At 36.1% G+C, this 69,597-nt stretch overlaps 9 protein-coding genes and 4 pseudogenes across 12 annotated transcripts in view; 4 read left to right on the forward strand and 9 right to left on the reverse strand.

The window, feature by feature from the left end:
• The first annotated feature begins 7,834 nt into the window (after positions 1-7,834).
• LOC120198009 lies at positions 7,835-10,821 on the forward strand (annotated as a pseudogene).
• Positions 10,822-14,116: 3,295 nt separating this feature from the next.
• Positions 14,117-17,103, forward strand: LOC120198594. Its single transcript, XM_039199904.1, has 8 exons — positions 14,117-14,342; positions 14,690-14,802; positions 15,145-15,223; positions 15,686-15,714; positions 15,916-16,009; positions 16,163-16,252; positions 16,365-16,554; positions 16,730-17,103. Exons 1-7 carry the CDS (start codon positions 14,196-14,198, stop codon positions 16,503-16,505), a joined length of 693 nt encoding a protein of 230 aa, XP_039055835.1. The 5' UTR covers positions 14,117-14,195; the 3' UTR covers positions 16,506-16,554; positions 16,730-17,103.
• Positions 17,104-17,489: 386 nt separating this feature from the next.
• LOC120198496 (sm-like protein LSM8) lies at positions 17,490-18,460 on the reverse strand. The gene is made up of 5 exons (XM_039199822.1): positions 18,434-18,460; positions 18,204-18,290; positions 17,986-18,060; positions 17,697-17,749; positions 17,490-17,583 (listed from the first exon to the last, which is right to left on the reverse strand). The coding sequence occupies exons 1-5, from the start codon at positions 18,458-18,460 to the stop codon at positions 17,490-17,492; spliced, it is 336 nt and encodes a 111-aa protein (XP_039055753.1).
• A 139-nt stretch (positions 18,461-18,599) lies between these two features.
• Positions 18,600-21,074, forward strand: LOC120198497 (annotated as a pseudogene).
• Positions 21,075-21,363: 289 nt separating this feature from the next.
• Positions 21,364-22,222, reverse strand: LOC120198596 (protein LHCP TRANSLOCATION DEFECT-like). Its single transcript, XM_039199906.1, has 2 exons — positions 21,868-22,222; positions 21,364-21,628 (listed from the first exon to the last, which is right to left on the reverse strand). The coding sequence occupies exons 1-2, from the start codon at positions 22,126-22,128 to the stop codon at positions 21,371-21,373; spliced, it is 519 nt and encodes a 172-aa protein (XP_039055837.1). The 5' UTR covers positions 22,129-22,222; the 3' UTR covers positions 21,364-21,370.
• A 495-nt stretch (positions 22,223-22,717) lies between these two features.
• Positions 22,718-23,530, forward strand: LOC120198595 (germin-like protein 9-3). The gene has a single exon (XM_039199905.1). It carries the CDS (start codon positions 22,807-22,809, stop codon positions 23,434-23,436), a length of 630 nt encoding a protein of 209 aa, XP_039055836.1. The 5' UTR covers positions 22,718-22,806; the 3' UTR covers positions 23,437-23,530.
• A 567-nt stretch (positions 23,531-24,097) lies between these two features.
• Positions 24,098-24,702, reverse strand: LOC120198312 (annotated as a pseudogene).
• Positions 24,703-25,534: 832 nt separating this feature from the next.
• Positions 25,535-26,937, reverse strand: LOC120198498 (annotated as a pseudogene).
• Positions 26,938-29,394: 2,457 nt separating this feature from the next.
• Positions 29,395-30,866, reverse strand: LOC120197833 (thiamine thiazole synthase, chloroplastic-like). Its single transcript, XM_039199230.1, has 3 exons — positions 30,447-30,866; positions 29,835-30,323; positions 29,395-29,752 (listed from the first exon to the last, which is right to left on the reverse strand). The coding sequence occupies exons 1-3, from the start codon at positions 30,864-30,866 to the stop codon at positions 29,591-29,593; spliced, it is 1,071 nt and encodes a 356-aa protein (XP_039055161.1). The 3' UTR covers positions 29,395-29,590.
• A 1,718-nt stretch (positions 30,867-32,584) lies between these two features.
• On the reverse strand, positions 32,585-34,376 carry LOC120198355 (protein translation factor SUI1 homolog 2-like). Of its 2 annotated transcripts, none has more exons than XM_039199701.1 (5): positions 34,124-34,376; positions 33,421-33,508; positions 33,127-33,332; positions 32,967-33,020; positions 32,585-32,875 (listed from the first exon to the last, which is right to left on the reverse strand). In XM_039199701.1, the coding sequence occupies exons 2-5, from the start codon at positions 33,455-33,457 to the stop codon at positions 32,831-32,833; spliced, it is 342 nt and encodes a 113-aa protein (XP_039055632.1). In that variant the 5' UTR covers positions 33,458-33,508; positions 34,124-34,376; the 3' UTR covers positions 32,585-32,830. The 2 variants fall into 2 exon arrangements, with proteins under 2 accessions (XP_039055632.1, XP_039055631.1); XM_039199700.1 differs by having other exon boundaries at positions 33,421-33,500; positions 34,124-34,370.
• Positions 34,377-35,432: 1,056 nt separating this feature from the next.
• On the reverse strand, positions 35,433-38,300 carry LOC120198353 (DDRGK domain-containing protein 1). 3 transcript variants are annotated; one of them, XM_039199696.1, is made up of 9 exons: positions 38,197-38,300; positions 37,841-37,972; positions 37,654-37,765; positions 36,908-37,014; positions 36,730-36,831; positions 36,457-36,618; positions 36,134-36,190; positions 35,910-35,946; positions 35,433-35,791 (listed from the first exon to the last, which is right to left on the reverse strand). In XM_039199696.1, exons 2-9 carry the CDS (start codon positions 37,958-37,960, stop codon positions 35,586-35,588), a joined length of 903 nt encoding a protein of 300 aa, XP_039055627.1. In that variant the 5' UTR covers positions 37,961-37,972; positions 38,197-38,300; the 3' UTR covers positions 35,433-35,585. The 3 variants fall into 3 exon arrangements, with proteins under 3 accessions (XP_039055627.1, XP_039055629.1, XP_039055628.1); XM_039199698.1 differs by having other exon boundaries at positions 38,134-38,212; XM_039199697.1 differs by lacking the exon at positions 38,197-38,300 and adding an exon at positions 38,095-38,188.
• Positions 38,301-41,116: 2,816 nt separating this feature from the next.
• Positions 41,117-42,785, reverse strand: LOC120198354 (protein translation factor SUI1 homolog 2-like). The gene is made up of 5 exons (XM_039199699.1): positions 42,646-42,785; positions 41,923-41,999; positions 41,646-41,851; positions 41,502-41,555; positions 41,117-41,381 (listed from the first exon to the last, which is right to left on the reverse strand). Exons 2-5 carry the CDS (start codon positions 41,957-41,959, stop codon positions 41,337-41,339), a joined length of 342 nt encoding a protein of 113 aa, XP_039055630.1. The 5' UTR covers positions 41,960-41,999; positions 42,646-42,785; the 3' UTR covers positions 41,117-41,336.
• Positions 42,786-66,291: 23,506 nt separating this feature from the next.
• LOC120198585 (polyubiquitin-A-like) overlaps positions 66,292-69,597 on the reverse strand; it is a 10,109-nt gene continuing 6,803 nt past the window's right edge. Inside the window, 1 exon segment of the mRNA XM_039199895.1 lies at positions 66,292-67,953. Coding sequence (XP_039055826.1) covers positions 66,352-67,953 — 1,602 coding nt within the window. The 3' untranslated portion in view covers positions 66,292-66,351.

Below are 69,597 nucleotides of genomic sequence, written 5' to 3' on the forward strand. Positions count from 1 at the left end.
AAACCTATGAGACAATTGGATTGAATAAAAATTCTAGCACCGCCTAGGGCACCGAGGACGTAAGCACATTGCTGAACCTCGTTAAATTCTTGTGTTCTTTCCGTTTTTCTTTACCCGATTATTCAACAATTGGTATCAGATGTCAGGAGCCAAATTCGAAGTTACGAAATTCGATGGTCAGGGTAACTTTGGATTATGGCAAACAAGGGTGAAGGATCTGTTGGAGCAGCAAGAGATCCTGAAGGCTTTGCGACCTACAAAGCCTGCGTCGATAGAGGAGGAAGATTGAGAAAAATTGCAGCAGCGAGTGGCAGGAACCATATGATTATGTTTGGCGGACGAGGTCATGTATCAAGTCATGCATATGTCGTCTCCAGATAAAATTTGGAAGAAATTGGAAAGTCAGTTTATGTCCAAATCCTTAACGACTAAACTATATCAAAAGCAGCGGCTGTATGGGCTGAAGATGCAGGATGATCATGATTTGACACAACACGTGAATGTTTTCAATCAAATCATTTATGATTTGACTCGGCTTGATGTGAAAATTGAGGATGAAGACAAAGCGATGATTCTATTGTGTTCGTTGCCTTTCTCTTACGAACACATGGTGACTACTCTTACATATGGGAAAGAGACTATCAAAGTTGAGGAGATTACTGCAGCCTTGTTAGTTCATAACCAGCGGAAGCAGAATGCAGTGGAAAACTCTCAAGCTGATAGCTTATGTCAAGGGTAATCGAGACCATGGACGGAAGCCAGAGAAGGCAGGGTTTGGGAAGCAAAATTTCAGATCCAAATTTAGGGATAAAAAGACAATTCACTGTTACAAGTGCAAGGAGGCGGGACATATGAAGCGAGACTGTCCGAAGTTGAAAAAGCATACTGATGAGAAGCGTGATGACTCATCCAAGTCTGTGAATGTGGTCAAGGATGAAAATTCTAATTGCAGTGAGGGTGATATGCTCTCTATTTCAACGACTCAATTGACGGATGCTTGGATTCTTGATTCTGGATGTTCTTATCACATCACGCCAAATAGGGAATGGTTTTCGACATACAGGTCGGTTAATTCTGTTTCTGTTTATTTGGGTGATGATCAATGTTGCAATATTATTGATGTCAGAATTAAGATGTATGATGGTTCTGTTCGGACGTTGTGTGGTGTTCGGCATATCCCAGATTTGAAGAAGAATTTGATTTCTTTAGGCACTTTGCACAAGAATGGTTTTATCCATAAGGCTGATGAGGATAGAGAAACCATTCGGATTGTTAAAGGAGTTTTTGACTGTGATGAAAGGAAAGATGATTGTAGAGAATATTTACAGATTGTTAGGGAGTACCGTTATAGGTGGAGTTCATTCTATTGAGTTCTATGATGATACTACCAAACCGTGGCATATGCTTCTTGCTCATCTTAGTGAACGTGGTATGGCTGAATTACATAAAAAAATCTGTTGCATGGTGTTAAAAGTTGTAAGCTCGATTTTTGCAAGTATTGTGTTCTTGGTAAACAGATTAAAGTTCGTTTCAAGATTGGGAAGCACACAACTGAAGGGATTCTTGATTATGTGCATTCTGATGTATGGGGGCCTTCCACGACATCGTCTTTGGGTGGATCTAGGTATTATGTTACTTTTATTGACGATTTTTCACAGAAAGTTTGGGTGTTTTTTTGAAACAGAAGTCTGACATTTTTTAGAAATTTAAACTGTGGAAAGCTGAGGTAGAAAATAAAACAGGACGAAAAATCAAGTGTTTGCGGTCTGACAATGGTATAGAGTACATAGATTCACAGTTTCTAAACTTCTGTAAGGAGCATGTGATTAAGAGACATTTTTACAGTGTGTAAGACACCACAACATAATGGTGTTGCAGAACGGATGAACATGTCATTGAATGAAAGAGACATATGTTTGCAGTTGAATGCGAGGCTTCCCAAACACTTCTGGGCTGAGGCAGTTAACATGGCGTGTTATCTTATCAATAGATCGCCAAGGGCATAATTGGCTGGGAAAGTTGCAGAAGAGGTATGGTTTGGTCATGATGTTACTTTTGATCACTTACGTATTTTTGGTTGTCCTTCTTATGTGCATGTACCTACTGATGAGAGATCCAAACTTGATGCAATATCGAAGGAGTGCATTTTTCTGGGGTGTCAAAGGATTCAAGTTATGGGATCAAGTTACGAAGAAAATTGTGATCAATAGAGATGTTATTTTTGATGAATAGCCCATGTTGCAGCAGAAGAAAGACACGAAAGCGGTGGATTTCAAGCAGTTTCTAGTTGAGAAAATAGAAACTTCTCAACCGACTTCTGGTGGTTCTGCTACGGTTGATTTGCAGGATTATAGTCTCGCCAGAGACAGGGTGAGACAGACGAATATAAAGGCTCCGAACAGATTGGGTTTTGAAGACTTGGTCTTTTTTGCACTTACTGTTAGCAGTGATGATCCAGTTACTTTTCATGGTGCCGTTACTAGTAAGGAAAATGTCAAGTGGATGGCTGCCATGGTTGAGGAGATGGAGTCTTTGAATCACAATCGCACATGAGAGTTAGTTCTCATTCCTGTGTAAGAAGCCTATTGGTTGCAAATGAGTGTATAAGAAGAAGCCAATAGTAATAAAAAAAGAGGGGGAGAAGTTTAAGACTCGTTTGGTAGCAAAGTGTTTTTCACAGCAGAAAGGAATTGATTATGATGATTTTTTTTCTCATGTGGTCAGACACACTTCAATCTGAGTAATACTTTCATTGGTGGCTAGTTGGGATTTGAATTTAGAACAGATGGATGTTAAAACTGCTTTTTTGCATTGTGATTTAGAGGAGCATATCTACATGCAGCAGCCTGAAGGTTTCACTCAACCTGGAAACGAGCATTTAGTTTGCATATTGAAGAAATCTTTGTACGGGTTGAAACAGTCTCCGAGACAATGGTACAAACAGTTTGACTCCTATATGATCAAGATTGGTTACAAGCGATGTGAGTATGATTGTTGTGTCTATGTTAGGAGCCTTGATGATGGTTCTTTTATTTTTCTGTTACTGTATGTTGATGATATGTTAATTGCTGCGAAGAACATGGATGACGTTATCGGTTTGAAAACTTTATTGAGTCAGGAATTTGATATGAAAGATTTAGGTGCTGCAAAGAAAATTCTTGGAATGGAAATTTGCAGGGACAGGGACTCAAGGAAAATGTGGCTATCTCAATGGGATTATGTTGAGAAAATGCTAGAAATGTTTGCTATGAGCAGCGCAAAACCAGTGAGCACTCAATTGGTGAATCACTTTAAGCTTTCATCGGAACAGTGTCCTAAGACAAATAAGGAAGCTGAAGATATGGCAAAGATTATGTATTCTAATGCTATTGGCTACTTGATGTATGCAATGGTATGTACTCGTCCTGATTTAGCTCATGCTGTTAGTCAAGTTTGTAAGCACATGTTTAAACCTGGTAAGCAATATTGGGAAGCAGCCAAGTGGATCTTTAGGTACTTAAAGGGTACTGTGGGACATGGAATTGTTTTTGGTAATCAGCGGGATAATCCTTTGGTTGTAGGATATGTGGATTCAGACTATACGGGTGACTTTGATAATAGAAGATCTACGACAGGGTATGTCTTTACTCTTGGTGGATGGTTTATTTGTTGGAAGTCTACTGTTAAATCTGTTGTGGCATTATCTACAACTGAAGCTGAATACATGGCAGCGGCTGAAACTGCAAAAGAAACTTTATGACTTACTGGTTTAGTGAAGGAGTTAGGTGTTCAGCAAGGTGGACTTCAGTTGCTTTGTAATTTCAAAGTACTATTCACTTGGCTAAGAATCAGGTATATCGTGCTAGAACTAAGCATATTGATGTAAGGTTTCACAAGATCAGAGAGTTGGTTGCATCTGGAGAAATTTTGTTTCAGAATGTACATACTGATGAGAATGCCGCTGATATGTTCACCAAGCCAGTTACGACAAACAAGTTCATGCATTGCTTGAACTTGTTGAATGTTTCGAGTTATTAAAAAAGTAAGGTAACCCAACCCACATTGAATGTTTCCTAAGGGGCAGGATATTCGCCAAAATGGAGATTTGTTAAGTATGGCTCATAAATATATCGGTAAACAAAGAAAGTCTCGTAGTGGGGGTTACGCGGTACGGTACAAGGTTATTTTTCTAAATATGTACTAGAGTTTATTTATTATAGAAGGAGATGTAACCTAAACCTATAAGACAATTGAATTGAATAAAAATTCTAGTGCCGCCTAGGACACCGAGGACGTAAGCACATTGTTGAACCTCGTTAAAATTCTTGTGTTCTTTCAACAATTATGTAAACCCAAAGGAGTTTGGAGCTTCGAATGTTGTTGGGATTTTCATACAGGAGTTTGGAACTATCCTTTAGAACTTTAATTTCAGACAGTGTGTTTGTGTAATGCTTTAGAACAACTTTTCATACAACTTTTTTGAGCAATGGGCTCATGAAAACCAATATATAATATTAGCCCTTCTTTATTATTATATTCTTCAACAATTTATGATAAAATTAGGAGTTTGACTTGGATTGGGGAACAGTTTGAGCAAGTTGTCTTTCTTAAAAATTTCAAATTATTATATATTTTATATTTATTTTTATTTATAATATTTTTTATCCCTAAATTTTTTAAAATTTGTCATGTATAATATAAAATTATGGGTCTATCCTAGACGTAGATGTTTGATTTGGAGTTTCCTTTAAACCCCAAAGGTTAAAAATCATGCTATGTTAATAAACAGTCTTGTTTGAGGACTTGGCTTATGGAGTATTATAATTTCATGATGATATCTTATTTTTATAATTTCAAATGTTAATATATGTAAATAAATAATTAAATTTTGTAACATGATAACGTGAATGAACGAAATAACATAAATATAGGTGGGGTACTTGACATAAACTTATTTTAATGTCTAATCTTAAAATAATAGTTATGTAAAAAGTGTGAAGAAAAATAAAAATATCATTATAGTAATATTGAGGGTAAAGTATACCGATAGTCATTGAACATTTAAGTCACCCTCACTTTAATCATGGAAATCAAAATTTTTTTTATTGGAATCATTGTTGCTAACACAAACTTTCATTTTACTAATTAGGTCGTTAAACCATTAACGAAAGCTGATGCGATATATTAAAAAATCTTTAAAAGTTTTGACAATTGTTATTACTTCTTCTGTCGATTTTCAATGATTTCTCTTATCGAAAAAAAACATTAAACTCTCTTCTTATTCTTTTTCTTTCATTGGATTCAAGCTCATCGAAAATTTTTCTAATTTCCTCAAATCTCAATCGAAACTATATTAGATCGACTATTAGATCAGCTGAAAACCGAGCTATATTAATCTTGTGCCAAACAAACCTTCTCACAATTGAGATTAACCAAGTAAACGTACTATAAATTTGCATACAACATGGCCTGAAAATATGGCCCAAATCCCAGTTTTCCCCATCGCTATACTGTTTTCTCTGCTTCATAATCTTCTTTCAAGCTTCTTCTGCTACTTCCTGGGCTGCTGGTTTAAGCATGAAGCTCAACCAAGGGACTTACTGTTCCCTGGAAACCTCACTACAGCCCAAAGAATCAAGAGACTGATGTTCGAGTCTCGATCAATCAAAGGATAGTGTCAGCCTTGCGAAAACCGCTACGTATAGAAGGCCCTCATTTACAATTCTCGAACTTCCATGAGCTTCCACAATCTTCACTGCAATCATGAACTTTATCAAGGCGAAAACAGCCGGTCCAAGAGTTGCAAAAACTCTGCGTACAGAATGTTCAACCTTAGGCAAGATAGTTCAGGTGGAACACTCACAGACTCAGAAAATAGAGGGCTTGTATAACTCAATTCAATCTCAGTAAAATTGATTTTGTGAACTTCGTTCTGTGTATGTAAAATCTTGTGGCCAATTATAGCTACTAGCTCCAACATTGCAATTTGGTGGCATCTAGCCATCTACATATATGTATTTAAATCAAATTGAAAATAAAAGGGGTCATTAGTTAATTAACGAAACACGAAACGGTAAACACAAAACTCACCGTTTCGAAGGCTCTCGTCATCGTCCCAAGAAGAAAGGCCGTCGAGGGAACACTCGCTTGAGAAAAGATCAGAAAAGAAAATGAGCGATCGAGAAAGAGAATTAGGCCAAGACTGAAGCCACCATGTTGAATGTTGTAGAGACATTCGTCATTACGACTCTTGAACCGGCTGTTTTCGCCTTGACAAAGTTCATGAGTGCAGTGAAGCTGGTGGTAGCTCATGGAAGTTCGAGAATCGTAAACGGGAACCTTATGTACGTAGCAGTTTTTGTAAGGCTGACACTATCATTTGATTGATCGAGATTGATTCTTTGGGATGAAGTGAGTTTTCCAAGGAACAGTAAGTCCTTGGACGAGCTTCATGCTTAGACCAGCAGCCCTGGAAGTAGATGAAGAGCCTTGAAAGAAGCTATGAAGCAGAGAAACTATATAACGATGGAGAAAACTGGGATTTGAGCTATGTTTTCAGGCCATATTGTATGCAAATTTATATTGCGTTTGGTTGGCTGGCACACAGTAATCAACCATTAGCTTGTCCCTTATGCACTCAGTTAGCAGTCGCCTTTATAATAGCTGGCTGGTTGTCATTTTCTATCAATACAACTTTCCACCTTTTCTTTGTTTATCATCTTCCTATATTTCTATATACAACCTCTGACACCAATATGTAAAAATAAACTTGGAAGTCTTTCCAGTAATAGCAATCAAAATTTGCAGAATCGTAGAGATAAGTTTCAAAGTCTTCACCATGCACATGGTGTAACTGATATCTGCACTTCTCCTGCGTCTTCATATATCTCTATTCAACTTTTCTCTCAAGAAATATGGTTTTCCTCGACTCTAGTAGCGTTTTTCACTTTACTTTTTGACGCTTTTCTAAGTGAAGACATGCCGCTCATGTGAATTTGCAGAGCTCTCTTTGTTATTGTAATCCAGATTAGTCATTTAATTCATCATAGAAATAAATTTCGACTACGGTTACGATGAGATTGATGGAGGATAAATTTTATGTATTATTGATGATCAGATGAGATTCAAATATTTATATGTCAATTAATATATTATTAGCATATTATATTTTGATACACTTAGAATGTTATGAACTATTGAATTATAAGTATCCAAATCTTTGTTCTGGTATCCATTCCTTTAATTTAATATTAAATCCTATAGTCTAATTTGATTAAAATTCTTTTACGTGTAGTCCTTCATTCATATAAAATTTATACTATAGTCTCAAATTTTATTATTAAATTTATAATTAAATGACCTTAATTGTAGTTTAAAAATATTTATAAATTCAAAACTAAAATTTATACTAACACAATACAAACAAAAACTTGATAAACGACATTTTTTCCGGTAGGAAAGTGAATCCAGACAATGTAATACAAAAAAGAAAAGCTGTGGGCAGTTCACAATCACATGATATGGAACCGAAGGTTTATTGGGCTCTATGTTTTTCAAACACCCAAAAAACAACAGCTTTTGACTGAGACTTCAGAGCTTGTCGAACTTTCTTTCTTTTTCTCCAACGATTTTGATTCTTCTTCTCGTTTTAAACCTTTTCTAAAAACCCAAAAACGACAAGAAAAATCTTTTATTTCCCAATAAATTTGTTCGCGTGATCGTTGATCACTACGTATTTTTTTTTTGTAATTGCCGTCCTTGTTTCCGAAGTTTTGATTTTTATTTGTCTTTTCTTGATCATTGCTCAAGTTTTAATTGAGTTTTCCTCAAAACTACCCTCTTTTGCCTAAAAAGTTTGAGGGGGGGGGGAATGAGTTTTAGCATTAAGCAATCTGCTTTAACCACATGCATCCATGTCTCAAATCCTGTTGTTCACAAAAAATCACCCTGGGCAATTTGCAGACATTCCTTTTCACCATCTTGAATCTTCAAAACAACCCGAGAAGAACCAATTTTTCAGTATGGAAACCATTGCATATATCGTCTATCGTGAACAAAAGGCCAGTGATCCAATGCAAGGCGTATGAAGCAGGCAAGTCACAGCCTCTTGAGGCAGCTGGGGAAGTGAAATCAGAAGCTGCAAACAAGGTGAAAATTGGGATTTATTTTGCAACCTGGTGGGCGTTGAACGTGGTTTTCAATATTTATAACAAAAAGGTTTTGAATGCTTACCCTTACCCTTGGTTGACTTCTACTTTGTCACTTGCCCGTGGTTCTTTGATGATGTTAATTTCATGGGCAACAAGGATTGCTGAGATCCCGAAAACAGATTTTGAATTTTGGAAGACCTTGTTTCCGGTGAGTTACTTTCTCCCTTTTTTGTTTGGTTGCTGAGAAAGTGAGAGAAAAAGACTGGGTTTTTGTTTTTTTAGGTTTTGATGTTATTGTTGTAGGATCATGTTCTTTTATGTTGTTCTTTTTTATGTTATTGCTGAGAAAATGAAGGAAATGAAAAGGGAAACTAAAATTTGGTATTATGCAACTTATCTTATAATTACAATATTAATGAATTTCTGAGTTTACTTTTTTTCATTTTCTTCACAGGTTGCTGTGGCACATACAATTGGACATGTAGCAGCAACTGTGAGTATGTCTAAAGTTGCTGTTTCATTCACCCACATTATCAAAAGTGGTGAACCTGCTTTCAGTGTCTTGGTTTCAAGGTTCTTGCTTGGAGAGACCTTCCCTCTCTCGGTTTACCTGTCCCTTATTCCGATCATTGGTGGTTGCGCTCTTTCCGCTTTAACCGAACTCAACTTCAATATGACTGGTAAAGCATCATCATCTCTGTTACTTTTATAGGAGTTTTTGTAAGACAAACTACTCTAGTTGTGTGTTTGTATAGGGTGAATGTTCCATTATTTGATGTTGAGCAGTCTTTTTGTACAAATTCGTTTTAACTTCGGTTTTCTTAACAACAAAACTTAAGAATGTTCAATATATGATCTTCCTTTTCAGTTCTTATTTTTGAATGTGTTAGTGTTACCATGTTTGTGTGTTTATTTTTAGCCAATAATTTGGTTTGGATTTTTATGTTGCTTGAGGGTCCTGACTGGCATCGAGATTATAATTTTAATCAAGTTTCCCTGTTTTCAGGTTTTATGGGAGCAATGATATCGAACTTGGCATTTGTCCTCCGTAACATATTCTCAAAGAAGGGCATGAAGGGGAAATCCGTTAGCGGGATGAACTAATATGCATGTCTATCTTTGTTCTCTCGTAATTCTCACACCTTTTGCAATTGCTGTAGAGGGACCGCAGATGTGGGCAGCAGGATGGGAAACGGCCTTATCTCAAATTGGACCACAGTTTATCTGGTAATAACATAAAGTACTAAGTTGTAGTTCATAGTTCTGTTTCCATTCGCTTACTATTGTCTGGATTTATTCGTTCGACTCCACCAGATGCTTTGCATGCATTAGATAAACTTATCGGAATTTACTCACCGATTAGGGTTCTACTAAAAAGAGTTTGATACTCCATCACCTATATGAAATTGTAAGAGAATATGGATTTATTCTATCTTTTAATCTGAACCACAAATAGACAATGGAGTGCCATCTGAAAAGTTTCTATCTATGTTGATGCTCCTTTTCGAGAGCTGATGCAATTGGATGATTTATTCATCGAGTTTGATTAATCTTTAGTAAATTTATGCCTCGAGCCACATATATAACCTGAACCAAACTGCTAATAATCATAGTTCCTTTGAAGATTCAATTACGCTCGTACAACGTTAAGATTAGATGCGACCATTTCATTTGCTTAACTTTTCATCCTGAAGGTGTTTTGTGCTTCTAGAGTTTACCTTATATTAGCTCTTCTTCTAAGAATTTTGAATCATCAGATACTCTTTATCGACAAGATGTAATATTCATGATATTTTAATTATTTTTGTGGCTTTTATCGTATTTTGATAGGTGGGTAGCAGCCCAAAGTATTTTCTATCATCTCTACAACCAGGTCTCATACATGTCCCTCGATGAGATCTCTCCCTTGACATTTAGCATTGGCAACACCATGAAACGTATATCAGTTATAGTCTCTTCCATCATCATCTTCCACACGCCTGTCCAGCCTGTCAATGCTCTTGGAGCCGCCATTGCTATCCTCGGAACCTTCTTGTATTCTCAGGTGATTGATTATGTAACTAAGAACACTTTCATGTTTGGTGTCTTTGATCTGCTTGTGGACCATCTTTAAACACCCACTTAGTGCCTCCTACAATGTTTTGATCCTCAGATGTACCTTTTGAGTCTTGCCATATTTGAAAATATAAATCGATAAATGCCGAAACGAAGTCAATATAGTTAAACTATATGGATCAGTTTGGTACAAGAACAAGTTTATTCTTTGTGCCAAAGGCAATGATGCTCAGTTCCTCCTCCTAAACACCATATTTATGGTTCGCTTGTATTGAGAATGATCGACTTCTGTTATTCCTTAAATTGTGTTTGTTCAATCACTTCTGCAGGCAAAAGCTTGAGAAAAACCAGGGGTTTGAGAATTTTGATTCATCGTGCAACACGGAACACGGATGACGAAAGATGAAACATTGGAAGAATTTAGCTCAGATTAGTTTTTATGAATTGCTCTTGTAATTTCGATGAACTCCCGGGATTCGGTCGGATAAAGATCTTCATATTGTAGATAATCTTACAATCATGATGATTATAAACAGTGACATAGAAAGGCCTGCTGTTCTTTTCTTAATGTTTTATTGCGGCTAAGAGGGAATCTTTCTGAATAAAACAAGGATTAATGTTGTGAGCCTTGGTCCCATATGATCTGATATTTAATAAGAACAAGAACAACGTTTATGGATTAAAATGTTTTGCAGTTATAGTATGGTGTTATTTTAAAAAGCCATGGACGGTCCATAATCCCATAATTGCATTATAATAAGTACACCATAATACCATGCTCATTTGATTCTTTAAGTTGCTTGAAACTCAAGAGGAATTATTCCATCTTCACTCAGCACCATCATTTCCACCTACGATAAGCAACCCTTTCAGGAAGGGGTGGGGAGCTGACTAGAATATATCATATCGGTTAAAATTGATTTTGGTCCCTCTACTATGCTTAAATTATAATTTTAGCCCTAATTTGATCATCTACTTTAGAATGTCATCAATTATTCCAAATAGTTAACACCGTTGGTTATTCCAAGTTTCCGACGCACCCGATCCAACATACAAAAAAATTCTATGTTGACATGAAAAGTTGGAAGGGTGTTTTTAAGAGGGAAAAACGTGTAAGTATTTTAATCCAGATACTTAACAATATTAATTAATAATAATTGTAAAAGTAAATCGATCAAATTATATCAAATTAAAGATGTAACCAATTTTATTGTTTGATAAAGGTCTAACCAAATTTGAGCATAGTAAATGGATATGATACAGAAAAAGCAAAGGCATTGAAAGGATGTGAAACAGACCATGAAAGACCAAACTTCGGTGGTCGTGGGGACAATCTGGTGCTAAGAATTGGAGAATAACTTTATTTATTTTCTCTTTTCCATCTTCTGATTCCCTTTCTATTTCAACCATGCACATAAAAATCAGTGAAGAAAGAAAGAAAAAAAGCAAGGATAAAGTAATTTTTAATCCCTGAATTTAGTAATTTTTCTCGATTTGATTTCTAACCTTTTATCCATATTAATCCAAAAACTTGATTTTTCAATCAATTTTGATGATGTAACACTCGAAAATTATGCCGTGTTATAATCTCAAAGTGTTACATCGTCAAAAGGATTAAAAACGAGAGATGCTAAGTTTATGTATTACTATGGATAAAAGAAGTTCAAGAAAAAAATATTAGAAGTCGATAATGGGTTCTCCGACCGTCAAGTTTCTCTGAACCGTCCATGGCAAGTTTAAGAGTTTGGCCGGGATGAACTTGAAGATCTTGTTCACATTGATGTTATGTTTAGCACTTGAGAAGAAAAGGGTTGCCTTCATTGCCCTCACACATGCTCTTGCCTGTTCCAATTTCAACTTTGGTTAGTTTTATTGCTTTAAAAATTACCCCAAAAAAGAAACAATTCTTCTTTTCTAAGAACATTATTATCAAATCGGTTTATGACCTAAAAGGAAGTTTCTTTGTCCAAAGTAATCAAATTCCAAATACACTGGCCCCTCTTTTTGTGTTTTGATATTTAAACACGGTTTGAGAAAGATAGGGAAATGTCTGTCTCAATTGTCAAATGACTGACAGAATTGACAAATGAAGACTCCCCCATGGCAGCAATTCCTCTAATTCAAATGCTTAATAAATGACACATTAATGACTTGCGTTTTTCAACTTGAATTTATGGTTAAATGTAAAAAAACAAGTGTATGTCTGATACAAGTATGTATAGTATAATTAAAAAAAATGGGTATTTCTGTTTCTATCTAAAAAAAAATTGTTTCGATTACGATCTGATTTTAGTGCCTGATTCCATTTCCATTTACAAGACAACAGTTCCTTTCTTAAACTAACAAATAATTGGTGTATTGGCAGTCAATTATTGAATTAAAGCTGCAATTAATTACACATCAACAAATTTATTGCAGTTTGAAAAATATAATGATTAATCTGATTTTAGTACCTGATTCCATTTCCTTGCTTGACTATACCATCCAACAACACTGCAAAAACCAACAAAAAAAACTTGCAAGATAACAATACTTTTAAAAATAAGAGCAACATAACAATATTTTAATGACTAATCAACAAATAAAAATAACTTTTTTTATAACACTAAAAAGTTTTGATTATGAAATCAATATTTAAAAATAATAATAAGATCAACCTAAGGTAAGAAATTTAAAAAATATTATCACAATCCGATTTAGATTCGATTCAAACTCGAGACTCTTTAGTAGTTCTAATTTGGATATATACTAAAGCAATGAAGAAAAGATGAAAGGCCAGCAAGATGGCAAATGTATGTATGTAGTGTTGCGATTTCAAAGGTGTGGTTGGTGGTTGACAATGACAAAGCAGATGGGTGGCAAGACAGAGTGCGTGTGAATCAACTGAAGTGGAAACGACCCACTTGTTGACACCATTAACTAAATTAAGTTATTAATTATAACCATATTTCATCTTACATAAAATAATTCATTATTGTTTTAATAAATCTTAATGTATTGAAAAATAATTTGATTACGGACCTAATCACTTAAAGAAAGCCTTCATGTAAATTTTATGCACGGCATCGAAATTGCAAACACCAATGTCGTATACCAAACGTGACATTTTTTTATGTTTGTTTTATTTTTTATTTATTAAACATGTCGATTTTATATGAGATAATGATTTTTAGGCTATGATATTATTTTAAATTAATTTTTATATTTTAAAATATTTTATACCAATTATCAAATTACGATTTATTTTAAATTATATATTGAACTTTAATATCATATTATCTACAAGCTTATCAAGAGATTATAGTAAATGATAGTAAGTTATCACTGACACTTCAGGTCAAAAATGATTAGATGAGATGTTGGAAATAAAGATAAACTCGTATAAAGCGATGAGAGATTTATTTTCTAAGATAAGGTGTTTGTTATAGTGCACGGTGAAAGACACATGAATTATCTGAAGTTTATGGGAAGACGTTCGAAAAGCACGACATCTACTGTTTTCTAAGTAAACTTGGTGTTCTAATTGAATGCAGTTTGAAGAAGACGTAGCATCTTCTATACGTCTTCCCAAAAAAGTTATATCTTTCTAGCATTTTCTCAAAGTTGCCATATAATCCATACATCTTTCACCGTGCACGGCTCATACCACCTTAATTAAAAAATTAATTTTTTAACACCTCATAAGAACCAATTTCTTTTTCCGCCACAATTCCCTACCAAATTTGCCGACGCTTCATAAATCTATTAAATAAATAGTTTTTATTTTTAATATTTATTGGGTAAGGAAAAAAAGGTTTTAGTTTTAGTTTTAGCCCAACTGAACTGAATTCATTGTTTCAAACCCAATTCTTGTTGTATAACATTTTCCCAGCCCGTTAGGAACCCCTATATAAAATTTTCTTATGCTTTTTCGCTGTTCTTTTCCAAAACCCTCTTGTTGTTAAGCTCTACATAAATATTGCGTCTTTATTAAAATTTAGTCTATTAATCTGCAAAAAATAAGACAAAACAATGGATGCTCCAATTGATTCTGAGAAAGAAGAGAAATTGAAGTCTCTTTTGGGTCAGCTTGAAGTAGAATGTGGCATTTTCGAAAGAATTATTTACAAGAATAAGAACCAGCACAGAAGGTCATCATATTTTCAGAATCTTTTGAAGGTTAGTTTTAATTTCTTACTATTTTAATTTTAAATTTTTTGGGTTTTGTTGGATGATGAAAACGCTGAGAGAGAGGAATAGGAGGATAAAATTTATAGGAGTTTTGGGTTGCATATTTTCAGTTTGAGAAACTAACTGTTTGGCTGCCGAGAAAGCTGAGAGGGCAAAATAAAAGGACTTTAGAAATTAGAACTGAGTTATGAACTTTTCTCCCTGCTTTTTTATCTAAGAAGTAACTGATTCCATTCCATATTTACTAGGAAATTATTTATATAACCAGTTTAATGCGAGTGAATTATGTTAATTCTAATTTCTTCTTATGCTTGTCAATTTTTCTGTGAAATTAGGTAAGGAGAGACTTGAGACTATTGAAATCTGTTAATTTGGAGGAACTACTGACTTCCTGCTTTCTAGTTATCACTGTAATGAGACCTAGACAAAAGGTGCAGCTTTTGGAAAGGTATGCGTGTTAACAGTTAGTTTATTTATGTTTGAATCGCATATTTGAAGAGTTCACTACAATTTAAGTACTGCCTTTGTTTTTCTGTTGGTTGATGCAAATTCCGAATAGCTTAGGGAGATTAAAATCAAAACGATAAACCTATGGATATGTAGCTTGTTATTCCGTCCGTCTAATGCATCTGTTGGAAAAGGAGGTGATGCGATAATAGGTTGCAATATTGTTTCACCTGATAATCAATTTCATACTCGAGATTCAATCATGTCTTTTGCCACTATAAGATCACGACACATTTACTGGATTCTATATTTGGTTCACTCATTCATTTTCTTTGCTTTACAGTTTGAAGAGGAGAAAATATGATGTTGGAAAACCTAATTTTATGGAGCGGCTTTTGGGGGCAGCACGGTTACTATCACAGGTACGCTGTACGTTCTATTTTCTTTCTCTTCCTATATTGTGGCTACTACCAGTTTCCTGCAAATTATTATTTTTCTCTTTTCTAGCTTATAAAACGTCTTCCCAGCTTTGCCTTTAATCCAGAAACTTAATGTTGATTACTGCACTCTAAGATTTATCATCTTTAGATTTTTGTTTACATTGTTGCATCTCTAGCCTTCTCATATATATATATATATATATGTTGCATCGCAAGTGACTTCATTAATTCCCTTGTTTAATGTTTTGGTCTACGTGAAAGGTAATAGAGTAGCTGACATAATGTTCTCAAATATTCTATCACCGTTTCCCATTTGAACCGGATGCAACCTTTGAGGACCGTACAGTCCAAATAACTATGTAATTATGCGCATTCATTCCTGCTTCCTGCTGCATGGTCTAACCCGGCATTTATATATGAATGGATTCTCTGTTTCTATTGCAGATTGTTGAGCCAATGTTGAGGGCAACAACGTATCCTTATCAAGTTCTTTTGTTAAGTTGGATACTACTTGAGAATTGAGAGAATTTAAAATAGAGATTGAAAGTTGACTTTACATTTTGTTTTGTGTTAACGGGTTAGGTAGTGATGCATATATTGGCAAATCCTTAAAATACACATGCTAAAGCCATTGAATAACTCCTGTCTTTTTGATAACCTTGACTCTGCTATAGTCAGGTATCTACTCTGGTAGCTCGCTCGTTTTTTATGGGATTTTCTCTGACTGTTTTATCTCTCCTCGCACGACTTAGAGTTTTGGTTCAACAAGTAAGTCTAAAACCTTCCAGTTGAATAGTCGAGTTTTGTGGAAAAAGTTATGTACCACACGTAGGCCATTGTGTGACTGCATTGATCAAGTTCACATGGTTAACAGACCTGTTCTAAGTAGCATGATATTCAGCCTTTGTTTTCCTTTTGCAGATATTACTCGACATCGTCCCAGTATTCAACATTGTCTCTTCTCTCTCCCAAATGAAGCATTTCGTGAAATTAAATCATCAAGGAATTGAGGTTGACCCCGTTCTCCATATTTAATAGATTCTTATTGTCCCAATTTCCTTTTTTTCAAAATTCCTGTTGCTTATAGCAGAGCCTTAGCCTTTTTACTTCACAATGATGGCAGGCATTTAGAGAGTTTTATCCGAAAAAAGAGGACTATGTCACCCTAGAGTGTGTCTGGAACACGGATAAGTTTATATTGGTTGAGAGGACGAATACATGTGAGATTGAAATGCAAGAAGGGGACAATGATGGAGAATTTTGAGTAGGAGGTAATGAAGTGCGATACAAGACAATCGAGTCAGTTCTTGGAGGTATAGACATTCATGATTTATCGCCTAGACTCTTTGCTGCACACATTAACTGGATTTACACAGTCATCTAATCCTTTAAATTATAGCTTCCAAAATGCCGAGTTTCAAGCTGATACGACTCCGGTGCTATGAATCTATTTTTGGTGCTAACATGTTCGTTCAATTTCTATTATAGATGAACCAACTGCTGAGAATGCTGATACTGAAATATCACCCCAGATGAATGAGACTACAACTGACTTAATCATAGATCATGACGACGAGGACACAAATCAGGTTGAAAAGTTTGCTGAAAAAGTAGACAACACCGTTATTACTGAAAACACTGGGGAGAAGAATGTCTCCCAAGCTAACTCGCTGGCAGACACCGGTACTTCTGCTGACTCGAGTTTAAAATTGGGCTCTAATGCGAGGGAAGTGGCATTCATAACTGTGAAAAGGCCAGCGTCTTCAACAGGAAATCCAACTGATGTACCTTCAAAAGAAACCAGAAGTAATGGAGGTGATAAGACCGATGCATTCTATAGCTTGCTCACCGGCGGAAACCTCAATGATAGTCTCTTCGGATGATCGATCATCAAAAAGTCATTCCTTCTTTTCAATCTGTTTCGTTCTTGGTAGTATTCTGTAATTTAATTATCCTCAGATACCAATCTTCCAAAGAAATGAATCTTGGTTTTCCAAGACTATTTCATTTGTACATTTCACAAATCATAGGGTTTGTTTATTTCAGAGGAATGGATCCTGAGTGGATATTGCATTCATTCTTTTGTCTTTCACATAAATATTTTAAACAGCTACCAATAAAATGACAGAAATGCATCCAAAAATCAGTACACATTTAGTTTCTCATCATCATATTTTGTTCTTCAACATGTTTTCCTAGGAACTTAATCCAAAGTGTCGCTCTTAGCAACTCTACAAACTTTCATAGTTCAATCAATGGATAACAGCCTTAAGAGGGTGTGCTCTAAGGTTTGCAAGTCAAGAGAGGAATCGAGCTCCTCGTCTAGTTCACCTACTACACTTCTGCAATAATTGAAGGGTAAAAAGTTGTTATAGTAAGAATATGGAGGTAGGCAGCCAAACTAACTGAAAATCCCGAATAATGAATCGAAAACGAAGCAGAATACGTGAAATAAATGTTGTCGCCTCTTATTATGTAAAAACCCAACACAAGTTGCTGAACACCTTCCTACAAATTTCAACTCATCAACTATATCAAGTTATCAACAAAGGAAACTATCCAAGGGTTTGAATTATCAAGGATGAGAACAAAAAGAAGTGGGCAAACGATCAGATAAAGGCAATGAAGTTGTTCATAAGTATTAGGATAAAGAAAAACCTCTTGCTTCTTCAATAAACTAGGTGCCAAAGATTATATGAATAATAGTTTAATAATTATATAGCCTGTGGAATAAGGGCACAAACCTTGGTGGAGTACACACGTTCATGTGATTCGTCGAGAATGATATTTGTAGCCTGGTCAAAGCCTTTTAAAACTCCCTTTTTATTTGAGAGAAGAAAAACAAAGGAGTAATAAAGCAAATGAGGATCTCACTGAAACTAAAAATAGTTTAGAAATACACAAATAAAATGATCTTATTTCAAAAGATTAAGAAATGCATAGAAAGAATGCCTTAACATACCACAATGTTGCGTCCATCATTGGTAATGATCGAGATCGTCTCTGTGCAGAACGGAAATGATTCAGAGAGAGAGAGAGTGTCTAAAAACTTTGACAAAAAATGTCAATCAAGAATATACGGAATAGAAAAACTTTGAATCTGTACTAAAACTCAAAGATTACAGAGAGTTCAACGATGAGCTTTTAGTGAAATCACTGATTGTGTTGAAATATGGTATCATCAAACTTCACCACTGCTTCTTTTTCAATGTTGTTCATCTTCTCATCCTCCTCAGACCCCCAGGTATCATCAAGATTCAACTTTTTTGTTTATAAGTTGTTAATATTCTTTTCTGGGTTTCATTCATTTAGCTTTACTAATGGGTTTTGGTTGAAGTTTTCTGGAGATTGAGCATTCATGAAAGAGAAAAATGGAAGCTTGAACAGGGTGTGAAATTGGTGAAATTGCTTCTTGTTTTTATTTGACATTTTGTCATTAATTAAGAGGGCATTTGTGAACCTTTGAAGCAAGTGATAATAGGTTCACAATTATATATGGTTTTAATAGCAATTTTGGTATTGATTGTGTTGCTTTTACAGGGGATTGCTTAGGAAATTGACATTGAATTGCTCTATCAAGAGTCCTCCCTTGAGTAAAGTTGTTGCAAGTCATACTGTTTCGGGTCTTGCTTCACTGATATTTCTCTCTCAAACAAGCCAGGTGAGGTGGTTGTGTTTCTTCAATTTCTAGTAGTTTTATCAGTGAATTTTAACTCTAAAACATAGTTTGCAAGTTACTGTTAGATGAATTTACCCAGAGGGGTTTGTCTAATTATTCATTGCATCTCGGATATCGGTTTATAAGATTATGAGAAAATTCATTATCCACTCAAATCATTTCCCACTTTGAAGCTTCAAAGTTATCAAGTAGATGTTCAGACAAGTATTTTCCAATCTTCTTCTCAAGCATGCGAGATTGAATTGTGTCGGATTTGCAGGGAAAGTTCATGACATCTCATTTCAAACTAAACCTTTCCCTGATTTGGGTGCTGCCAAATGATACAAAATCATAGCATCGCGGTAGAGATTTCTTTATGTTTTCAAGTTTAACCAACTTTCGTTGGCAGCTTCTTGCAGCTGATTTATCTCATCATCCCAGTATCTGCCAGCTTGCGAGTTCCATGGATAATAAGCCAATTCTTCCACTTGAAGAACATTCTGGGGAAGGAAATGAGATGCTAATGATGATGAGAGGTATGACAGCAAAGAACTTTGACCCTGTTAGATATTCCGGAAGGTGGTTAGAAGTAGCATCACTAAAACGCGGATTTGCTGGCCAGGGTCAAGAAGACTGCCATTGCACTCAGGTAAACATTATTAGGTAGATACAAAACTGATTTTGTGACACTTCACTGATTCACTCCCAAATTGAGAAACTCCGAAGATCCGCTATATGATATATGTAGACTTAAACCCGTACTTGTGAGTCACCACAATACAGGAGCAGGTCTCCGCAAATGTGAAGCCTTTCTTTTTAAGGCCCTCTCTTTACCATCATGAAGAACTTTTCCTCCCTATAATGCCTAATAATTTGGCTCTAACCATTATTATTTTAATTTACCAGCTATTGTTGTGTCTGAAAGAAGCTTTAATTATTTCAATCTATGTTGCTCGGACTCTTCATTGCTCTTGAAGTACCCTTGTCCAACATGCGTGCCTGACACGAGTTTGAGGATATAATCTCCAAGGATCTTATAAAAATTAGAAAAAATTTAATCATAGCTATGTCAGATACATACCCATATTTGATACTTGTTCAAGTAACTTTGATTCCAATCATCATAGGCTTCTCTAGTTTCACTTTACCATATACAGTGCAACAAATAACATAATGAACCAGAGGTCAAATTAGTTTTCATCAGATCTCGAAACCAGGATTAGTTGCTTATCTCAGATCCATTACTGCTGTAGATTTCATCCTGTCATAACTTTTTTTGACTCCCAAACTTTCATTGCTAAAATCATACATGTACTCAATGAATTTGCAGGGAGTTTATAAATTCAACATGAAAACAGTTCATGGAGGACCTGACGGATATATTACCGGGATAAGAGGAAAGGTTCAATGCATTTCAGAGGAAGATATTGGGAAGAATGAAACAGATTTAGAAAAGTAAGAGATGATTAAAGAGAAATGTTACCTTCGTTTTCCTACATTGCCTTTTATCCCCAAAGAAACATATGATGTTATTGCTACCGACTACGATAATTACTCCCTTGTTTCAGGATCTATGGAGTGTTGTATCCGGATACTTATGTTCAAATATGTGTTAAACACGGATTTTGGATACCTTTACTTTTAGAAAACATATATCGAGGCAAAAGACTGATTTCTTGCTAGTCTTTGAGCAACCACATCTCAAATCATGCAGTAATATACCAGTTGCGTCAGATTTTTGGCCTTAATGTTTCAGATATGTAAAAATATTTCCTTACGAATCTGGTATTGTTGTTTCAGATCGACTCAGGAACACCAAATCCAGGACGCGAATTCATAGATAAATACAAATCATACCTGGCGAATTTTGTATATGATCCAAGCAAAATCAAGGACACCCCACAAGATTGTCAAGTGATGTCTAACAGTCAGCTAGCTGCTATGATGTCCATGTCCGGGATGCAAAAAGCTTTAACAAACCAATTCCCTGATCTTGAACTAAAGGCGTCTGTAGAACTTTAACCCTTTTACGAGCATTTTCGACACTTCGAAGAAGCTACTTGAGCTTTACTTCAAATAGATGTTTCAACTTCCATGAACTCCATTTTATTCCCTGTTTTCTCCGTTAACTTGTACAATACATTGTTCATCAAACTCTCTGGAATTGTAGATATGTAAACAGCTTTTAATTGAAAACATAATTTTAACTTTTCATTTCCTATACTTTTAGTTTGAACCCGTTGTTCTCCTTCCAGTTAGGTTAATCACAAAGCAAACTCATCGTGCTATAAACAAGAAGAGCATACGAAATGACATTATATATCATCATTAGAGTCGATAACGAAAGTTCATTGAATTTATAGGCGAATTTTATACATGAAATGCTAATTTTTCCTCTCTATCCAACAATCTTCAAACTAGGTTCAACTCAAGGTTTATATCAGTGGTTGAAATAGATAAATTCAACCAGATCAAGCCTTTTGCACAGAAAAACCAAGGATCAACTGTTTTGTTTCTTCATCGACGGCCCTATCAAGGGCAGTGCGTCCATCTGCATCCTTGACATCATACGTAGCTCCAGCTCTCAACAGCTCTTCGATTTTCGGCTTGTCGCCTTCCGATGCGGCCAGCATTAGCAATATGTCTACTGGGTGGATGTTTTGGTTCAAAAGAGCTTCCATTTTATCGTAGGTGCCTTCCACAGCGAGCATCCCCATGTAGTTAAAATACTGCAAACAAAATAGATTCATCAATGGAAGCTTTCTCTGTAATGATGATATAATTATTAGCAACCATTCAATAAGTTAATTCATTTTCAATCCTCCATTTATGTCTGTAATGACACATCATCGTGAAATCATCTAAAATCATAAAACCAAACATGTTTCCTACACTTCAATTAACCAAATCGATGAAGAACAAGTTGGTCGGCAAAGAAAAGCAGAAGTACAAAAGATCAAAGAACAACCTGCTCAACATCATCTCTGTTGAAATCATCTCTGCTTTGGCTTCCATAAATGCCAGCACCTTCAGCATCAACACCAGTCTTACCAAACTTGAACCAGCATTGAGTCCTTGAACCATTGGAGGGTCCAATCTTTGAAGGTCTAGACCAAGACAGAGAGTTTTGAGAACCCAGAAACTTGGAACCGAGCTTTGGCAAAGATGGGATGGAATTTATGGGCTTTGAAGTAAAGGGTATTTGGAAAGTACACGGGATTGAAGCCATTTTGTTTCTGGTTCTGTGAGACAAAGCGAAGTAGATGAAGGTGGTTTCGTTTCCACTTTGTGTTTCTATCCACTCGTTGTCTGGAAAAGAAATGTTTGCGTGTCTTTAGTTTTGTTGCATGTTATATTGCATCAGTTTTCTTGGCCATTGATCTAGTTGGCTTTACAAGCATCCGGATCCAACTACTAGTGTGCAAGGAATCATGCCACTCCTTTTCCAAGGAATAAAACATCATTTAGTCCAAGAAATTATAATTTTTCTCAATTTGATCCTTGAAAGATGTTTTTTGTTCCATGAAATTATCATTTCTCCCAATCTGTAAACACACACCTAAGCCTCTAAATAATTATCTCCAACGTAGTTCCAAACAAAAAATAACACGAAATGATGATATGCCTTTGCTTTTTTTTCCCCTTTTCTGAAATCATATGGATATGCTAAAAGCCTAAAAGAACATCTTGAGATTTCCGAAAAAAGAAAGCCTGGGATGAACATAGACAAGAAAATTTGAGCCTACAGCTGCCCTGCTTCTGACTCGTCTTTTTCAACAAATTCACAGGATTAACAATCCGAAAAATATGTAATCGACAATACCAAGAAACTCCCCCATATATTTATGGAACTCTTGCTGATGTCTAAAGACATAGCAGCATTGTTTCCAAGGTTTTTTTTTCAGCCATGGCCTTGACTGTCGAGCAACGATTCTTCCTTGCAATTCTAGTTATTGCCTTCCCTTTCTCAGCAATAAGTGGAGATCCTGATATTCTCTCTGATTTTGTGGTTCCACCAGGAACCAATAATACTCTACTGGATGGAAACTTCTTCACCTATACCGGCATAAGACCACTCGTTAACTCTACTCCACCAACAAATTTCACTGTCACGAAAGCAACCATGGTTGAGTTTCCTGCCCTTAATGGCCAAAGTGTTTCCTATGCTGTTTTACAGTACCCTGCTGGCTCTGTTAACCCTCCTCATACTCATCCTCGTGCCACCGAGCTTTTGTTTCTCACCTATGGCATACTTGAAGTTGGGTTTGTGGACACTACTAACAAGCTGTTTACGCAAAGACTTGAAGCCGGTGACATGTTTGTGTTTCCCAAGGGATTAGTCCATTATCAGTTCAACTGTGCGGATAACGATTCTGCAATGGCGATTTCAGCCTTTGGTAGTGCAGCTGCCGGCACTGTCTCTGTTCCTTCTACGGTGTTTGGGACTAACATAGATGATGACATCTTAGCAAAGTCTTTCAAGACTGATGTTTACACAATTCAGAAGCTCAAAGAAGGATTCCCACCCAAGGCCTGAGAAGGGGATTCTAATTTCTAAGCTATTAGCAATGATTCCAGCTTTGGGGTTCTAATATTTGGTTAAATATGTATGTCTGGTCTTATTCTGCTGCAAAATGGGGACTTTTCATGTTGTTTTGTTGTGTTATACCTCATGAAATAACCATTAGGATGTAATAAACCCATTCAAGGTATTTGTGGCAATATAAAAAAAAATGTTAGTATGAAACCTACATGTGTTTCCCTCCCTAGAATTCTAAGTTTTAAGATAGGGAAATATCCAAAAGCACCCTTTTTAAGGGCTGGCAAAGAAAAACTAACTTCAATTTAGTGCTTGGCTGCCCTCCATGTATACGGTAATGGTGGGCAAGATGCCATCTCTATTTTCAATATCTTTGCTGAAAATTCCTTGGATGATTCAGCCATGAAAACAGGAGATAACCTATGGCTTTGTTTTCATTCCACAAGGTTTATTAAGATGATTCAAACCGATCTCGGTATTCCATTTAAAAGATGATATGTCAAAATGAAGAAATTAACAAAACTAAAAAATAGTGCCATTACATGATTGCTACATTTGGTTTTCTGCAATTCATCTTTTCCCTACAGAAATCCATGGAGGCTGAATCAAATAAAGATGATTATTAGCATGGTAGCAAACGAGGGTTCAATTTTTTGGCCTAGGCTCCAAGACCTTTCTTGATCTTCTCAACAGTAGGAACATCAGTTTTAAAGCCTTTAGCAAGGATGTTATCATCAATGCCGGTGGCGAAAACGGTGGATGGAACCGAAACGGTCCCAGCATTCACACTACCAAAGACCGAGACAGCCATGGCTGGAGTATCAGAGCTCGGATTATACTGGTAATGCACAAGTCCTTTCGGGAACACAAACATGTCAAGAACCTCAAGAGTTTGACATTAAAGTTTCCCGGTCGTGTCTACGAAACCGGCTTCAAGGCTTCCATCAACAACGATAAGGAGCTCGGCAGCACGAGGATGGATGTGAGGCGGATTGAGGGTGCCTGCAGGGTACTCCAAAGTGGCAAAGGAGACACTGGTGCCCTTGAGGGCCGGAAACACGGCCATGTTAGCTTTGGTAGCCTTGAAATCCGGTGGATAATCAGCATCATGTATTCCACGAAGTCCGATGAAAGTGAAGAAATTCCCATCAAGGGCCGTTGAGTTTGCAGGGCCGATGAAGTCCGATAGATATCAGGATCACCTGCAGACACCATTGCTGCTAACAGAAGGAAACAAATCAACCTGCATAAATTCGATGCCATTTTCACTTGCAAATGAAATTGGAACTCGCTGTATTTATAGAGTTGGAGCATGTTACTGCCAACAAAAACATTGTAATTTCCAGCCAGTCCTGTTAAGTTGGGCTACGTTAAAAGTATCATTTTCAATGCATAGGTAAGCTGCTCATTTATGGATACATGTATTATTAGAGGCGGATCGTAAATTCCATAAATATTTTTGTGATTGCACACTGTTTTTATAATTTTATTAGAGAAAAATAATATAATTAGGTCACTAGTCTTTAAGTTATTTAAGTTTCGCACTTTAAACTCTAAAATTCACCATATGTTCAATTTAATTCCTTAAAAAAGAAAGAATCAAATAAACAAGTTATAAATGAGTTAATAAATAAATTTATAAACGAACTTGTTTGTGGACATAAATGAAACCAACACACCTTATTCATGATAACATAAAATCTTTTTTCACTTGTTTTATTAAATGAATGTTTATTTAACTTGATAAACAATCGTTATATAAACGGTCAACTTACAGTTCATCAAACATTTATTCATTTACGCATCTAGTTGTTTCACACTGTTGAGGTTCATTCATGAACATTTGGAAGATTCCTAAGCCTAATAAGTTGATCAGAGAGCCATAGTTGGATAAAGAAGGTAAATCTCACTAATCTTACTTTCCTAGTTTCTACATTGGACCAATGACAAGAAATCAAATCAAATTTTCCAGTCATAAAAAGATCAATTATTTTGATGTTAGTGGAGATTATTCAAAAATCAATGATAACAATCATATAAAGCTCTCCAAAATTTAATACACCACAAGCCAATAAAAACAACCAAAATCCAAATATCAGCAATTTAGCAACAAAGTGGTGATAGATATGAAGATGAAAGTAGAAATGGAAAATCGAGATCGGTGACAGGAACTCGGAAACCTATCGGGAAGTATACATTCTTCGCCATTGAAATACACCTTCAAAGGGAACCCATCGCCTTCTCGAACTGCTATATTGGGTGTGTCTTTCTTCGTGAATGAGATCTCAGACTGTTGTTTCCCGGGGATTCTTGGATCATCTGGTATATCCCCATTTTTCTCTGCCAACAAGTATTCCAAGCCTTTCAAGCCATGGAAGAAAATTGTGTTCTTAACGTTCTTCAGCTTGTTGGTTCCGTTAAACGAATACACTTCATTGAAACCTTCGTACGCTATCTCCGATTCGATGGCGACGAACCAGGCGATGAACGGGAGCTTTCCCCAATTGAACAGAGTCATCCTCGCCGTCCATCTGGCCTTGTCATCGGAGTTGAGATGCCAGTTTATGCTGACCCCGCAGTTGTCTGGACAAGGCAACTTATGAGGGACCTTTTTGTTTTTCATTTCGGAGAATTCTCGAGCTTTCTCCGTCCGGTTTTCCGCAGGGAGAAGGAGAGCGTTCGGTGGGAGAAGCAACGGCAGCCTGTCGGGATTGCATTTATGGGTGTCGATGTAGTCATCGTCGCATCCGCAAGCGCACGTGGGGCATGGAATGGCGGAATCGCTGTAATAAGCTGTGAACGAAACGCAACACTTGGATTTGTCCGGGTCTGGTTTCGTAATGTTGCAGACAACTTGCCAACTCGCGACGGAGTATATCTTCGCATCGAGACCCGACGGTTCGGGGAATTCCGTCGGATCTACTCTAATCGGAGCTCCACATTTGTAACGAGCGTTAAGATACCCCGTAATGTTCCATTTTTGTGGCGGATGTAACACTTCCTGAGGAACATCAGGGGGCAATTTATAGACTCTTAATTGAAAGACAGCTCGAGCTTTGTTTTCATCCATCCATGGAGGCAAAAGAGTCCCGTTTTTACAACAATAAGGGATCCTACCAACCCTGTATCGTTTGCCTTTGAAAGCGGCAAGTCGGTAATCGTTGGTGTTTTGTCGCAGTTCATGACTTGAGAGAAATCGAAGTTTTGGAGGTATTTAGCGGCTGGGCCGTGAATGCATTCAGAGTGATCCATTCGAGGAGTGTAAGCTCCTTTCATGGAGTAAATGAACTCGCCTCTCATCCATTCCCATGTCAGGTTCCATCGATCCAGTTTGCCCAAGGGGCTGTTGCTGTCCATCGTCACTTGTGCCTCGTAGCTACCTTCGTATGATTTCAGGACATCGTACATGAAGCTGAGGTCTCCATTTTGCTTAGCCATGTACTGGCTCCCCATACTCCTGCCTTCCAATTTCTGATCCTTTTTGCAACATGCATGCATGTAGTTTTCTATAGGGAAATAAAGTAGTTAAAATAAGAAAAACAAAGAAAAAATATTAGCTGAGAGACGCCTTCCACACACCGTTACAATTGTTCATCCCCGGTAGCGGCGCCGGATCCTTTTTCTCCTCGTCGGCATAGGCATTGTCGTCTCCAGGAGCGCCATTACAGACTTGAGTTCTTATATGGATCAAGATTAATGCAAGAAATAACAGGTTCATGCCTGGTTTTCCTTTCTTCTTTTTCCACCTCCAATCCCTTTATTATTATTAGTTTGTTGGCCAATGCTGAAGAGCCTAGAGAGCAGCGGAGGAGAACAGAGGGAGAGAAGTTAGCCGCACGGTCACCACCGGAGGAGGGGAGGAGGGAGAAGAGGGGCGCCAAGGCGGTGAAAGAATTGTGAGTGAATCCCTGAAGTTTAGAGATAAGAAGGTTACGAAGAAGAAAGAACACGAGGGATATGAAGTATAGCTAAATTCTCTGCCTCTAGTTCTCTGCGGCTGCTTCGGACATGTAAAATTATTGTTTTTGGTCGATTAAATTTTCTTTTTACTGCTTTTAGATTGTTGGTCTAAGAACTCGTGATGGCAAACAAATTCCTGGTTTTTCTCTTGTAGATAAATGGCTTAGATTATTCTTTAATTTGTGCGTGCCTGTAATGGCAATGGAAGCAAACCACATATGTTTTAACTTGGCTAAACTCACGATATAATGCTTTGGAAATAAATAATTCATGAAATAACGTTCTCCCAAGATTAATTGATGAAGTAGGGTGAATTGCACAGTTGGCCGTAGGTCGCCATGCCTTCCGAGCGACCTACGACGTGGCTTCCGACGAGGATCGTGACGAGGATCGTGTCGTGCATGGGACATGCACAACCCAACCATAGGTCGCCAAGCACTCCAAGCGACCTACAAGGTCGCCATGCACTCCCAGCGACCTTGTAGGTCGCCAAGCAATCCCGACGACCAAGATGATAGGTCGCCATGCACGCCGGCGTCCAACGTTGGGCCATGCAGGATAGGTAGCCATACAATCCTCTCCACTTGCAGCTGCTCAGGAGAACCTATTCCTCCTGCTCCTCGCGTGATTCCTCTTACATCTGCTCAGGAGACTCATGCATGCAGCTGTAATAGCTGTATTATTGCAGCATGATTTGAGCTGCAAAGTGTCATAGCTTCGTGCCCTAGCTTCTAGCCATAGCTGCTCCCTCATGCCATAGCTTCGAGACTGTTCACTCTTGTTATCATAGATGTATTGGTGCAGCATATTGCATGCAGTAATTAGTGTTGTATTATTGCAGCGTTCAACGGTTGAAAAATTTACAGCCTTCAACGTGAATTATACAGCTCAAATTGATTGCAGCTTACCTACCCACGTTGCATGCATGCACGGCCATGCAGAGACTCCAACCTCGCCCAGACCCATGCCACGTTGCCCTGCAGAGACTCCAACCTCGCCCAGGGCCATGTCTAAACCACCAACATTGTTCAGTCCAAGCATGGACTGCATGGTGACCTTTGGCGAGCTGGGCGTGCATGGAGGTCGTTGGGCGTGCATTGCATGGTGACCTTTGGCGAGCTGGGCGTGCATGGAGGTCGTTGGGCGTGCATTGCATGGTGACCTTTGGCGAGCTGGGCGCGCATGGAGGTCGTTGGGCGTGCATGGCGACCTGGTAGGTCGCTGGGCGTGCATGGCGATCTACCCCGGGACTGTAGAGGGCACCACCTGAGCAATTAATCTGGCGAGAGCACTATCTCGTGAAAAAAAAAATTCAACGCATTAACTCGTTGATTTTGCCGTTTTAACTTGTTAGTTTATTTTACGAGCAGCATCATTTGTTATTTTATGTTTTTTTAAGTAAGTGTCGATTGAAAATTTATTAAGGAATAACATAAAAATACAAAACAAATTCCAAGACAAAAGACAACCAATAGTTTCAACCAGGATAAGCTAGCGGGCGAAAGAGAAACAAAAGCCAAAATGGAAGAAGTGATCTAAAGAAGAAAACAAGCAAAAAATCATATAAAGAAACTAATGTCTTATTTCATTAATGGCTACACTATACAACTAGTCGTCTTTATTTTTTATTTGATCGAATTTATCACCAATTTAAAAATTAAATACGTTTGATCTCTTTTATTATTAAGACCATTTAATCATATTAACCCTCTAATGGAAGTTATCTAACCAAATTTGATTACCGGTTCAAAAATAAAATGTACTTGATCTCTTACTGTTTATTCGATTTAAATCTTTTAGTCATTAACTTCCGTTAACCACTTAATAGAAGTATTCAGTTTTTTGTTTACAATTTAACAAGGACCCCTGCTTTCCCAGATTGATTGCTTAATTTGTTCGGTATAGATATTGGAAGTTGGAACCTTTTTAATTCTAAGTGTTGAGTTGTTTAATTTTGAAACTGTTCATGGAGTGAGTTACTGCAGCATGGAGTAGAAGAGAAAGCAAGCAGTACTTCATTCAAAGGCATGCAGCAGCAGCAACAACAACAAGAAGAAGGAATCTACATGCTATGCTTTTTTTTGCTATCAAGTTACAGGAGATTATTCCATTTCCTGCCATTATTCAAATCCTTCATCTCCATAGCAACTTAGCAACTACCATTGCAGCCATTGGTATCGATACTACGAGACTAAGCGTCGACGGTGTCGGTGGAATCAACAGCAGCCAAGATCAGCTCCGAGGGGATGCTTCCCACATCTGTTCCATCAAGTGCATTAGGCAATCCTAATTCTTTCAGAGCAAGATGAGCTGCCTTCTGCCCTGATACCATCATTGCTCCGAATGTTGGCCCCTGTATTTGCGAAAAAATCAACACCGATGGGCTAAAAGCATCAATGATTGTTATGCAAGTGAAAAGAAGGAAAGAATTTTACCATTCTTGGAGATCCATCAATCTCTGCAACTTCCATCCCTGTAACAATCATCCCAGGCACGATTTCCCTAGTCAGCCTCACGATGGCATCCTCCGCCGTGTTCATATCGAGTGCCTTCATCCCCGGCACGCTATCGATCATTCCGATGCTCTTCAACCTCTTAACCCCGGTGGCACCGAACGGTCCATCGTGTCCACAAGAGCTCACCACAACCTTGGCCTCCATCACATTGGGGTCCATGCAGGATTGTGTGTCATGGTTCATAGACACCAAGGCCCAGTTCGTCACAACGCCGCCGACTCTCCCTTCCTTCACTATCAAATCCTCCGCCGCCACCGCGTTGAACAGCTTCACGTTGGGGCGGACCAAGAGCTTGCTCATGATTGTGGATGTGAAAAGAGCTGCATGTTTGATCACGACGTAGTTGTCTTGTTCGTCGTATTCGATCTCGAGTTCATCAAGGAAGCGATGAGCCGGTTTCCTCACGACCTGAATAAACGGAAGAGTTTTAGACAATATCAAGGCCTTAAAAATCGAATATTTAAATATTGCATATTTAAGTTCAAAACAGAAGAAATTTTCATAAAAGATGAGTATTTTTTTTCAGATTACCATGGCAGAGAAAAGCTGCCCACCGAGCCAGGCGCCGCCACCGGGGCTAACAGATTGCTCGACAATAGCGACCTGTACGGCCGGGTTTTTGCTGAGCTCGTAGGCGCAAGAGAGCCCTGCGGATCCGGCACCGACGACCACCACGTCGGTATCGGCGTAGGTGATCATGTCCGTCATGTACCTACGCGTCATCTCGCGAGACACGATGGACTCCTTGATGGGGTCGAACCTGAAATTGTTCAGATCGTACGGTGGTGGCGGTGTCGCCGACATAGAAACCGATGCGTTGCATGGGGAAGATTTTACTTTGGGGTGAAATGAAAGTGGCTTTATCGGAACTCCATGGAAGGAAGACTCGAAGAGAGAACTGTTCCTGAAGAGTTTAGAAGAAGTGAGAGTCGTAGCTATGGAAGACGCCATTGATAGAGAAAGAAACACGAGAAGATCACTGGTTTTTGAGGTTTCTTTGAAGCTCAGAGGAGATCAGAATGCGGAGAAGAAGTAAAGAGATTGACAAAATATGTAAGAGTGGAGCAAGGAGAGTGAAGAAATATCTGAGTGGACACGTGGCAAAAGGATAGGGTATGAAGGGTCTAGAATCGTAGGTATGTAAGCGGATATTTTACATATACAATGTAAGCATAATGGTAAAAATATTCTTATAAATTTTTTATATAATTTTACTTTTAATTCGACTTTATTTTGATGCCTATGAGACATATCACGTTCAATGAAATCAAGTATGATCAAGAAAGATGGTCTATTTGGTGCATTTGGATTCAGCCAAATTGATGGCTAATGGTACTCTCACCCCACTACCTCTTAGATGTCATTCAAGTTGAAGAGCTTTTTGGTGATATTTTATCATCAATAAGCTATTAACTTTTGGTACGTCATTTATCATTTTGTGAATTTGATTTCTACTTTGTTATAAAATATCTTTGATTTTTCATGGGAAATTGTTCGTTTTTTTTAAATAATATAAATTTCAAATTACCAAAATGGTATGACAAGTGGCTGTTGTCTTGTAGCCACTATATGAGCAATTGCTAATTGTAAGAGATCCATTGATTGGGAATTGAGCCATTCGTTCATAGGTGAAGATAAAGCAAATTCATTAATGAGGGCAGAAATGCAAAGTCACTGACACTACGGTTTCAAATTCAAATATTTTAAATCTGATTTGGGTTAATTTAGTTTAGTTATTCATTTATAAGGACAGAAAATCAGTCCTTATAGGTAATTTGAGGAGCACTTACGGTTACAAAGTTCAATTATTTTTGGTTTAATAGTTCGTGAGTCCTTCCATTTTTATTTTCTTTTTGAAAATAATCAACTTAAGCCCTGAACTTTTTTCATCTAATTAAATCTTTAAACTCATAAAATTAATTAATATGATCATTTGGTCAATGAAAAACGACATTAATCGTTATTGTGGAGACATAATGATCCATTGTGATAATATGATTATCTAAAATTTCGACGAGACAGTCCACACATGAATGATAATATAATAAAAGAATTTAATTGATTTTTAAAAACGTTTGAGGACCTTGAAAACTATTAAGTCAATAGATTAAATATGATTTGAGTTAATTTATTTATGAGTGGGTATTGGATTGTAGTTCAATTTAAAAAATAAATCAGGTAAAAGCTAGTATTTGGTCCGACAAATTCAACCCGACTATCTATTTAACTATTCATGTACTATATAATATTAAAATAATATTTTTATATAAATACTCATGTTTCTATAATTAAATTTAAAATACTTTTATCATTTAAATCAAATTCAAGTTTAAACAATGTGAGAAAATCTTTGTCCAAGACAAATTTATCAAGCAAGGGTAGGTCCAAAAATAGATTCAATTAATGAACTTAAATGTTAACTTATAATTTTAACATTTATAATAATTATTTTAATTATAATGTGTTTATTAATGTTAACATTTATAATATTATTTAATAAATAACTTTGGGGACCAATCTACAAGGGTAGGTCCCAAAATAGAGTTTATTTTAAAAGAAAGAATCTGATGAAAATTTTGCCCTTTTCAAAGGATAGAATAGCCCCATAATGTCCCTGAAAGCTGAATAATGAATAGCTACAAACTAAAATGCAGAAGATGGTATACGTAATGACTAAAAGAGCACTTGTTTTAACTCTGAATCATAGAGCAACAAACTTCCACAGAGTTCATAATCATCCAATATTACAGAATCCGGTGATCTGGAAAGCACACGAAATACGATATGCATATACGATGTAATCAAAGCAACATAAAGTTGATATAACACTAATAGATATTATCCCAAATCAAGTAGTATTCCCAGTTTCGACAAGAGATGAGCAACCTTAGCTGGAAACTTCGAGCATCTGCAACTTAGAAACCATGGATTTTGATGTTTTCCTTCTTCACAATGCCGGCCTGGTAAGGAAAACGATGAGGGTCGGGAACTTAAACTCCACACGGCATTACCTAAGGAGTCTAGATATTCCATGAAGCAAATAACAATTACCTGAACAAGGAAGGTGGAGGCGTTCTTACGCTGGTCACCTTGAAGTTGAATAACCTGACCATAAATAGAAATATAAAACGTAATGAAATCGTTCATTGGCCAACAATGGATATCGATGTTAATGATAGCTTAAAAGGGTGATAGTTATACACACACACACCTGGCCTAATTCAGGGTCCTGGACCACAGTGCCATTGCAGCAAAATTCCTTCTTGAGGTCTCTGAGTATCTTGTTGTAGCTGAATTCTTTCTTCAACCCCTGGACAGTTGTCAGGCTTTTCCGACCATTCCGCTGCTGAATACGAATATGCACGTAGTCCTTTGCGACCGCACCCGAGTCCTCAGCATTTGCATCAGCAAAGGGATCTGCCACAACAAACATAAAAAAAAGTTAAACCCACAGATTATCGACCACTGAAAAAAATAGCATATTCAAGTTATGATGCAAACATACCAAAGGCACTAGGAATCTGGACGTCGGTATCAGACATGAAACTTGTTGATCAACGAGGCCTAACAACCACAAGCTCGGACCTACAGAAGTAAAGCAATTCCCACATCAAAATTTGACTTCATATCACATATCACCAAACAGAAGCAAGCAATATTCAATCACAACAACATTCAAACTTGTTGACATAAACAATGTGTGATCCCTCAATCGCTAAATCGAAGACAGATGCCCTTAAACAAGTTCGAACCAAGACTCAGTCCGCTTATGGAAACAAATCTTAAATTATTAGCTACAATTTCATTCCAAAAATCATTAAATTAATTCAAGCAGCACATTATCAAGCCATTAAAAATGATTACAAAAGAAACCAAATAAGGAAATAATCAAAACTTTATATTAATATTTTCAAACTAATCTAATAAAAAACGAGAATGAACAACAAATTTCCTAGCAAATAAAAAACAAGGAAACCTACAATCATAAATTTGCTTCCTTTCTTCAGGCAAAACAGATTCCTGTCTAATTTAAAGTAAACATTAAGACCTCATATACCAATTAAACAAACTAAAATAACTATTGACTATATAGGCAAAACCCACGATCACAAAAGTGTTTTATCAAGAAACGGACAATTAAAAGATTTATCTTTAACCCGCAAAAACATTTAAAGGAACATTTGCAGAAGCTTTAAGGGAAAACTTACCTGATCCAAGGATTTTAGGGATTTTCTGGAGAATCGAAATTTGGGTTATTGAAAGGGAATAAAAAGAATAATTTAACGGTATGCTACGTCGGAGCTGGGGTTTAATTTTTTTTTTTTTCGTTTAGGAAAGGATATAGAAAGGAAAGGCCTAGGAAATAATTTACTAATTAAAAGAAATTTTTTTCTTTTTTCTTTTGGAAATTTCGGAGGTCTTACGCAAGTTATGGTGAAACGCGAGACGTGTGGTGTTAAGGGGGCAGGGAGTTCAAAGTCTGAAGGTTAGGGAAAAAGAAAACGTTAGGGAAACTATATCGATGGTCGTTGAATTTTTAAGCTGATTTTACTTTAATCATTGAACTTTTAGCAATTATATTATAATTATTAAATTTTAATTCACTTTCATTACAGTTATTGTCATTAACAGTCATTCTTCCAATTTGATAGTTGTTATTTCTATCTTCGTTATCATTTTCATGTCATTTTATTATTATTGACATTCACAACCAACAATAACAAATAATAAGCAATAATAAAAATAAATTTTTAGAAAAAGAAAAATTATTCATTTGACATTAGCAGTTTTAATTGAACGAATAAATTGTCGAACGATTCTAATAGTAAGAAGACTTCATTTGATTATAATATTGACATAATTTGATTTTAACTAGATTCGATAATTGATGGTGATTGATCAATAAAAAATAGTTTTTAATTTTGATTGAGATTTAATGATATTATTTTTTATTTTTTGATAAGTTTGAAGTGAGGGAAAAAAAAGATGAGTAGTAAGGTAATCTTTTCGACTGAAAAATCATCAAACAACCATAAAAGTAACGATGAAGGGAGAAGCACGACTATCCTTTTTAAAAAAAATCTTAGTTTTTTTAGGGTTAACATGTCACGTCAAAAGTTTTAAGGGCATCTAACATCAATGATAGAAATAAAAAGTGAATTAAAATTTAGTGACTAAAATGAACTTTTCTTAAAAGTTCAGTGAACATAAGTGTAGTTTATATAAAAAGTTAAAACCGGGAATTTTAGGCATGACCAGTTGTCTTTTTTGTAAGATTCGGACATAGAATCAGGTTCGATGTTTTTGGATTAAGATTGGCATTCAAAGATTTGTTAAAAAAAACATAATTTCTTTTTAGTAAAAGATAAAAAATAAAGATGTTCATGGATTAATACGATTTGAATTATGTTTCGATTTAAAATTATAAATTTCACTAATTCATCTTTTCGAACAGAATTGATCGTTAGATCTAACCGTTTTTTATAAGTGGATATCGCATGACTTCTGAGAACAAGATTTCAAAAAGAAACACAACAAGACTTCATCCATTAAACATGTAAAAAAGTTATAAAAAAAAACAGAAATCCTTCAATTTGGCACCTTTCATGATGCCATTGCTATATTTCTCCTCACTGAACTTGTCCTACATATTACGGAGATACAGCTGAATCAAGCAACGTTGATTTCCTCTGCTGCGCTGATCTCCTCTATAAACTGAACTTTCGGCCCTAAATCGATGAACTGGTTCGATTTGCTTGCTAAATGTGAGATGCTAACCCTTCCTTGACGCTTGATATAGTCGGCTACAGCCTGCATCTCGTCCATCGAGATGTATATATACTTCCCTCTATCGTCCATGACACCTGAAAGTCGCCCTGCACACACAGCAAATATAGGGTTGACACATAAATCATTAAGCTCTGGAAGACAAGCACATGGGTTGGAATTTTCATTTCCTAAAGTCAGTTCCCCAAACAGATAATAGTTACATACCCATACTTTCAAGGGAAGCGATCCTATTAATACATTCCTGCATCAAATAAATGTTGTACAACGTTAGAAGCAAAACAGGGATAGGATCGAAAAACAAGAGGCAATACACTTTCAGTTGACGGGTTCCTTTAATATGGCATGCAAAGTGTTTGCTTGATTCATTCTATACTAGCAAACAAATATGGATAAAGTGAAATTAGAACATGTTTCATTGCCATATCGACCTGGGTTCTCAATTTGAATTCTGCAGCAAGATCTTCCAAAGGAATACATTTATGATTCTGCAAGACCATTTACAAACACATTAAAAACAAATAATCTACATTCTGAAGCCTTAAGCAGATTAATGCTTATTTGATTATTACGCAGCTCGTGTACTTCAAAAAATGTTTATTATGTTTCCATGTAAGAGTGCTTTCAGATATACACATTTGATATGTAATTTACTTGTCAATGGAAAGGCTACGGAAGGAAGAGATTTAGAAGACTGAAAAGAATAGCCTAAGAAAATTTGTGTAATTATCATTTATAAATACAGGGCTCGTACCTTAATGTATTCCACAAAATTAGAAAGCAAGTCCTGACTTCCATCTTGCAACTCGTTCTCTGTGGTTCCTTCAGCATCAACAGAAAATGCTCCTTTCCACTTTTCAAACTCCAAGGCAGCAGCTTCTTCCTCCTTGGCCTTTCGGGCTTTAGCTTCTTCTTCCTGCATAAGCCATAGCAGATGCCTTGAACCAGGAAATGATATATAAGAGGTTATGTGCTTGGATTATGTATATATAATTAATTGCCACAAATATGAAGGAAAACAACAGACCAGCCTACGTTCCTCAGCCTCACGCTCCTCGTCCTTCCTCCTCCGCATTTCAGAATACCGATCCTGTTTAGTCTGCCTTGACTCGCGAGCAGCCTCTTCAGCCTTGATAAAAAATCATATCAAATTAGTGAACAGAAACCAAAATAGATAAGTAAATAATAAGATGATTATGATATACCCTTCGTTGTTCTTCCCTTTCTTGCCTTTTCTTTTCCTTTTTCTTTGATGCTCTAGCCTCATGATGTCCATCTCCTTCTTCTTCTCCCTCACTTCCATCAGTAGTTTCTGCATTGACAATTCAATAGACAAATGCTTAAACCAGTGCCACAAACCCCAAGAAGAGGAAAGAGCATTTCAGGTGGGGAACTAGACTATCCTAAATGTGTCATTTGGTTGCATCCTTTGACACCTTTCCGGAAAGATCCCAGGCTCATTAAGAAGGGCTTACATAATCTATCTCAACGACTCATCAACAAAATAAAGCTTTGTTCATGTTCACAAAAAAAATCATCAACAAAATAAAGCTTTGTTCATGTTCACAAAAAAAAAACCCTTCTCTCGCTCCTCACAAGAAATCACTATAACATCAAAGATATGTCATTCCTCGATATGTTGTTAGTCCACAAATAGCACTCCCTATATTCACTCACACAACCTTAAACCTTCTCAATTTTGAAGGTATCAAACAGATAAAACATACCATCGTTTCACCTCTCAAACCACTTTACTAATTCAAAAAAATATCTCTCTCATTGGCAGAGATAATAACATACCATCAATTTATATAGTCATATTTTCTCCTATACTTATTTCACACACAGAATTCACAACTATGGCAGGAAAGTCCCATTTTGTCAGCGATCAATAAATTTGTCAAATTCACAACAATAATTCAAACTTCACAATTCTATCTAATCCTCAAACCTTCAGCAGTTGCAGCTGATGACGTGCTAGCTCCTCCGGCAGCTGGTCTCCTCCGCATCCTACTACGCCCGCCAGTAGCCCCATGGCGTACTACGTTTTCCCTTCTTGGAGCCTATAACCCATACCAACCAATAAAAACCCATTTTTTTCGGGAAGATTAAAACTTTTAAAACAACTTTAAAAATACCTGCCGTTCTTCAACATGTAAATCGGTTGACTGCGTATCCTGACGGCGTTTCCATAGGTATAAAGGAACTAACGCTAGAAGGAGAAACAATGAAATAACCAAAGCCAACATCTCCTCCATTTCTTCGAAAAACTGCCAATAGAAACGAATTAATAATCAAAATAAATAGGAATAGAATCGAATGATAAGAAATATAAAACCCTAACAAAGAGAAGAAATAGGTCAAAATATTAGTCATAATTTTATAATTTAACAAAATTGAAAAGAACAAAAAAAAGGTCGATTAGTGGTACCAATTCCTTGTTCAGATGCTTAGAAAGGTACAGAGAGTGAATTTTCGATGTAGATTTAGATACCTCGGGCTTATGGCAATTTTTAAGAATCCAAGGAAACGCCTTCGATAAATGTCAGATTTTTAACAGTTGCTATAAAGGAAGAGGTATGTAAAGGATTGCGAAATCGTTGGGGGTTTGACAATTTTAACTGAAGGAGTAATTTCGAGCACGAACGAGCAAATAGTGATCAAATTAAATTTTTATTATTTTAAAAATAAAATAATTTTGTATATATATATATACTAATTATTATATATAATATATGACAATAACAATAAATTAATACGTCCTTTATAAAATTTTTATTTGTTTTATAATATATAAAAATCAATTTAAAATTTATTTGATTAATTTTCTGACTGAACGTGTTGTAAATTTTATTAATTGATCTTGTCAATTTTTTTAAAAAAATTCAGTCTATTTTGATTTAAAAAATCTGAAAATTAGTTTGATAATTTTCAAATTTTCTTCCTGTGATAAACTGATCGACTGATCAATCCTATAAAATATGTCAAAATTTTATTAATAAACTTAATATCAAATTTAAATGAAATGTATTAGATAATTAAGACACTAGAACATTGTGCAGTTTAATAAATTTGTATGATCAAAGAGGATGCCACAATTTTTTTAAGGTCAAGATCTTGAAATACTTTACATGTTATATGATATTCACGATTATGATAATTATTTATTTTCTCTGTTATACGAGAATGTCATTTTATATTTATATATAAAAGTTATTAAAATGTAAGAATGAGATAGACAAAAGCCACAAATTCTTCCCTCGTACCTAATTTTTTTATATTTTATATATAAAATAATTGTGAATAATATCTTTAATTTTTTTAAACGAAATTACAGTCATGTAGTTGCTTTTAAAAAGAAAGTTGAAAATGTCAGTGTTAATTAACAAAAATAAATAAAAAATGGATTATTGAACTTGATTCGACTTGTTGATTATGGAGGGTTTTTAATTAGAACTCACTTTCTGTAAAAAAAAAATTACCCTATCACAGCACTAATAAATTCATCGAAATTTATGATTAGGGTTGTAATTGAGTTGAGTCGAATTTAAGTATTGTTGAACTCGATTCATCTTGAAAAGTTTAAACTTGAGCTCGACTCAAAAGTTCACGAGCTTAAAATTATCAACTTTGACTTGTACTAAAAATAAAAAATTGAAGCTTGACTTGTACTCAAAATAAAAAATTATAGCTTGACTTAAACTCAAAAAAATTTGAATTCAAAATATTCTCACTTAGCTCAATTGAAGCTCATACTCAAACTCGAGCTCAGTTCAAACTCAAATATGAACTTTAAAATACATAAAAATATTATATTACATTCTAAAAAACAATAACGTATAAACATTAATATCATTAATAATTTAATTTTAAAATTAACAATTTAATATATTGACTTCTTTTAGTTACTCTTGAATTTTTCTAGTCGGATATCAAATAGTTTATTTCGGTTTATTAAAAATTTGAATTGAGGTTGAATCCATTTTATTCAAATATTCACTAAAACTTTGGTCGAATAAATTCGAGTAGCTCATGATTTGTCTCATCTCATTTAGCGACCTACTTAGGACCGAATAGAAATCTTCTACGCCCTTTGTGTGTCCCTCTTTGTGTCCCACCAGTAATATTTTTACACGTGTATTTATATTTTTCACGGCAACACGTGTAATCTTCTAAAAATATACTTTCCTTTTTTACTTCATCTACTACAATCTACTCTACTGTTATGCTTGAAGATACTGTGAAACAAATTTATCTTCTTATGGTGGTAAGTTTCTGTCAACTTAATCTGTTGATTTCACTATGTTCATATAACTAAACAACTCTTATTTAGGGATAACTGTTAGCATACAAAAGGTTGTGCAGTTTGTTTTGGTTTTGCTTAACAGACTCATCTTAATGGCCACTATTTTCCAGTCCCACATAAATTATGTTTATGAATTAAGTGTTTGTTTTCTCTTTGAAGGATAATATGTTAATTTGATTTAACCATGAAATAAACTTCTGATTCGTGTTCATCTCATGAAATGAACCTGTTATTTGGATATGGTTGGTGGTTATTAGTTAGACAATGCTTAGGAGTTTTTGGAAGAACATTCCTTGTACAATTGTCATTGGCCCGTTCCCTTGTGTGTGCGGAAGAAGATTATTGATTTCTTATGGATGCAGATAGAAAATATGCATACTCCCACTTCTGAATCTTGATAATTGACAGCAGCACGTATAACATGTCTTTTACTCTGTTTCCAAAACAACAGTAGAGTGGATTGTGGAAGGAGTAAAAGAGGAAAGTATTATTTTTGTGGAAGATTATGAGTGTTGCCATGAATAATAAAAATACACGTGTAAAAACATTACTGGTGGGACACAAAGAGGGACACACAAAGGGACAGAAGATTCCTGTTCCTTAGGACCACCATTACACCAAGCGTGCATAGCAGAAAAAAGAGGGAGCAGCTCACATGACATCAATGTCTACATGATAGTCATATACTACTGCTTTTTTTCATAATCCAACAAAAAATAATTGGCAGGGTCAGGTAACATCAAGAATTCATCAGTCCCTATCTAATTTACCGAAGGCTGCCTCTTCAACGACTTCTTTTTTCCTTTTTTCTATGTCAGGTAACATCAAGATTGTTATATTCATATTCATATAGGTAGGGTAATTTCCAATGATTTAAAAATATCTAATCATTTGTTTACAGCTGTAATTTAAACAGTTCACTGTATATAAATGGTGGTTATATTCTCAATATCATCACCATACAAATGATATAAATATTAAAACCAAGTACCAAAACAAGAAGAGGTTTAAAGACTCGTCCGATATCACATATGCATATGCCGATTCGATCCGATCTTAAAAATTTCAAGATTTTCTAACTTCAGATGATAACAGCAACAACTAATTATTTGAGAAATAGAAAATACATGGTGGTTTACACTGTCATTCAACATCACATAGGCATAAGAGTTGAAAAGCATAAGAAGCACAGGGTGCATATATCAGTAGCAGACCAACAAGAGATATCGTAATAGTAGATATATATAGCTATTGGTTAATCAAGTAGGAGTTTCATGTTGGAATAGAAAAGAGTAGACGACTACAGGAAGTTCTTGCTGCCGCAAGGCTTAAAAGCCGTGGATTTTGATGTTATCCTTCTTCACAATACCAGCCTGTTCAGAAAAGTAATTAACAACTTGAAGATACATGACTAATCAAACAAAGACAGTTGCTGTATTGAGTACTCTAGCAGGCTTTTAAGAATATCTAAAGAAGAGGGTAGCGGCAATTACTTGAACAAGAAAGGTAGAGACATTCTTCCTTTGATCGCCTTGAAGCTGAATAACCTACAGGAAAATCAAGTATAGTAAAATTAAGAATGAACAAAAAAGACAATAAGCAAAGTCGAACGCTTTCTTATTTGGTTAAAGACAGACCTGTCCTAATTCCGGGTCCTGGACAACAGTGCCATTGCAACAAAACTCTATCTTGAGGTCCTTAAGGATTTTGTTATAGCTGAATTCTTTCTTCAATCCTTGGACCGTAGTCAGGCTTTTCCTACCATTCCGCTGCTGAATACGAATATGCACATACTCCTTGGAACCGGCACCAGAGTCTTCAGCATTTGCATCAGCAAACGGATCTAGCAACATGGCATAGCATACTAGTGAGATTTTCCAATAACAAAAATTAATATGACTAGGAAATGCTTACCAAATGTGGTAGGAATCTGGACGTCGAGATCAGACATGAAACTTAGTTAATCGAAAGAGCCAAACAACACTCAAGACCTACATTGCAGGACCAAATATCCATCAGTGATTTCATTTTACTAGATTAAATAAGTTTGATCTTTCTTCACATCATACCACTGACATTTGTACGAAATTAATTTTCAGCTAAAAGGAAAACAAAAATCAAAGTACAAACACGAATTTCATGAAAAAAAATTCAGTGTTCTTGATCAAATCCAAAATCTATACAAAAATAAAGCACACAGACTCGTACATAGCGTTTTGTAGCTCCAAGCATAAGCCATGAACAAACCTCGGCATCATCGCGAAAGGGAAACTTAACTTTTTGATCTAATTTACAGAGGGTAACAATGATTTTTACCCACATAAAGGAAGTAAACAACAAGGCTAAATTATACCCATAAAGATTGTAAATTTAATTAAAGGGAAAGCGAAAGTACATATTTTTGTGAATGAATACAATACTTTTTGAATAATTTTATTATACCCAAAGGGTAGCAACAACAGTAGTGACAATAAGTTCAAGAAAGGAACGGAAAATATTTTTCTGTCTATTGACATCAGGATAAGACCTTTAAGACAACATGAACCCTAAATATAAATCCAAAAAAACAATAGAGAAATTACACAATCAAATAATCAATTGTGACAAAATTAAAATTAATTTAAGGTTACAACGTACCTGATCTGAAGATTTGAGTTTTGGATAATAAGGAATTTGATTATGAAATAACAAAAACACTAATATCTATGATCGGAGCCTGAGCTCTCTCTTTCTCTCTCTCTCTCTCTCTGAGTTTTGGGGAAGAGAAAATATTTATAAGCAAAAGATCTAGTAAGTAGAGAATGTCAAATTTTACGCTTCCTCCCTGCACTTGGACGAAGTTACATTATTTAGTCTCTAAAATTAGGCTAATTTCTGACAATAATACCCCTTTTATATTAAATTATCAAAATGGTACCCAAATAATATTATTGATTAAAATAATTAGGGACAGAGACACGGAGTCAGGATTGAATTATGAGGGAATAAGATGTTAAATAGGATCTTTTAAATTGAATATATCAAAAATTGAAGGAGTTATGATTTAATTTAACTAGTTATAAAATTGAAGGATCTTAAAAAGTAATTAAACTAAAAAAATTAAAAATTAAAAGTTCATTTTAAAAATGAGAGGGTTCTAAAGTACAATTAAACCAAAAAAAATAAAAATCAAAAGTTCATTTTAAAACTGAGAGGGTTCTAAAGTATAATTAAACCATGTATTTTTTAAAGGACAATAGCTTAATTGTAAGAGAAAATAACCTCAGTGACCAAAAATCCCATATAATATACGATTTTAACCAACTTTTTCCGGATTTGCCAAAATGACCAACAAAATCGCAATGCGATCGCTAATTCGCAACGCGATCTCCATTATCGCAAATTCGCGTTGCATTTCGCGTTGCGATAGTTAGAAATCGCGTTGCGATGGTATACAATGTCGTTGCGATTTTCCCAATTCGCAATGCGAATAAGTAAATCGCAACGCGAATTGGGAAAATCGCAATGCGATACTTACTATCGCAATGCGATACTTACTATCGCAATGCGATAATACAAAATCGCAACGAGATACTGACTTTCGCAACGCGATTCTGACTTTCGCAACGCGATTTACATAGCGCCATTCGTATTAACGCGTATTTTTTTTCAAATTCCAAACACGAATTTTTTCTTAATAAATCGGAAACTGAACCGTCCACAGTAATCGCAACTCATGACCTCAAACCCAAAAACACAACACTCAGTCCCATCTCCATCTCTCACTCTCTACGGCGAAATCCGTCCCCATCTCCGAAGATTTCCGTCCCCATCGCCGGCGAAATCCCTCACAACCATTCACAGTCAAAAATCCCTCACAATCATTCAGAAATGGAAAATCAACCTCCGAGGGTTAGTTTTTTTTATTTTTATTTTGAAATTTTTGCATTATTTTAGGTTTTTCATATTGAGATTGATGATAAGTTTACTGGTAATTTCAATAATAGATTAACCATTTCACTTATATTTCTTATTAAATTCATTCGATTGCTGCCAATACTGCTAAACTATTTAGCCCGTGAAGTTAGTATTTGTCTTTGCTTTGTCTTTTGGTTGAAGTAATGCAAAAGAAGAATAGTTTCGAGAATGAAAATCGCAACGCGGAAATAACTATCGCAACGCGAAATAAAAATCGCAACGCGAAACCAAAATCGTATTGCGATTTTCATTTCGCGTTGCGATTTTCATTTCGCGTTGCGATTTTTATTTCGCGGTTGCGATTTTCATTTCGCGTTGCGATTGTCTGGTCGCGATAGTCATTTCGCGTTGCGATTCTCTCGTTGCGATAGTCATTTCCGCGTTGCGATTCTCATTATCTCGTTGCGATTTTCATTTCAACCAAAAGATAAAAACAGTGTTGCAAATTTTAGTTTCAAGAATAAACTACTATTTATGTTTATTGTTTTGTTTTTGGTATATCTTGACAGTGTAATTTTTGGTATATCTAACTTGGTATGTTTATTGTTTTTTTGTAGAAATTTTTTTCGGCTTCATTGACATTAAGGAATAAAGTTAGCCTAGCCACTACAATTGCTTCGAAGCTTTCACCTGCACAAAGAAAATTGTTTGAAGAAACCTGCTTCGGGCCATGGCTGAGAGTACAGCATCCGGGTGGAGATGCTAGTTTGACCCATTTGTGGCTTCAGACCATGACTAGCGATCTACCCGACAGTATACAACGTGGTGAGGAAGAGATATGGTTTCATTTTCCACCGGCGTATACTTGTTTTGGGCGGAAGGAGTTCTGCTTAATCACTGGTCTACGATTCGGACACGATGATGTAGGCCGGTACACTCGTCATATCACCCGCCCATCATGGTTATCCAGGGTTTTTCCTGATGAGTCAATAGAGAAGCCGAACTTACACGTCGACGACATGAAGAAATTGTTTAATAAGAAAGATGGTTTTACTAGGATGAATGACGTCAATGTTGTCCGAGTATGCCTTCTACTACTTTTGTATGCCGGCTTTTTAGGCAGAGAGGCCAGACAACCTATTTCTCAGGAGCTAATATTATTGGTAGAGGACCTAAATGCATGGAATCTGTTTCTGTGGGGTTCGTATATATGGAAAGCTACCTGGACTAAGTTGTCGTCTGCCTTTGATGACCGCAAAAGTTTGCGGGGCGATGGGTCGAAATACACTTTGTCAGGCTTTGTTTGGGCCTTTAAGGTAAGAATTTCTATATAATGTTTTCAAAATTATAATTAATTATTTAACAATTACTAATGTTTGTTATTATATTGTTTGTAGATTTGGATATTCGAGGCTTTCCCCAGCATGCGGACATATGCATTAAAATCCTCAGATGATATTCCTAGGGCTATTTCCTGGAAGAGGAAACGTATGTTGGATTGGGAAGACTTAATACCATATGCGACAATAAATAATGTAAGTTAACACAAATACTATCATATAAACAAGTTATTAATAATAGACGTTTAACTTTGTTTTAGTTTTTATATTTTTAGGAGGCCAACACTCCATTAATGAGACTGACACCCACGGAGGCTGAGCTTGCCACTGATTGGTGGCAAGCTAGTCAGCGTTTTTTTGATGGCACGAATGATGAGCAGCCTCCACTTCCTCCACTTCGAGAGCCATCACCTCACCCAGAGCCATCACCTGATCGACCCGACTATACACCTCTACAACGAGAGCCATCACCTATCCCGTCACATCATCGAGTCTCTTCTCCACCATCACCTCATGATAGGCGACCGACAAAGATGCCACGACTTCTATCTCCCTGTTCTCCACCTCCACGGGATGAGTCAAGGGAGTTACGTGATGAGGTCAATGCCTTGCGTGAGGAGATCGGTACTCTACGCGATAACGATGGTGCATGGCGTGTGGAGGTGTCTACTTTACGTGGTGAGGTTGCCGCTCTACGTGAGATGGTAGTATCGTTGCAGAATGAGGTTCATACTCTACGCAACGAGGTAAGTTTAAGATTTTCCATATTTAACTTGATGATAAATTTACTCGTAATTTCACTTAAATTAACCATTTCACTTAGATTGCTTAGTAAATTTATTCTGTTGCTGCCAAAACTGCTAAACTTTTTACTTTAACACTGTGAAGTTAGTATTTGTCTTTGTTTTGTCTTTTGGTTGAAAGTTTGAAATATATTTATCTTTGTTTTCACTGTTTAAATATCATGTATGTTTATTTACTAATATTTGTATTTTTATTTAGCGGACCGATAAGGTGGATGCTTTACGTCGGGTTTTTCTTGCACGACAGAGTTCACGCATCAGACGGCGTGCACGTGCTATTAAGTCTCCGTATACCCCAATAGTGCGAAGACACCGCAAGAAGAAGCCCGACTCGCCTATCATCCCTCAAGAGTCCACTCCTATCGTTGAAGAGGCCCCTATCATTCCTCGAGAGTCCCCTCCCACCGTTCAAGAGGTCACTGTCATCGTTGAAGAGGTCCCTCCCACCATTCAAGAGCCCGATTCACATGGCGTCATATGTAGGATTCTTGAGAAACCCTCTGACGTGCCGGACATGATGGATTCAAGTTGGCTCTCGTATGAGTTACCGGCCAGTACCATACCGGTATCTGAATAGGAGAGGAAACAACTACCGGACACAATTCTGGATAACACCCTTTGGGCTAAGACCGCAGTTGATTTTTATCTACATGAGCGAAGCCAGGGGTGTTTCACTGACATATGCAAGCTCAATGATGATATCTATTTGTTGCTTGATCGGTCTTGGTGGGGCGTATTATTAGGGGTCGAAGACAATGGCTATTTCGATGAAGGGGTAAGTCTTATATTTTTCTTATATTTTCATTTGATTATTTTTTTTTGTAAATTTATGTAAGTTACTAATATATGTATTTTTTTGTAAAACAGCATATGATGCGTGGGTGTCACGTCTTCTAATAATTAGGAAACTTAAGGAAAATAAAAGAAATACACGGTATACAATTATGTCGACGTCTTTTAACGCCGTTCACTTGAAGAATCAACGAGATGAATCATTTGCATTGGGCAATGGACAAGCTAAACTTTATCCTGCATGGTGGGAGGTCGATAAGGTTAGTGTTTATTTTAGATTGAGTTTAAAGGTATTCATAAATAAGTGTGCAAATGAATGAATTATTACTTATGATTGCAGATGTTTATCCCTGTTTTGGAACGTAACCATTGGCTTCTCGTCGAGCTTCAGATCCCATCCCTTAAGGCAATAGTATATGACAGCATGATAAATTACATATCATTGGTTGATTTAAGAGATATTATTAAGGGATAGAGCTCTTATTTGGCTAAATACTTGGATGCGATAAATTATTGGACTCGTTCTGGAAACAAGAAGCCAAAGAAGCTCAATATCACAGTTAGCAGAGACGAGACCGCACCACAACAAACGAAAGGACCCAGAGGGGATTGTGGTCCTCTCGTATGCTTGGCGTTGGACCGTTTGATCACATGAAGTATAAAGTATCTACCTCCCACCGATATAGATAGAGCTGCAGTAGGCTTGTGGTTTCGACATTATATGGCTAGATCAATATATACGAGACGCTGCCTACCTGTATCCGCGTTATAAAAATGTCCATAAACAATTGGTATATTTATAGGCTTGTGGTTTGAAAATGTTTGGTTAAGTACCTAGAATTCAATAATTTGCTGTTTGTAGGTTTTAGATGTGTAGAAAGTGTTGTTTGAGCAAATGTTTGGTTTATGCAGGTTAATCTCAGAAGTGAGCTGCGTGAAAATGATGTATGGCTGCAAAAGTTGATTCAATAGTAGAAGTGTTATTTTCTCTAATAATTATTGCTTATTTTTTGATTGTTTACTTGATTTGTAAAAGGTGATTTGTAAAAGTTGATTTGTTTAATTGATGTTAACATAATTCTTATTTGTGCTTGTTTAATTGATTGAAATGTAATGGTTGATTTTGTTGATTTCAATCTGCATTATGTTGAAGGCAAAAAGTACTATCGCAATGCGAAATGAAAATCGCAACGAGAGAATCGCAACACGAAAATGAAAATCGCAACGCGAAATTAAATTCGCGTTGCGATTTTTATTTCGCATTGCGATTCCCTCGTTGCGATTTTCATTTCGCATTGCGAAATTAGCGTTGCGATTTTCATTTCGCATTGCGAAATTAGCGTTGCGATTTTCATTTCGCATTGCGATTCTCTCGTTGCGATTTTCATTTCGCATTGCGATAGTAATTTCCGCGTTGCGATGGACATTAAGATGATTGCCTATTAAGTGATAACAACTGGAACAGATCATAGCAATTTTCAAACTCAAGTTACTAATACATGCCTAACTGAAAATGTTAAAAGTTCACACATAAAATCTACATAATACAACGTTTGCATTTAAAAATAACCTAAGTTAACAGTCCCAAAAGGTGAAGCCAGTTGTGATTGGGATTTTAAAGATGATTGCAATTTTGATTGCCTTTTTCTTGACACCATATGAGCTTTGGATTTTGATGATGATCCATATTTTGGTAGAGGAAAAGATGATTGTGATGGCACTGGTGATCCACATGTCAACCTTGTATGACCACTTTCCTTGCACCGACTACATGTCGATCTCTTCTTCTCTTCACCCTTAGAAGGTAGCCTTCTGTCCATGGTTGGTGGCAAAACTGTTTGTAAGTCATCTGGTATGTCCCACTCAGAAGGATGTGAAATAGGGTAGACAATCTCGGCATAAGTCTGTCGATATACTTCTGTAGTGTAGCAATCCATAGCGTATGTGCTTGAATCATCTTGGTTTAGATGAAGAGCAACTTTTATAACATGGCCACATGGATAACCAGATGTTTGCCATTTCATACAACTACACGTCCTTGCATTTAGATCGACAAGCCCATTTAAGTTATTATCCAGTACTTCAAACAAAGTGTTTGAACATGGTTCAAATCTCCATGACGTTGACTTCACAACACGTTTCGTTATCTTTTTTTCAGTCCATGGTGTAACACGATGTTCTAATGTTCCTGTAAATTTAAATAAATAATACTTAGTAAAATATATGATAAGTTACGAATTCAAAGAAATAATACCTGCATGGTTTCTTTTCTTGTAGTACCACTGTTGAATAGAGGCTCGAAAAAACTCCATTAACATAGTAATGGGTAATTTCCGGGAATGACGACTTAGAGCGTTAATTGATTCTGCACTATTAGACATCATGAAACCATATCTTGCTCCAAGTTGATGTACTCTTGACCATCTTTCAAACCCGACATCTTCTAGTGTTTGAGCACACTGAGGCAAAACACGTCTTAAACAGTTTATATGATTGTCAGATTGCTAATAGGACCTATGCAATCCCTAAGATGCCCCATAAACCATGTCCATGAATCAGAGGTTTCAGATTTGCCAACCCCGTAAGCTATTGGCAATATCCCATTGTTAGCATCCATGGCTACTGCTAATAAGTTTACTCCAAGGTATCGACCTTTCAAATGTGCTCCGTCAACTATAATAACTGGGCGCATGCAAGTAATAAACGAACGAATCTACAAAATAATATACACAAGAAATATAATCATTTAAATGTGAAATGCATGTAACTAACAGAAATGAGTCAACAGAATTATATTGATTTACTAACCGCAGCACCAATGGCGATAAACAGCAACTCAAAGCGTCCATCTCTATCTGTTTTGATATGAGTTACCGACCCAGGATTTTTCAGCTTTAAATTGTGACAATAAGCCGGCAGTTGGGCAAACGATGCTTCTGGCGACCCCCTCAACAATTCCAAGGCATAACATTTGGCTCTCCAAGCTTGAGAATATGATATACTAATCTTGAACCGAGCATTCATGTCAGTCATAATTTCATGTCCCCGATATACCCTGCCATTCAAAAACATTAACTCAGCCAGAAAACCACCCAACACCTTTTTGTTTGCCTGTCTATGGTGAGGAAAAACTTGGGTTCTTGAACATGTATGTTTATCAATAAAAGTCCTAACTTGAAACATTGCGCAATCTTTTATCCTCTTTGCAATCATACGCCACGTACAGTTTTTGTCAATCGTACACCTTGTTTCGAAACGATCTTTGCTTGATTTGTTAACTTTTAGTTGATAGCCATCTTCCACACATTTCGTATACAAAGCTATCTTCAAGTCTTCCTTTGTATCAAAACAATCATCTTTCTTGATACGAATAACTTTTGTGTAACAATCAACTGCTTTCTTTGCCAACTCTTCTTCCGGTAACTGAAGTAATTATGGCATATTCCAGTTATACTCCCGTGGCATTTTCTTTTCTTCGGGGACTTTTTCTTCTTCTTTTTCTTCTTCAGGATTATATGAATTACAGAATGGATGTTCAACATGTTCATTCACAGTCGTAACTTCCTCCTCATTATCATCAACAACATCTTCCTCGGCAACGGGTGTTTCATCATCAAAATTCGGGTATTGACCAATATCAAAATCATTACACGCAGGGTCTGTTTCTTCTTCTGAAACATCATCAAAATCCGTGTATTGACCAATATCAAAGTCCGGGTATTGACCAAGATCAAATTTCGAATACTGACTAGTACTCACAATTTTTTCTCTTGGCTCATCATCGTCTAATTGGTCAATACGAAAACCGGAATTTGGTGCTGAAAGTTGATTTGGATTTGGATTAGAGAAAGGCTGTGGGTTTTGAGACCCACTTAGTTGATTACTACCCGCTACTGACCCAACAATACTACTTCTAGGTTCAACAACATACAATGTAACATCATCATTTGAAACATTAATGTAAGCAATGAATCGTTCAAAATCTTCATTGTCGGTTAACAAATAAACTTTACCATTTCTCTGATAAGATAGCCTAAATCCACTTAGGGGCTCTAAATTCAATTTCTTTGAAATACGTAACATTAGGGTTTCATAAGTTAACTTCTTTAATGACAGTTTTAGTTGAAGATTCATGGGTAAAGGCATATATTGTAAAACACCATGAACATTCTCCCATGACCCTCCAAAACACAAATCTATCCAAACATGATCAACATTAGATGATTTCATGGTTGTAACTAAACAAACGAGATGCGAAACTAAGACCTGTTGCCGGATGGGGAAGGATGTCGTTGGATATTGGAACGGATGTCGCCGGAGAGAGTGATAGATAGAGATGGAATGAGTTGCGATTTAGGGATTTAGGTTATGAGTTGTTGCTGCTGCGTATATATACATACACAAAAAATTTGGCTTGCGAAACTAAAACCTGTTGCGAACTTTGAAACTCGCATTGCGATTCTGTATTATCTCGTTGCGAAAGTCAGAATCGCGTTGCGAAAGGCAATTATTTGACCATCGCAATGCGAAATGCAAATTGCAACGATAGAATCGCAATGCGAAATGAAAAAGGCAACGAGGATTAACATGCATAAACTTTTAACAATTATTATTGAATTCTAGGTACTTAACCAAATATTTTCAAACCAAAAGGAGTATATATGTTAACAAAACTTGCATTATGTGTATTTTATGTGTGCACTTTTAACATTTTCAGTTAGGCATGTATTAGTAACTTGAGTTTGAACATTGCTATGATCTGTTCAGTTGTCATTACTTATTAGACATTCATTTGACTATCGCAACGCGAAAATGGCTATCGCAACGCAAAAATGGTTATCGCAACGAGAAAATCGCAATGCGAAATGAAAATCGCATTGCGATTTTCTCGTTGCGATTTTCATTTCGCATTGCGATTTTCATTTCGCATTGCAATTTTCTCGTTGCGATAGCCATTTCGCGTTGCGATAGTCTGTTTTGCCTTCAACATAAAGCAGATTGAAAATCAACAAATCAACTATTACATTTCAACACAAATTATGTACACATCAATTAAACAAATCAACATTTACAAATCATCTTTTACAAATCAATTAAACAATCAAAAAATAATAATAATACTTATTTCTTCATCAATTATTGAATCAATGAATCAACAAATTTGTGACCCCGTACATCCATTTCATGCAGCTCACTTAAGGATTAACCTGCAGAAACCAAACATTTGCTCAAACAAGACTTCCTACACATCTAAAACCTACAAACAGTAAATTATTGAATTCTAGGTACTTAACCAAACATTTTCAAACCAAAAGGAGTATATATGTTAACAAAACTTGCATTTGACTTACCAATTAACAATGAACACTTTCATAACGCGGATGCAGGTAGGCAGCGTCTCGAATATATTGCTCTAGCTATATAATGCCGAAACCACAAGCCTACTGCAGCTCTATCTCTATCGGTGGGAGGTAAAAACTCTGTGCTTCCCGTCGTCAAACGCACCAAGCAAAGGCATACGAGAGGACCACAATCCCCTCTGGCTCCCGGCGATTGCTGTGGCGTGGTCTCGTCTCTGACAACTGTGACATTGAACTTCTTTGGCTTCTTGTGTCCAGAATGACTCCAATACTTAATCCCATCCAAGAATTTAGCCAAATGAGAGCTCCATCCCTTGAAAATATCTCTCAAATCAGACAGTGATATGTAATTGATCATGCTGTCATACACTATTATCTTCAGGGATGGGAGCTGAAGTTGGACGAGAAGCCAGTGACGACGTTCCAAAACAGGGATAAACACCTGCGATCATAAGTAATAATTCATTTATTTGCGCACTTATTTATGAACACCTTTAAAAAATTTAAAAAATAAACACTAACCTTATCGACCTCCCACCATGCAGGATAAAGTTTAGCTTGTCCATTGCCCAACAAAAATGATTCATCTCGTTGATTCTTCAAGTGAACTGCGTGAAAAGCCGTCGGCATTATTGTATATAGCGAATTTTTTTTATTTTTCCTAAGCTTCCTTATTATTAGTAGACATGACACTCACGCATCGATATGCTGTTTTACGAAAAAATACATATATTAGTGAATTACATTAATTTTTAAACAAATTAATCAAAATCATATATAAGATAAATATAAGACTTACCTCCCCATCCAAATAGCCACTGTCTTCAACCCCTAATAGCACACCCCACCAAGACCGATCAAGCAACAAAAACATTTCATCGTTGAGTTTGCTGATGTCAGTGTAACACCCTTGGCTCCACTCATGTAGATAAAAATCAACTGCGGTCTTAGCCCAAAGGGTATTATCCACAATTGTTTCCGGTAGTTGTCTCCTCTCCACTTCAGATACCGGAAGGGTACTAGCCGGTAACTCATACGAGAGCCAACTCTCATCCATCATGTCCGGAACTGGTGGGGGTTTCTCAATACTTCGATATATTACCCCATGTGAATCGGGCTCTGGAATGGTGAGAGGGACCTCTTCAACGATGACAGTGGCCTCTTGAACGGTGGGGGGGAATCTTGAGGGAGAATAGGGGCCTCTTGAACGATTGGAGGGGACTCTTGAGGGATGACCGGTGAGTCGGGCTTCTTCTTGCGGAGTCTTCGCACCATTGGGGTGAACGGAGACGTAATAGCACGTCCACGCCGTCTGATGCGTAAACTCCGTCGTGCAAGGAAAACCCGACGTAAAGCATCCACCTTATCGGGCCGCTAAAAAAAATTAATACATAAATCAGTAAATAAACAGACATGATATTAAACAAAGACAAATATGTTTCAAACTAGCATTGTATTCACCCAAATCATTATTCTATCATAGTTCACAAAATGCTCAGATAACATTCCAGAAGTAAGCACTTATATAAACATTTAAAAGGACAACATATATAAACATTCCAGAAGAAGAATAGTTTACTTTCGCAACACGAAACTTAAAATCGCAACGCGAAATGACTATCGCAACGCGGAAATGGCTATCGCAATGCAAAATGAAAATCGCAACGACAAAATCGCAACGCGAAATGAAATCGCAACGACAAAATCGCAACGCGAAACACAAATCGCATTGCGATTTTCATTTCGCGTTGCAATTTTGTCGTTGCGATTTCATTTCGCATTGCGATTTTGTCGTTGCGATTTTCATTTCGCATTGCGATAGCCATTTCCGCGTTGCGATAGTCATTTTCGTGTTGCGAAAGTAAACTATTCTTCTTCTGCAAATTGAAACTTGAATGGATTGCATTACTTCAACCAAAAGACAAAAACAAAACCAAAAAAAATACTAACAAAAACAGTTTAGCAGTATTGGCAGCAACCGAATGAATTACGAGTATGAAAAATCTTAAACTTACCTTGTTGCGTAGAGTATGAACCTCATTCTGCAACGATGCTACCCTCTCACGTAGAGCGGCTACCTCACCGCGTAATGTAGACACCTCAACACGCCATGCACCATCGTCTTTGCGTAAAGTACCGACCTCCTCACGCAAGGCATTGACCTCATCACGTAACTCCCCTAACTCATCCCGTTGAGGTGGAGGTGGAGAACAGGGAGATAAACGTCGTGGCATCTTTGTCGGTCGCCTATCTTGCGGTGATGGTGGAGAAGAGGCTCGATGATGTGACAGAATAGGTGATGGCTGTCGTTGTGGAGGTGTATAGCCGGGTCGATCAGATGATGGCTCTGGGTGAGGTGATAGCTCTGGGCGAGGTGATGGCTCCCGAAGTGGAGGCTGCTCATCAACCGTTCCATCAAAAAAACGCTTACTAGCTTGCCACCAATCAGTGGCAAGCTCAGCTTCCGTGGGTGTCAGCCTCTGTAGAGGAGTGTTGGCCTCCTAACAATATAAAAGCTCAAACAAAGTTAAACGTGTACTAGTAATAACTTGTTTATAAACATATGGTAGTATTTATGTTAACTTACATTATTTATTGTCGTATACTGTAGTAAATCTTCCCATTGCAAGGTCCGTTTCCTCTTCCAGGAAATAGCCCTGGGAATATCATTTGAAGTTTTTATTGCATATGTCTTCATGGCGGGAAAGGCCTCAAATATCCAAATCTACAAACAATATAATAACAAACATTAGTAATTGTTAAATAATTACTTATAATTTTGGAAACATCATATAAAATTCTTACCTTAAAGGCCCAAATAAAGCCTGTCAAAGTGTATTTGGAACCATCGCCATGCAAACTTTTTCGATCATCCAAGGCAGACGATAACTTATTCCATGTAGCTTTCCATAAATACGAGCCCCACGGAAACAGGTTCCACGCATTTAGGTCTTCTACCAATTTGATTAGATCATTTGGAATAGGTTGTCTGGCCTCTCTGCCTAAAAAGCCGGCATGCAAAAGAATTAGAAGGCATACTCGGACAACGTCGACATCATCCATCCGAGTAAAACCATCTTTATTATTCAAAAATCTTGTCAGGTCTTCTACGTGTAGACTCGACCTCTCCAGCTCAGGAAAAACCCGGGATAGCCATGATGGGCGGGTAATGTGTCTAGTGTACCGACCTACATCATCGTGTCCGAAGCGTAGACCGGTGATTAAGCAAAACTCCTCCCGCCCAAAACACGTATACGCCGGTGGAAAATCAAACCATATCTCTTCATCACGACGTTGTATAGTCTCTGGTAGATCGCTAGTCATGGTTTGAAGAAACAGGTGTGTCAACATCGCATCTCCACCGGGATGTTGTACTTTCAGCCATGGCCCGAAGCATGTATCCTCAAACATTTTTCTTTGTGCAGGTGAAAGCTTCGACGCAATTGTTTTGGCCAGGCTGACTTTATTTCTCAAGGTCAATTGAGCCGAATAAAAGTTCTACAAAAACAATAAACATACTAAATTAGATATACCAAAAACTACACTGTGAAGATATACCAAAAACAATAATAAACATAAATAGTAGTAGTTTATTCTTCAAACTTAAATATGCAACACTGTGAATTTCGTATTTGTCTTTGTTTTTTGGTTGAAGTAATGCAATTCATTCAAGTTTCAATTTGCAGAAGAAGAATAGTTTCTGAAAATGAAAATCGCAACACGAAAATGACTATCGCAACAAGAGAATCGCAACGCGAAACTAAAATCGCGTTGCGATTTGCATTTCGCGTTGCGATTCTTGGTTGATTTAATAAGCAATCTAAGTGAAATGGTTAATCTATTATTGAAATTACCAGTAAACTTATCATCAATTTCAATATGAAAAACCTAATAATAATGCAAAAATTTCAAAAAGAAAATAATTAAAAAAACTAACCCTCGTTGGTTGATTTGGTTGATTTTCCATTTCTGATTGTGAGGGTGGCTCTGAGAGATGGAGATAGACGGATTTTTCCGGAGATAGGGACGGATTTCGTCGGAGATGGGTGAGAGAGTGAGAGATGGAGATGGGACTGAGTTGTGATTTTAGGTTTTAGGTTATGAGTTGCGATTACGGGATATACTGTGGACAGTTCAGTGTTCCAATATATTAATATTCATGTTTGGAATTTAAAAATAAAATACTTGGCCAGGATACTAATGGCGCTTTGAAAATCGCATTGCGATTATGTATTATCGCGTTGCGAAAGTCAGTATCGCGTTGCGAAAGTAAGTATCTCGTTGCGATTTTTTATTATCGCATTGCGATAGTCAGTATCGCATTGCGATTTTCCCAATTCGCGTTGCGATTTACTTATTCGCATTACGATTTTCCCAATTCGCGTTGCGATTTACTTATTCGCATTGCGAATTGGGAAAATCGCAACGATACTGTAGACCATCGCAACGCGATTTTCAACTATCGCATTGCGAAAATGCAACGCGAATTTGCGATAATGGAGATCGCGTTGCGAATTAGCGATCACATTGCGATTTTGTTGGTCATTTTGGCAAATCCGGAAAAAGTTGGTTAAAATCGTATATTATATGGGATTTTTGGTCACTGAAGTTATTTTCTCTAATTGTAATAAAACAAAATCCTTAAAAAATTATATGCATTTTATATAAAAAAAATTATTAAATATATATAATTATTAAAAATTTATCATAATTTAAATTTATATATTTCACGTGCCCTTAAAAAAATTATACATTACATATTTTATATAAAAAAATCTTAAAAAATGAGAGGGGGCAACTTGACTTACAGACCCCCATTAAGGTATTTGCATAACCAAGCGAACAAAATCTGTCGATTAATGCATGCAAAATTTTAACGTGTTACCTTGAGCATTACACGTATTCTCCATGCAAAGGGTTAAACTCTCCTTTAAATTACCCTATTTCTCAACATCAAAACCTATAACCCAAACTTACCTGCAAACCCACAATGGCAAAGCTCGCCCTCTACTTAGCCAGCTTTGCCCTTTTTCTATTCGTCGCCCATGCTTCCATCACAACCGTGACTATCGACGAGGAAAACCCATGGGCTCACTAGCTTTCTTCTTAATAAACCACATCATCGTGTGCACTTTTGTTAAATGTTATCTAAAGTTTTTTTTTTCTTTTTTCTGGTTCAGAATTCCCTTTGCAACTTCACTTTCCATGAAGAAAAGGAGTGATTAGTTCTAACTCTAATTTTTTACTTAAATCTTAAAAGAAACATATAATTCTTAATGTCGACACATTATACAAATTTTAGTTCGACTGGATCACATATTTTTATCTTGTTTTAGATTTTTTTACCAAACAAAGTTATCAACATGTTTTTTTAAGGAAATATTGTCGGTAATGCTCAATTTCACATAGAGTTTGAACACTAGTGGGAATGGTATTTAAGGTTCACATTCTCCATTCCCTTGTTTAGTGATAGAGAACAAGGCGTGATAATACGTGTCTTTGACACGTCTGCATGGATAATATCTTTTTAGAGAAAATTCGTAAGGAATTTTTCTCTGAAAGATTAAATGAAAAATGTGAAAGATTCATATGATATTTATAGGCTACTGAGACAGTTACTTTACTAAATTAAATCAGAACTTAAGATGTATCTAGACTGATTTTCAGCTTTGTTCATGGGAGTTACAGTTATCTGATTTAATTTAAGGAGTTATAATTGTTTTTACGCAATGAACTTGTACTCTTTTTTAGTCAGATTCATCAAGATGAGTTACAAAAAGGGTTTAAATTCATAATTAAAACCAAATTTAATTTGATTTTCTTATTGGACGGATTTACCCTTACTTATAACTTATAAATAGAGACCAGAATTCAACTTCTCAACTCACACTCTATACAATTAGAATTCACTCTCTAAGTGTTTTCTAAAGTTGTTCTCTTCATGCTTTCCGATCAGAAGTACAAATACCACCAGTAGTTCACTCCAGTTTCGGGTGTACGAAATTTAGAGCGACCGTGTTAACCTCGGGGGACGATCCGCCTATTGGAGTGATTACACATATCGGGGTGAATTTGTTTCTAAGGCAGTGGTTAATACCACGACACTGTTAATCGGTTCTTTAGTTATATATTTCAGTCAATGTTAATGCCTCGTTTTGCAGCAGTCTATTTTACCAACAATTTAGAAACGAATTCTTTCTGTTGCTTTTCGATTATGGCTTTTTCTATTATTTGCTCGTGTTGGACTCAAAATCTGGGTTATCAACAGAGGTCTTGAAGAGTCAGTGTTGTTCAGCCTAAATAGTAAGCTTTCTTTCAGCCTAAATAGTAAGCTTTCTTTCAGTATTTCACAATTACATGCATTCTGCCAAAGTAGAAGTAAAATGGTAGAAGTTGAAATGCCCTAGAAACGAAAGACTGAACCTGGACTGATTTCCAGCTTTGTTAATGGGAGACAAGTTGTTAACAACATGAGTTATATGATTTAATTTCAGGAGTTATAATTGTTTTTATGCAATGAATCTGGACTCTTTTTGAGCCAGATTCATCAAGAGGAGTTACAAAAAGGGTTTAAATTCAGAATTAAAATCAAATTTAATTTGATTTTCTTGTTAGACGGATTTACCCTTACTTATAGCCTATAAATAGAGAGCTGAGTTCAGCTTCTAAACTCACACTCTCTACAATTAGAATTCACTCTCTAAGTGTTTTCTAAAGTTGTTCTCTTCGTGCTTTCCGATCAGAAGTACAAATACCACCAGCAGTCCACTCCAGTTTTGGGTGTACTAAATTTGAAGCGACCGTGTTAACCTCGGGGGATGATCCGCCTATTGGAGTGATTACACACATCGGGGCGAATTTGTTTATAAGGCAGTGGTTAATACCACGACACTGTTAATCGGTTCTTTAGTTATATATTTCAGTATATATATTTCAATCAATGCTAATGCCTCGTTTTGCAGCAGTCTATTTTACCAACGATTTAGAAACGAATTCTTTCTGCTGCTTTTCGATTATGGTTTTGTCTATTATTTGCTCATGTTGGACTCAAAATCTGGGTTATCAACAGAGTTCTTGAAGAGTCGGTGTTGTTCAGCCTAAATAGTAAGCTTTCTTTCAGTATTTCACAATTACATGCATTCTGCCAAAGTAGAAGTAAAATGGTAAAAGTTGAAATGCCCTAGAAACCAAAGACTGAACATGAGACAAGGGAATTAAAGATATATGGCATAACAATATCAAAAAGTTAGTACGATTGTATTCTTAATATTAAGAATGATTAATATGATACTTATTAGAAACATTTTTAAACGTTTGTAAGTAATGTAGTATCTGAATAATGCTCAGATTAAAAATGCAATTATTACTTGAAACGACAAAAAATGCCATGTCAATGCATTTACATGCATTAATTCATGCAGTTACACACAAATATGCACATTTCTTTTGGTTAATGTGTATTAATATGACTTTTGAAATGTACATATACTCTGATTTAAGAACAATGTGAACTATAATATCATTTTAATAAATGGTATTTATTGGTAAGCAGGAATGTGTTATAATCATTATGGCATTATTGTTATGCTTTAATCATTGAAACGATTGATTTATATTAAAGGTGTAAAATCAGGTATATACCTTTATATATAATTTTTAGATTGCCAACGTTACGAAGCTACCATAATTGAATATTAGAATGCCTTGAAGAATGATTGTACATAAGTTATGAAATTTATAATGGTAACTTATGTGAATAAATGTTTTTGATGTTTGCATTGTTTTCATTTATAAATGCACAATAATATATTAATCATGTGGTTTGAGAGATTAATATTAAATTAATACATCATCAAATTATAAATTGATGATAGTTGATATATGGGTATGAGAGATCATGTGTGATATTTGGTTCATGTGGAAATATAAAATAACTTATTCCCTTGTGGGGGTAATTTAATTCCTGAAAACTAAGGTGAAAATAATTATAAATATTTTTTACCGTACTAATAATTTTCTTTGAGAATTTTGTAAAGATACAGGAAATATGTAATTTTTAGAGAAATATGGAGTTGGTACAGCTGAAATGAGAAGATTCTCCAAAATCGAATAGTTGTTAAATTCGATTTGATTTCCACAATCTCTTGAAGATAAGAAACCAAAATCCTAAAGATAAGGATCTTGTCACTATCAAATTATTATTAGTAAATTAATTTCGTGACTGGCCATGTATATTCTTCATTTGATTTCAGAAGATTCAAAAGAGATGATGGTTCAGATGAAGTGATTATCGCGATGGATTTTGGGATCATGCTGATTAAAAATGATGATGCAAAGAATGATTTTGTATGCATGGTGAACAAGTCTATTTGGAATTGTGATTCTACATGCGAGGTCAGATTATTTATACTTGTTGCATGTTAATTCATGCCTTTTAAATACATGGATTTTGTTGCATGTTAATTCATGCCTTTTAAATACATGGATTAGATTGCATGAGCCTTTAAGATAGCCTTTAAAACTTAGTGGATGCTATGAAATGAGATAAAATCACTAGTAAAGACTAAGGTAGTACTACTAAGGCTAAGACAGTAGTGTGAGCCCAAAAATATATATGCTATATAAGATACTATTGTGAGTAAAAGTATCAAGCATAATTCTTTAAAGAGATCTTATTTAAAGAAAGAGGAAATTCACAAATGATTTATTGGAAAGTAGTGTGATGAGTATGAAAGTGCATGTCTAGGATTGGTTCTATGAAGACTTGGTACTTAAGCGTGCCTAGTGCACCACCTCTCTTTTATAGAAACCTACCTGGTATATTGTTCATTACTATGCTCACTATTACAATATTATGACAAGATAAAAACTCTTAAAACTTAGTGCAAAAGTTAAAAGAGAGGAGATTAATTTGGTTGAGTGGAATACCAAATTTAGTCATAGTAAATAAAATATTTGATGATCTCTTTAAGGCTAATATGTTGAATATCATGAATGAGAATGTGATAGAATCTATTGCTACTAAAACTATGTTGTAGCTATTAAATCTCTTTAAGTGATTTTTCTAAGTAAAGGAAAGAAAATAGATTATCTATTTCAGAATTTGTGCTAAAATCTCTTGTTTTAAACTTGATATCATTTTTCATGATGTTAGGAAAAATTCAAAATTCATTTTGAATGAGGAAAAGTCATAAAGAATTGGTTTATACATTTTAATTTTAATGATTTGTAATTTCTCAAAACTTTGAGAATATAATTATGTGTAAACAAAACTTGAGTTTGTTAAAATATAGTTTTATGGCTAAAACTCATAACAAACTTTACTCTAGTATGATTGAGTATTTGTTTACACGTTGTTCAAGAAACTTATGGATATCCTAAAATGTTAGAAATGTGGGGGTGTCTTAAAATGTAGATTAAATGCATAAACTCAAATAGAAAATATTATATCCACTTCTTCTAGTATTCCTGCTAGGTCTTCTCAAGAAATTGATTTCAAGCCTAGAAGAAGTAAAAGGCTATTTGGACCAAATTTTATCACTTCCTTTATATCTGAGATAAGTGATTTAGACTCTCTTTCTGATCATATAGCTTAAATATTATATGAGGATCCTAAAAAAGCTATAAGATATATCGATGCTAGTTTCTAGAAAAGCGCTATTAATGATGAACTAGAATCGATAATGTCTAATCATACTTGGGGATTAGTTGACTTGCCTAGAGGATTTAAACCGATATGTAGCAAATGAATCTTTCGGAAGAAAATGAGATCAGATGGTTTGATCCAGTGGTAGAAGGCAAGGCTAGTTGTTAAAGGGTTCACTCAAAAGTTTGTTTTAGACTGCTTTGATTCTTACTCTCCCGTTATGAACATCTCAACGATCCGTGCATTATTTGCACTAGCCTCTATTCATAAGTTGCAAATACATCAAATGGATGCTAAGACTGCATTTTTGAATGGAGATCTAGATCAAGAGATCTATATGGGAATAATAGTACAAGAAATTTCATAAAACTATACTTAGTTTTGGTTTTGTATTGAATGGTTCGGATGCTTGCGTGTATTCGAGGATTTTTGGTATTGATTGCGTCATCATAAGTTTTGTATGTTGATGACATGTTGATTTTCAGTTCTAACATTGAGTCCATTAACAAAAAAAATGATTTCTTGTCCACTAAATTTGAGATGGTGGATATGGGAGAAGTCAATGTAATCTTTGGAGTCAAAATTACCAAAATTGAAAAAGGTTTTTCTTTAATACAAGCACACTATCATGAGAAAGTGTTAAAGAAATTTGACAGTTTTGATGTCATCCATGTTCGAACGCTTGTGACCCTAACATATATCTCTTTAAGAATAAAGGAAGTAACGTTTCCCAAACAAAATATGCTAAATTAATTGGAAGCTTAATGTTCTTAATGAACTATACTCGGCCTGATATTGCTTATGCTGTGAGTAGACTAAGTATATATATTCATAACTCGAGTGGTGAATAATGGATTGCTCTTAGACGCTTACTGAAGTATCTTAAGGGTACTTTGGATTGGAAACTTGAGTTTGTTGGTTATCCTGTGGAACTAGAAGGATATTGTGATGCCAACTGGGTTTCTGATAATGATGAGGTAAGCTCTACGAGCGGGTATGTTTTTACTTTAAGTGGAGCAGCAATCTCGTGGAAATCATCAAAACTGGCTTGTATTACTCGTTCTACCATGGATTCAGAGTTTATAGCTCTTGACCTAGCAAGGCAAGAAGACGAGTGGCTTAAAAGCTTGTTAGCAGATATTCCGTTGTAGGGAAGATCGACTCCTCCGATTTCTTTGTTGTGTGATTCGCAAGCTGCAATATGTGTACAATGGTAAGAAAAGACACATTCGCATAAGACATGAATCAGTTAGACACTTAATAAAGAATGGAGTGCTCTCTTTAGAGTATGTGAAGTCGAAAATGAACCTAGCAGATCCTTGGTCCTAGATTCGTCGAGGGGGACGGGCCTAAAGCCTATTGGTTGAGGAATTCATTGTGGATACCTAACTTAGTTATCTAAGTTTCATGTGGTCAAACGAAACCATGGAAATACTCACAGTACACATTCTTACTACCTATCCCTATGATGAATAATGTGCATGCCCAGGATGAGCTTAATTGCTCTTAATAAATTCATAGCCCAGGCTTTGGGTGGTCTTAGTGAGAAAGAATTGATGAATTTAACGATTTTGGCTGAATATCTATTCTTAATAAGTTCATAACCAGAATGAGTGGGTAATCCTAAATGAGAAGGAAATAATGAATTTACCGACAAAAGGTTGAGTTTGTTAAACTCTTAATAAATTCAAATCCAAGAATTTGGATGGTTCTAGTGAGAATGACTTATTGAATTTACCGATTAATGAGGTTGAATATTTATTCTTAATGACTTCTTATCCCAGAGTTTGAGTGGTTCATTAATAATGAACTTGAAGAAAGTTACCATACAATTTATGAGGCTGAGCTATTATAAAAGCTCTTAATTATTTCATATCCCTGTTAAGGGTGGTTTATGTCGAGATAAACTTGATGAAATAACCTATGTAGGTGAGAAGGGTTAGCCGCCTATGAAAAATGTAGGTCATTTTTCTAGCACACTTACTAGAATCCTGAGGTAAGATGGCCAAATATATACTTTTGTGTGTGTGTATATATATATATATATATATATATATATCTTACACATCGAAGACTCAGGTGGATGAAGGGGTTAGTTGTGTGTTATGAGTTTACCCCCATCTTAGAAAGTTCAAGACTAGTTTCACTTATATAAGAGAAGGATTGCTCACCATCACTATATACTAGTTCCAGATATGTTCACTAATGCTTAAGCAACTAATATCGCTATTGCTCTTCTGGAAAGATTGTTTTTGAGTTTCAGGAGAATTCTTTAGCATTAGTGGGGGAATGTTGGTAATACTCAATCCCACATAGAGTTGGAAATACTAGTGGGAATGATATTTAAGGTTCACATTCTTCATTCTCTTGTTGAGTGATAGAGAACAAGGCGTGGTAATACGTGTATTTGACACGTCCGCACGGATACTATATTTTTAGAGAAAATCGTAAGGAATTTTTCACTGAAAGATTAAATGAAAAATGTGAAAGATTCATATGATATTTATAGGCTACTGACACAGTTACTTTACTAAATTAAATCAGAACTTAAGATGTATCTAGACTGATTTCCAGCTTTGTTCATGGGAGAGACAAGCTGTTAATAACAGGAGTTACAGGAGTTATCTGATTTAATTTCAGGAGTTATAATTGTTTTTATGCAATGAACCTTGACTCTTTTTTAGCTAGATTCATCGAGAGGAGTTACAAAAAGGATTTAAATTCAGAATTAAAATCAAATTTAATTTGATTTTCTTGTTGGACAGATTTACCCTTACTTATAGCCTATAAATAGAGAGTTGAATTCAGCTTCTCAACTCACACTCTCTACAATTAGAATTCACTCTCTAAATGTTTTCTAAAGTTGTTCTCTTTGTGCTTTCCGATCAGAAGTACAAATACCACCAGCAGTCCACTCCAGTTTCGGGTGTACGAAATTTGGAGCGACTATATTAACCTCAGGAGACGATCCGCCTATTGGAGCGATTACACACATCGGGGCGAATTCGTTTTTAAGGCAGTGGTTAATACCACGACACGGTTAATCAGTTCTTTATATATTTCAGTATATATTTTCCAGTCAATGCTAATGCCTCGTTTTGCAGCAGTCTATTTTACCAACAATTACTAATTAGTATATCATTAGCCAAATATGCCATCATCCACAATAGTTTGTCAAATACTAGCGGTGCAATTAGAAGAAAAATGCAAAGCAGAACTAGAGGATAGCGCCCATGACGACTAAGGAATGCGGGGCCTTGTTGGCTGTCCGTCGAACATAAGAGACTTTGATATGTGGATGCAAATACAGTAAATGATGAGCCTCCTCTAGTTGGAAACTGATCACGGATACATCGAGATCATGCAATAGGAGTTGTGTGACAACATTCGCCGCACCGCTCTCTATAATGGCAGTAGACGAAATGAGATCGATAGCCATACGAATTCCATGTGTAAGAGCAATCACTTCAACCTCGCTTGCTGTACACACGGCTGAATGGAACCACACCGATCTCCCGGGATAGTGCTCCATCAACGTTAATCTTGAGTACATCCTGCGCAGGCTTCAGCCACAAATTCAATGTGGAGGTTCTGGGACCCACAAGAGCATCAGTAGAAGCAACAGTATAGGCGGACTGCAGCGCACGTCCGTTAAGAATGAGATGCCAGCCCGGTAAAAAACGGCCCTCTCATGGGTGAAGAAGTTTCGACAATTCCATAGGTTCCAAAGTAGGACGGACAAGGTCCATGAACTATAGCGAATCCAGAAACACACGCATACCATCCAGCCATGCACCGCAGCGGTAAACTAAAGCAAACCAAAAAAACAGTAACTGAAAAAAAATCTAAACCATCCATCATCAATGAACTCAATAATCTAAACCAAACCAAAAAGAAATAAAAATAAAAATGCAAATATGATTGAAGAGATGATTGGTGAAATAAAGAGAAAATTGAAGAATAAGAAAGCAGCGATTACAGGAAATAATGCAAATAAATTTAGATGATCTAACCATTATATATAGGATGATATTTTCATAATTGTATTGAGATAAACACGGATTCAAACAATTCCAACCTCCTTTGATCTGAATTCGAACTTACTAGAAATTCTAACCAGCTCTGAATTCAACTTTAAAATTATAATCTTATGAAGTTGGGTCAATTTTGCCCATTCCAACTTGTCTAGGAATATATATGTTGAACTCCAAACACAAATTACACGAAAGTGAGTATTCAAATGTATATAGTTGCAAGAATCTAGATGATGAATGATTGAAGACGGTAAATATATAGCAATACCAAACTTTATTTAATATGGTAACTGAGATGTGGTTTATCTAACCACTTCAAACACCACAAGCCACCGTTATGTTTAAGCGAAACACAAGATCTTAAAAGAACTAATACAAGATATTGCCATTTCTAACGGCAATACATAAAAGTTCATCAAAAGCAAATTATATTAAGTAGACACCAAACGCAGTTTAGTGATAGAACCCAAATCAGTAGCCACCACGGAGGCGAAGGACAAGATGCAGGGTGGACTCCTTCTGGATGTTGTAATCAGCTAAAGTTCGACCATCCTCCAACTGCTTCCCAGCAAAGATCAACCTCTGCTGATCCGGGGGAATTCCCTCCTTGTCCTGAATCTTTGCTTTCACATTGTCAATCGTGTCTGAGCTTTCAACCTCAAGGGTGATTGTTTTACCAGTCAGGGTCTTGACAAATATCTGCATCCCTCCTCTAAGGCGCAAAACCAAGTGCAGAGTTGACTCCTTTTGAATGTTATAATCGGCAAGAGTCCTCCCATCCTCAAGCTGCTTTCCAGCAAAAATCAACCTCTGCTGGTCAGGTGGTATGCCCTCCTTATCCTGGATCTTGGCCTTGACATTGTCAATTGTGTCAGAGCTCTCCACCTCCAATGTAATGGTCTTACCGGTCAAAGTTTTCACAAAAATCTGCATTCCACCACGCAGACGAAGGACCAAGTGGAGGGTTGACTCTTTCTGAATATTATAATCAGCAAGTGTCCTCCCATCCTCCAACTGCTTTCCAGCAAAAATAAGCCTCTGTTGATCAGGTGGGATGCCCTCCTTGTCTTGGATCTTGGCCTTGACATTGTCAGTAGTATCAGAACTCTCCACCTCCAAAGTGATGGTTTTTCCAGTGAGGGTTTTTACAAAGATCTGCATGCCACCCCTAAGACGAAGGACAAGGTGGAGGGTTGATTCTTTCTGGATGTTGTAGTCAGCAAGGGTTCTGCCATCCTCAAGTTGTTTACCCGCAAAGATTAGCCTCTGCTGATCTGGTGGAATGCCCTCCTTATCCTGGATCTTGGCCTTGACATTGTCAATAGTGTCAGAGCTCTCCACCTCGAGGGTGATGGTCTTGCCAGTAAGAGTCTTCACAAAGATCTGCATGCCACCCCTGAGACGAAGGACAAGGTGCAGGGTTGACTCTTTCTGGATATTGTAGTCAGCAAGAGTGCGGCCATCCTCAAGTTGCTTGCCGGCAAAGATAAGCCTCTGCTGGTCTGGTGGGATGCCCTCCTTGTCTTGGATCTTGGCCTTGACATTGTCAATAGTGTCAGAGCTCTCCACCTCGAGGGTGATGGTCTTGCCAGTAAGAGTCTTTACAAAGATCTGCATGCCACCCCTGAGACGAAGAACAAGGTGCAGGGTTGACTCTTTCTGGATGTTGTAGTCAGCAAGAGTGCGGCCATCCTCGAGTTGTTTGCCGGCAAAGATAAGCCTCTGCTGGTCAGGTGGTATGCCCTCCTTGTCTTGGATCTTGGCCTTGACATTATCGATAGTATCGGAGCTTTCCACCTCAAGGGTGATTGTCTTGCCAGTAAGGGTTTTTACAAAAATCTGCATGCCACCCCTGAGCCGAAGGACAAGATGGAGGGTAGACTCCTTTTGGATGTTGTAATCAGCAAGTGTACGGCCATCCTCGAGTTGTTTGCCAGCAAAGATAAGCCTCTGTTGGTCAGGAGGGATCCCTTCCTTATCCTGGATCTTGGCCTTGACATTATCAATTGTGTCCGAGCTTTCAACCTCGAGGGTGATTGTCTTACCAGTAAGAGTTTTCACAAAGATCTGCATCTGTAATGTCAACAAGAAATTCAGAGTTACTTTACAACTTACAAAATCATTAGCTTGAAGAAAATTACAACCTTTACCCGCAAATAAAAACAGATAGCTAAAAGCAACGCAAAAGTTCCCAAGATTAAATTTGGCATATATCATATCTACATCTAAAAGTTAACAATAGTATAACATCTTAACATGTGTGCATATACACATCATAATTTAATGAAATAACTAACAAAGCAATCAAAAATCAAGACTAAAACTATTGTTTCCTTTTCATTCAATCTACAAATAAAACAGAAACAATAACATTCAAATTGGGGCAATCACCCAACTAAGATCCAACCGATCATATTAAGATCAAACGATCAGTAATATAAGAAAAATTACAATCAAAATGGATATATCAAATTCAATTATGATTAGATCCTGAAGATAGACCAGAATAAACGATGAAACCCAAAAATTAACAATCGATTAGGGAACCAAAACAAAGTGAACCCTTGATTTTGAATTCGAAGAAAGATTAATTTTTACAAATAGTAGATGCTAAAGAAATAGAACAAATCAACGCAATCAAAACCGTAAATTATCCGAACAAAAATCTACCAAAGTTCAACAACAAAAAGAAATCAAGAACCGGAAAAATAAATGAAAACAATAAAACAAGTACCTTTCGATCGAGAGAAAGATAGTTGGAATCGAGAACTTTGACGAAAAAATATTAGGAGAGAATAAACTTGGAGATTTTGATTTTATTTTTGGTGTGAAAATGGATAGCAAAGAGACGATTTATTTATAAGGTAAGATTGTCGACTTAATAAAGAAAAGTAGGAAATAGACGATTGATATGAAGCCACGTATGAGGTATATTTTTGGATGACGTTGATTGCACGCTAAGATTAGTGTTTTTCCTTGGCGGTGAGATTTAAGAAAGGTATTTTGCCTCTAACTACACTGCCGTTTTTGTCTTTTCTTTATTTGGCTTTTCTCTTTATAAAAAAAAAAAAAGTTAAGAATACAATATTGTTCGATTCTAAGAAATTATTTTATTAAGTTTTTTTATTATTAAAAATTATTAAATAGGATGTTGTTTTGTTGAGTCCTATAGTTATTGAAATTATAAAATAATCATCCGATTATTTATATGTTCTAAATTATCCTTTTTTCATTAAAAAATTAGTAGCCTTTTTAGTTGGGTATTAATATTTTGATTGTGATATGATAAAAGTTGATATCAATTGTTTGAAGTGTATTTTATAGATCGAGTCTATGTTTATATTTTGTTGTCGAGTCAGTGCTTGAAACATCATATGATAGTATTAGTAGATATCACTAAAATATAATTTAAGGGATGATTGTTGTCCTAAGATACCCATGTTTGAGCATCAGAGACTGTATGGATATTTAAGTTTTCATTGTCAAATAATTGAGAACATTTAGAGCATATGTTATCTTGTAATCATCATATATTAATCAAAAGTAGTAATAATAATAATAATAATATAAAACTATTACTTATCACTATAAATAAGAATAATTAACATTTAGATATTTTCATTCATTTAGTTCTAAAAAAATTTAAAAAAAAGGTTCAAATTCCATAATTGTTTTCATTAGAGTTGGTTTGAAGCTTTTTATTGTTATAATATACTA

Source organism: Hibiscus syriacus, unplaced genomic scaffold, assembly GCF_006381635.1.
Source record: "Hibiscus syriacus cultivar Baekdansim isolate YM2019G1 unplaced genomic scaffold, ASM638163v2 tig00117056_pilon, whole genome shotgun sequence".
Classification (NCBI taxonomy): Eukaryota; Viridiplantae; Streptophyta; class Magnoliopsida; order Malvales; family Malvaceae; genus Hibiscus; species Hibiscus syriacus.

Bases quoted from the DNA above. Each gene is read 5' to 3' on its own strand.
- LOC120198596 (XM_039199906.1), bottom strand. From the start codon at position 22,128: ATGGCTTCAATCCCGTGTACTTTCCAAATACCCTTTACTTCAAAGCCC. The intron at 21,629-21,867 runs GTTGTTCTTTGA...TTTTGTTTGCAG, and splicing joins ACAGAGATGATGTTGAGCAG to TATTTTAACTACATGGGGAT.
- LOC120198595 (XM_039199905.1), top strand. From the start codon at position 22,807: ATGGCCTTGACTGTCGAGCAACGATTCTTCCTTGCAATTCTAGTTATT.
- LOC120198355 (XM_039199701.1), bottom strand. From the start codon at position 33,457: ATGTCTGATACCGACGTCCAGATTCCTAGTGCCTTTG. The intron at 33,021-33,126 runs GTGTGTGTGTGT...ATTTATGGTCAG, and splicing joins AGGACCCTGAATTAGGCCAG to GTTATTCAACTTCAAGGTGA. The intron at 32,876-32,966 runs GTAATTGTTATT...TTTCCTTACCAG, and splicing joins CCTCCACCTTCCTTGTTCAG to GCCGGCATTGTGAAGAAGGA.
- LOC120198594 (XM_039199904.1), top strand. From the start codon at position 14,196: ATGGATGCTCCAATTGATTCTGAGAAAGAAGAGAAATTGAAGTCTCTT. The intron at 16,010-16,162 runs GTAAGTCTAAAA...TTCCTTTTGCAG, and splicing joins TTAGAGTTTTGGTTCAACAA to ATATTACTCGACATCGTCCC. The intron at 16,253-16,364 runs GTTGACCCCGTT...CAATGATGGCAG, and splicing joins TAAATCATCAAGGAATTGAG to GCATTTAGAGAGTTTTATCC.
- LOC120197833 (XM_039199230.1), bottom strand. From the start codon at position 30,866: ATGGCGTCTTCCATAGCTACGACTCTCACTTCTTCTAAACTCTTCAGG. The intron at 30,324-30,446 runs GTAATCTGAAAA...CCGTTTATTCAG, and splicing joins GGCAGCTTTTCTCTGCCATG to GTCGTGAGGAAACCGGCTCA. The intron at 29,753-29,834 runs GTAAAATTCTTT...TCGCAAATACAG, and splicing joins TTGATGGATCTCCAAGAATG to GGGCCAACATTCGGAGCAAT.
- LOC120198354 (XM_039199699.1), bottom strand. From the start codon at position 41,959: ATGTCTGATCTCGACGTCCAGATTCCTACCACATTTG. The intron at 41,852-41,922 runs GTAAGCATTTCC...CCATGTTGCTAG, and splicing joins CCAGATTCCTACCACATTTG to ATCCGTTTGCTGATGCAAAT. The intron at 41,556-41,645 runs GTCTGTCTTTAA...ATTTTCCTGTAG, and splicing joins AGGACCCGGAATTAGGACAG to GTTATTCAGCTTCAAGGCGA.
- LOC120198496 (XM_039199822.1), bottom strand. From the start codon at position 18,460: ATGAACAACATTGAAAAAGAAGCAGTG. The intron at 18,291-18,433 runs GTGAAGTTTGAT...TTTTTGTCAAAG, and splicing joins ACATTGAAAAAGAAGCAGTG to TTTTTAGACACTCTCTCTCT. The intron at 18,061-18,203 runs GTATGTTAAGGC...TCAAATAAAAAG, and splicing joins ATGATGGACGCAACATTGTG to GGAGTTTTAAAAGGCTTTGA.
- LOC120198353 (XM_039199696.1), bottom strand. From the start codon at position 37,960: ATGGAGGAGATGTTGGCTTTGGTTATTTCATTGTTTCTCCTTCTAGCG. The intron at 37,015-37,653 runs GTTTGAGGATTA...TTGTCAATGCAG, and splicing joins ATCAGCTGCAACTGCTGAAG to AAACTACTGATGGAAGTGAG. The intron at 36,832-36,907 runs GTATATCATAAT...TTTTTTATCAAG, and splicing joins AAAGGGAAGAACAACGAAGG to GCTGAAGAGGCTGCTCGCGA.